Here is a 71676-nt window from a genome sequence, read left to right on the forward strand (position 1 = left end):
CGAGCACCACCTAAATTTGGATCCATCAGCGAGACCAATCAAACAACCTTTGCGGCGTTTTTCGAACCAAACCGCAAAGCTATGCCGTCGAAATTAATCGACTACAAGAAGCTGGTTTTATCAAAGAGATATTCACATAAGCCACATGGGTAGCAAATCCTGTGATGGTGCCAAAGAAAAACACTAAGGTCCTTCGCATGTGCGTCGACTTTACGTGTCTCAATAAACATTGTCCAAAGGATCACTTTCCCCTCCCGAGGATCGATCAAATTATCGACTCCACGGCTGGATGCGAACGTCTTTCCTTCCTGGACGCATATTCTGGTTATAACCAGATCAGATTGAAAGAAGAAGATGAAGTAAAGACAGCGTTTATTACACCTTACGGCGTGTTTTGTTACAAAACAATGCCCTTCGGTCTAAAAATGCGGGAGCAACATATCGTAGGATGATGCGTAGTGTTTGGCGACACGTATTGGAAAAACGTGCAAGTATATATCGACGATGTCGTCATAACATCAAAAAAGGGGACAACACTGATCGAGGATCTCAAGGAAACTTTTGACAACCTCAACAAATTCTGCCTGAAGTTGAACCCGACGAAGTGTTCCTTTGGCGTCCCAACAGGAGAACTTTTGGGGTTTCTAGTCTCAGCAAGAGGGATTGAAGCAAATCCCGACAAAATACAAGCTATCGTAACAATGAGAAAGCCAACAAAGTTGAAAGAAATACAACAGACTAACCGGGCGAGTCGCAGCTTTGAGCAGATTCGTCGCCGAGCCGGGAGAAAAAGCATTACCATTCTACGCTCCGATAAAGCAAGGAGACAAATTCCAATGGAACGAAGAGGCCGACAGAGCTTTCGAAGATTTGAAGCACAGAATCTCGACACCACCAATTTTGGTGGCGCCGAAGGAAAAGGAACCTCTCCTCGCTATATATCGCAGCCACGCCCCAAGTGGTGAGCACGGTGCTAGTTGTCGAAAGAGAAGAAGAAGGAAACCTCCACGGAGTACAGAGGCCGCATACTTCGTCAGCGAAGTCTTATCGCCATCAAAACAAAGGTACCCTCAGCACCAAAAGCTAGCATACGGAGTGTTCACAACAGCACGAAAATTGCGCCACTATTTTTCGGCACACCCGATCATAGTGGTCAATGAGGCTCCCTTGTCAAATATACTGAACAATCCAGAAGCTACGGGTCGTGTCTCCCTTTGGGGAATAGAACTTTCCCTCGGACATCACGTATGAAAAAAGAAAAGCAATCAAGTCGCAAGTTCTCGCCGTACTTCATCGCAGAGTGGATGGAGCCGCAAAACACAGGACCCCCGCACTTGTCGAGAACCCGGACCATGAATTTCGACGGGTCCAAGAGAGTAGAAGGAGCCGGCGCAGAGTAGTACTTATATCACCTGAAGGCGACAAATTGAAGTACATCCTTCGGATGACGTTCCCTAACGCATCCAACAATGAAGCAGAATATGAAGCCCTCATACACGGGATGAAGATGGCGAAAGTGTGCGGTGCAACTCGACTAAAAATCTTTGGCGACTCACAATTGGTGGCTCAGCAAGTTATGAACCAATGTGATGCAGTCAATGATAGCATGGTAGCATACAAGGAGGTGTACAATGAACTCGAGAAGCTATTTGATGGATGCGAGGTAAATCACATCAGTAGATTGAGCAACGATGAAGCTGACGTCCTCGCAAACATCGGGTCGCAATGCCTCCCAATCCCGCCAGGAGTATTTTGGGAAGAAATAGCGGAGAGATCTACGAAGCCAAAAAAGGTGCGTAAAAAGCAAAAGAGAAAACTTCGACATCCCTCACGTAAACCACGAAGGAGGAAGAGGAACAAGAGCTGGTGATGATGGTACAGGTTCCTTGGATGCAAGTATATATATCATATATCCTCAGGAAAGAAATACCCGATGATCCAGTTGAGGCAAGGCGAGTAATTCGACGCTCTAAAGCTTTCACGGTGATCAAAGGAGAATTGTACAAGCGAAGTATTTCAGGCGTCCTGCAAAGGTGTGTCACACCCGAAGAAGGAAGAATAATTCTGAAGGATGTACACGAAGGAATATGTGGCCACCACGCGAGTAGTCGAGCTATTGCAGCCAAGGTTTTTCGGGCAGGATTCTACTGGTTGACAGCAATCGAGGACGCCAAAGAAATAGTAAGGACTTGCGATGCGTGTCAAAGGTTTGCCGCAAAACCTCACTCTCCAAGCAGCAGTAACTAACACCAATACCATTGTCGTGGCCCTTTGCACAATGGGGACTCGATATGGTGGGCAAGTTACACAAATCATGGCCAGGAGGAAAGGAATACATGCTAGTAGCCGTCGACAAATTTACAAAGTGGATAGAAGCGAAGCCGATAAATTCGCCGTACGGAGCATCCGCAAGTAAAATTCATAAAAGGCCTCGTCTTCAGATTTGGAGTGCCCCACAAAGATCGTCACGTACAATGGCAGTAACTTCACATCCCACGAATTCAAAGATTATTGCAAAGAAGTGGGTATAAAGTTGCACTTTGCGTCGCTTGCACATCCTCAAACCAATGGGCAAGTCGAGAAAGCCAACGGCATCATCTGCAATGGCATCAAGAAACGCCCGTTAGGACCACCGGAAAAAGCTCGACATACCCGGCCGAAGAACTACCAAGCGTGTTGTGGAGCATCCGAACAACACCAAATACAGCGACACAGGAGACCCCGTTTTTCCTGGTCCATGGAGCAGAGGCAGTACTACCAATAGAAATAGAGCACGACTCCCCTAGAGTCACAGAGTATAATGAAGAAACTTCCAGGATAGCATTGGAAGACGACGTAGACGCACTCGACGAAGCTCGAGACGAAGTATTATCAAGGGTAACCAAATACCAACAGGACTTGAAGAATTACCACAGTCGACGTTTGCGGCCAAGATCCTTTCAAGTGGGAGACTTAGTTCTTCGGCTCACGCAAAAAAGTCATGAAAAACTCGAGTCACCATGGCTTGGTCCTTATATTGTCACGGAAGTAATCGGAGGAGGAGCATACAGGATAAAGGACAAGAAGACAGGGGTGGAGGAGCAAAACCCCTGGAACGTGGCGCAACTCAGGGCGGTTCTACGCCTAGAGCTAAAATATAGTCCTTGTAAAACTTCAATGTACTGAAACGCCCGCGAGTTTTCAGTACGCACTCTTTTCCTTTTTCGGGGCACCGAGTGGGGCCGGGAAAGGTTTTTAATGAGGCGGGCTCGCGGTGCTGCAATATAATAAAGATAGTGTCAATATAACTTTTCTTTATCGACATGCTCAAATCTCCGACCCGACGAATTTCAATATAGTTCCTCGCATAAAGAAAAGCCTTGCCTTGGTATTAAAATACCTCGTGAGTCAATAAAAATACAAAATAGTACTCAATAAAGAAGCTCGGGGCTGATATTCGCCAAAACTACATATTGAATAAATGCCTTGGTTCAAAACCTCGCATTATACAAATACAATGAATAGCCACCGAAAACACTCTGGGGCTAGACAAATATAGAAATATGATGTTTGCTTCATAAATACAATCATGATTTACAAGGAAGAATTGTCTACCAAAGGAAAATAATTAGTCATGATTCAAGTATATCATCAAGGGTAACTCGTTTTCTTCAGAGCAGCGCCAAGAAAATCAGCATAATGACCATCCGCAAAAAAGTCGGCATCCATCCGAAGAAGGTCTTCAATCATTTCTTCAGCTATAGGCGAAACCTTCGTGTTAATACGATCAACACCAACTCTTCGACGCCGTACCTTCGCGTGAACTTTCGCAACAACTTGGGTCAGGTCAAGCTTTGAGTGGCAGATCCGAAGCATGATAAGGGCAAACCGGCGCCAGCCTACCGCTTGAGCTTTGACAAAGTCATGGATCCTATGGGCATCCTTAAATTTCTCCATTAACTCGAGAAGAGTTTTTGGTTGAACGTTCCGAGGAAACATGGAATTATAAACCATAGACAAGGTCTTGGTACGTAAGTCAAGAAAGTCGCGAGTTTGAGAGGCGCGATCCTGAAATCTGACAATTTGGCGGGTCCTCTCTGGGGTAGCCCAAAATAGAGAACCGTGATCAAGGGAAAGGTTAACAAGGAGGTTTGCCCTAGTATTTACCCTCTCCTCTTCGGCAACAGCATCAGTAAAGGAACCTATTAAAACAAAGGAGCAGAAAACTTTAAGAAACGTAGCATGAAGATAGAAGATATTGAGGGTGAAACAAGCATACCCGACATATCCGCACTGGCTTCATTCATTAACTCGAGCATGAAATTCTCTCGAGCAGTCGCCTTTTCAGCCTCGGAAGTAGCAATCTCCCTAGCAGCCACGGCCTCGCGAGCTTGTTGAAGTGCAACTTTTTCGGCTTCGTAAGACTTACGAGACTTTTCCAACATCACAAGTGTTTGCTTCTTCGCATACTGAAGTTGCTGCCGAAGTTCATCAAATTCTTGCGGCAAGGAATCTTCGACAGGTGTAGTATCAGCAAGAGCTCTCCTTGAGCGAGAAGAAGAAGGCGAAATATTGGAAGGACCAGGAGCTGGCGTATAATTGTCAAAAATTAACTGGAAAAAAGAAATATTTCGACATCAATCACTGAGTAAAGATAGATCTCCATTCATTCCCATAATATATACATGTCTATTACAAAAGAAGGACCTTCTAGAGACCCATCGAAGCAGCTTATCGCCAAGAACACTACGGCGACAATGCCAAAAGAAAGAGGTACGCTAAAAAGAGAAAGCAAAGAGGCATTCAACTAGACCTCCGGCCTTGATGAGCTAGGAGTTGAAGACGGCTTGATCCCGAGATAGGCCAGGATTTTCTTCGTGTTGGGCTTAGCCGCCTTGATCAACGACTTCCACCTCGATTGTTCTATCTCGCTCGTTGTCGCCAACTTTCGCCCAGCCGATAATTTGTCGGCTATCGGCAACCAAGGCAACAGTGTTTTCAACGGCGACCTTCATATTCTCATGACGCACCTTCAGCCCAAGATCTTCTGGTGGATTAAAGCACTTGGCCAGGTTAAGGAAAGTTGCGGGTTCCTCTTTCTTTGGGAAGAAATAGGGAAAGAGCCGCGACAGCCCCGCTTTAGCTTGATCAATGCCTTCGCGTGCCTCTGACCCATGAAACTCGAGGAAAGAAAGGGCGTCAAGAAGAGGATCATCGTCGGGATCTTCAAGTTCGAACTCCTGAGCTGTTCTATCTGTCAAGGAAGAAACTTATTGAGCAACAAACGAGTGCAGAGAAGAAAGTACAAAGGATATGAAGTGGTTCAGATACTTACTGAGAAAGCGGCGACTTTGCGTCCTTATACGCTTAAGGATCGCTTCCTCGCGAGCAGATTGTGCAGTTATATGCTCGCTCGCTGAAGTCTCGGCAGCATGAAGTCTCTTCCTAAGATCTTCGACACTAGCAGCCTTCGGCCTTGGCCTTGTCGGCCTCTGCTCTAGCTTGAACAGCATCTAATTCGGCCTTCTTACGAGCCTCTTCACTTTGCTCTAATTTTTGAGCAAGTGCATTGGCACGCTCGTTGATAGCCGCCAATTTTTCTGCCAAGAAAGATAAAACTTCGTTAAAATATCGACAACAACGGAGTAACAGAGTAATGGTAAAAAAGAAAGCAAGCAAGGCATCACCTTCAGCTTTGTTGGCATATTCACGATACCCAATGAATTGAGCACCGATGCGAATAAGCTCTTTGATCATGGGCTGTTAAGAAAAGAAAGGGACAAAGCAAGAAAATTTCGGTATGAGAAAAATATAATGGCATTCAGAAGCAAACAGAGGAAGTACAGACAGTGACAAGAGTATGGAGAACTTACATCATCCAAGAGAGGGTTAGAAGAGCTACTCAATTGGAGACTCGGCTCCGGAATTGCTTCAGTCCTTGCCCTTTTTGGCGAAGGGACAAGGGGGCTCGAAGGAGGAGTAGACGCGCCGACGTTTTGTTGAGGAGGCGAGGATTCTTCTCCTTCAACTGGCGGCTCCGAAATAACTAGAGTATGTGACGTACTCGCTCGAGCAGCCACATCCAAAGTTGGTGTTTCTTCATCATCATCACTGTGGAAAAAGAGGTGGCAGCATAAAAAGCAAGGCAAACAAAATTCTTCGAATAGAAAAATAAAAAAAGACAGGGAACTCACGAACTGATGAGACTCTCGAGATATGGGTCATACGCTGCCTTTCGCGGTGAAGGAGCAACTTCTTCGGGTTGGGAGGTCCCGGAATCTTCGACATCACTCCTTTTCCTTTTGTTCTTTGGAGAAACAAGCAGGAGGAGGAGATTGTGCTGATGTAGTACCTTCGTAGGCAGCATCCTTTTCAATAGATCCCGCAGATTTTCGAGAATCTGCGGGTTCATTCACAAAAGAGGGGGCCTCCCGGTTGTCATCGGCAATAACGGCCCTTTCCTCGACATCTCCACCTTCAGGAAGAGGAGGAAGGGAAGCCATAGTAGGATGGTTCTGCAGAAAAATAACGACAAAAGAAAAATTAGAGAGATATCAATACAATGAGATGCAGGGAAAGTTCGGAACAAGGTAAAAATTCGAGAAGACAAAATACCTTGGGGAGAGGATTGGCGGAGCTGTATGGTTCCACGCGGCACGAGGAAGGAATAGGATCCCTCTTGCTCAGCGAGGAAATTCTTCGAATCAGCTTCTCCAAGTCCTTCACGTAAAGATCATTGGAGAGCCTATTGGCGTCATTTTCACCAAGATACGTCCAAAGGGGATTTTTGCGAGCCCGAAGAGGCTGCACTCTAATTCTAAGAAAGTAGGCAAGTGATTTGAACGCCGTACAGCTCTTTGCCTCGAGTATTTTGAAGCCGATGAATACGAGACATAAGTGCTTCGTCGCCTTTTTCTCTTCTTCTGAAGCCTCAGCATCCCGAGAGCGGCGGCGTTGAATTTTGGCACTTCCGTCGAAAGGGACTATGTTGTGTTCTACAGAATTGGCACTTTCTTCGTGTATGTAGAGCCACCTTTTGCGCCATCCTTGGACGGAATCAGGAAATTTGACGTCGAAGTAATCAACGTCAGTTCGGACACGTATAACAACACCGCCTATGTTATAGGTGGCGTTGTGGGAGCCATTGCGGCGGAGGCAGAAAATGCGTTTCCACAAAACCCAGTTAGGAGGGATTCCAAGAAAGCATTCGCATAGCGTGATAAAAATAGAAATATGAAGGATGGAATTGGGGGTCAGCTGGTGCAGCTGAATCCCATAGACAAAGAGAAGGCCGCGGAGGAAATCGTGAATTGGGGTAGAAAGGCCACGAATGAGGTGATCAACGAAACTAACCCGGTACTCCATTGGAGGGTTTGGGTAGCTTTCTTCGCTGGGAAAGCGGATGGCGTCCTCTTTCTTCATCAGGCCAAGCCTCTTCAGCATGTTGACATCTTGGTTGGAGATTTTAGATCTCTCCCACTCAAGATCTTCAGCGGCCATCTTGGATTCTGGAGTACTGTGGCGAGTGAGTCGCGTGCGCGGTGGCATCAACGGCACTGGAAAAGCAATGCTCGTGCGTGCGGAAGATCAAAGAGAGTTGGGCGCAGGGGAAGTTTTTGCAAAGGGGAACAGATATGCAGCGCAAGCGAAGGAGTGAACCGAGGTTGAAGAAAGGTTTATATAGGAATCGGGCGAAGCAATGCACCGTTGGATGAAGAAATCGTGTGGTGAAAAAGGATCTTGTAGATAAAAGGGTAAAAAGGTATTTTTACCGAGATGGAATGGAACAGGCGTTACCGTACGTGCGCCAGGAAAAGCGGAGGACGTGTGTCCCCCACTTGCACGACGTGTCAACGTGGTGGAAACAATGGACCCACAAGGCAGAAAAATCCCGACTATTAATAGAGATGAAGAGAATTTGACTAAGGGAAGCGTGTCGACACGAAAAATAAAAAAAAAGAAGATTGGCGACATGAGAAGTTATTTCAATACTTCGGGAGCCTTTGGTCACATACAAGTTTTTGCCCAAATGCTCGGGGACTACTTCGATAAAAGTAAAATTTCGACTATGACAATATAGAAAATGTTGAGCCTACAACCAAGCACAAGTTCTTGGCCGTAGCCTGGGGGCTACTCCCATCGGGAGCGCTGTTCGCGCACCCGAGAGATGAAAAGAAGATTATATTGGGAGATAATGACAATATAGCGACAAGGTGGACTAAAATGTTGAGCCTACAACCAAGCACAAGTTCTTGGCTGTAGCCTCGGGCTACTCCCATCGGGAACGCTGTTCGCGTGCCCGATGAAATTAAAAAAGAAAAAAGAAAGAAAAGCAAGAGAATATATTTCGAGTTATAATTAACTCTACATATACTCCCATCGGGAAAGCAATATAAGTCATATTTGACTCGATAAAATGTGCCATTCCAACAGCCGGAAAAGCACTCGACAATATATTCTCGTAACGCCAAAGTTGCGATCAATTTTTGAATGCCGCAAATTTGCGAAGGTAAGACCCCGCATCCGTTCTCGCCGGGCGTGGCATCGCCTAAGACTGCGCTCTCGCTATTTTTATCCGTATCAACGGATACGAAGAAAAATCCTAACGGACGCGTTAGGTACTCGATAAATTTGACCGGGACTCGACGGAATGGTAAGACCTTAAGCGGCACCTGTCGAAGTTTGCACCAGTATCCCGAGATCATGTCCAGGGACGTGATCTTGAAGTAGGTTTTTGCGGATTGCCACTAGAGCAGTTAACTAGTACCTGATCCGTCAGATGAACTAGCCCCAACTACCATTATCCCTATACAATATAGAAATTTATATGAAGAAATATAGAAAAGTCTAAGTTGTCGAATAAAAATAAACAGTGGAGATTTTCCCTGGCTCTACGATTCAAGTAAAATCTCGGGGGCTACTGACATAGGCATCCCAAATGGGCTTGTCGAAGATAGTACCCGGGGTTTATTGAAGGCCCATTATCCGAAGAATAAGAAGATTCGGGAGCCCAAGATATATTAAGGAAAGTTAGAGTTGTAATAAGAAGTGCTATTTGTAATCTGGCGGGATGAGTTAGAAACCGTCCCGGACTCTGTAACTTGTACGAAACGAAACCCTCGGCTCCACCTCCTATATAAAGGGGGAGTCGAGGGACGAAGAGATCATCGAATCATTGTTCACAAACCCTAGTTTTCATAATCGTCGAGTACTTTTCGGCTGAAACCTTCGAGATCTACTTACCCTCTACTTCTAACCAAACCCTAGCCTATAATCCATAGGCATTGACAAGTTGATACCTTGTCAATAAGATCTAAATTTATCACAAGCAAAGACTACAGCTAACAATTCTTTTTCAGTAGTAGCATAATTTCTTTGAGCAGCATCAAGAGTCTTGCTAGCATAATGAATAACATTTAATTTTTTATCTACTCGCTGTCCAAGAACAGACGCCTACAAGAAAATCACTAGCATCACACATAATTTCAAAAGGTAAATTCCAATCAGGAGGTTCAACTATAGGAGCAGCTTGTTAAGGCTTTCTTTAGAGTTTCAAAAGCTTCCTTACAATCATCATCAAAAACAAAAGGTACATCTTTTTGAAGAAGATTAGTAAGAGGCTTTGAAATCTTGGAGAAATCTTTAATAAATCTCCTATAAAACCCAACATGACCAAGAACACTACGAATACCTTTAACATCCCTCGGATAGGGCATCTTCTCAATTGCTTCAACTTTAGCTCTATCAACTTCAATACCTCTCTCAGAAATTTTATGTCCCAATACAATTCCTTCATTAACCATAAAGTTGCATTTCTCCCAATTAAGAACAAGGTTAGTTTCTTCACATCTCTGCAAAACTTTATCAAGGTTTCGCAAGCAACTATCAAAAAAATTCCCATAGACGGAAAAATCATCCATGAATACTTCCACAATACTCTCACAAAAGCCATGAAAAATAGCAGACATGCATCTTTGAAAAGTAGCAGGAGCATTACATAAACCAAAAGGCATACGCCTATAAGCATAAGTTCCATAGGGACAAGTAAAAGTGGTTTTCTCTTGATCTTTAGCTTTAACGACAATTTGTGAAAACCCATAATAACCATCAAGAAAGCAAAAATGAGTATTTTTAGATAACCTTTCTAGCATTTGATCAATAAATGGTAAAGGGTAATGATCTTTCTTAGTAACTTTATTAACTTTTCGATAATCAATGCACATTCTATACCCTACAACTACTCTTTGAGGTATGAGCTCATCATTATCATTAGGCACAACAGTCATTCCTCCTTTCTTAGGAACGCAATGCACAGGACTAACCCATCTACTATCAGCAATAGGATATATAATACCAGCTTCAAGAAGTCGTAATACCTTATTTCTTACCACATCCTTCATCTTGGGAATTAGACGACGCTGAGGTTCAACAACAGGCTTCGCATCATCTTCCATATTAATGGCGTGTTGGCAAATAGAGGGAGAAATCCCCTTCAAGTCATCAAGAGTATAGCCAATAGCACCTCGGTGTTTCTTCAATATTTGCAATAATCTTTCTTCTTCAAACTCGTAAGCTTAGAACTAATAATAACATGATATATTTTCTTATCATCAATATGAGCATATTTAAGATTATCAGGCAAAGGCTTTAAATCAAAAACAGGATCTTCCTTTGGTGGCGGTGTTGCACCCAAGTCTTCCACCGGTAAATCATGCTTGAGAATAGGTTGGCGAAGAAAAATCTCCTCAAGCTCATCTCTTTCTTTCCTAAAAACTTCACTCTCGCTATTCTCCAAATGTTGCTACAAAGGATTATTAGGAACAAGAACAATAGATGCACAATGCTCCATTTTAAAATCATTACTAGGCAAATCAGCTTTATAAGGAGTTTTGGTAAATTTAGAGAAGTTAAACTCATAAGATTCACCAGCAAATTTAGTCAAAATTTTCTCTTTCTTGCAGTCTATAATAGCTCCACAAGTATTTAGAAAAGGTCTACCAAAAATGATAGGACAATAATCACTAGCAGCAGAACCAAGTACCAAAAAGTCAGCAGGATATTTAATCTTACCACATAGAACTTCCACATCTCGAACAATACCAATTGGAGAAATAGTTTCTCTATTAGCAAGCTGAATAACCACATCAATATCTTCAAGTTCACAAGAATCAATTTCGTGCATAATCTCCGTGTCAAGCTCATAAGGTATAGCACTAACACTTGCACCAATATCACATAAACCATAATAGCAATGATCACCAATTCTAACAGATAGCATAGGAACACTAGCTTGTTTGGGTTTATTAGGATGTGAAACAATATTAGAAGCATCTTCACAGAAAATAATATGACCATCCTCCACATTTTTAGTCACAAGATCTTTAACTATTGCAACAGCAGGTTCAACTTTTATTTGTTCTTTAGGTTCTATAGGTTTCTTTTCACTTTTATGAACCGCACTATTTATAACAGAGTACTCTTTCATTTTAGCAGGAAAAGGAGTTTTTTCAATATAAGCTTCAGGAATAACACGATCAACAGTTTCAACTACAACACACTTATTAATAGATGAATCAATTTTATCTTTATACGGTTCATGATACTTATCAAAATTCTTCTTAGGTAATTCATAATGAGAGGCAAAAGCTTTATAAAGATTTGCAGCAACTTGAGAATCAAGACCATATGTAGCACTCATATTACGAAATGTATCAGTATCCATAAAAGCTTCAATGCATTTATAATCATAAATTATACCTGATTCTCTATCCTTGTCGTTCTCCCAACCTTCAGTATTTTCTTGGATCCGATCAAGAAGGTCCCTTTTAAACTCTTCCTTATTGCGTGTAAAGGATCCAGTAACAAGAAGTATCCAAGCAAGGTCTTGTCTTGAAAAGAAAGTCTTGCATAGAAATTATCAATAATAACATTACCAGGAAGCTCATGAATGGGGCATTTGAGCATTAAAGACTTCAATCTCCCCCAAGCTTGGGCAATACTCTCTCCATCATGAGGCCAGAAATTATATATGCGGTTCCGATCTTTGTGAATTTCACTTGGAGGATAAAATTTGGAATAAAATAAAGGCACAATGTCCTCCCAATCAAGAGAATCACCATTCTTCAGCAATTTATACCAATGCGCCGCTTTACCAGACAGCGATATAGAGAATAGCTTCTTCCTAACTTCATTCATAGCAATACATGCACATTTGAATAACCCGCATAATTCATGCAAAAACAAGTAAATGATCACCAGGATGGACAGTTCCATCCCCTTCATAGCGGTTATCCATAACATGTTCAATAATTTTCGTAGGTATTTTATATGGTATTACTTCCTCACCTGGCGCCTCATCCACTACCGTTGCAGTAGTAGTAGATTTCCCAAATAGAAATTGAAGAGAAGATCTCTCTATAATGACTTATAGCAGCGAGCAGAAATAAAATCAGCACAAACAAGTAAAGGTTTTTCCTTACCAATTCCGCTTACCAATAGCGCTTCACTCCCGGCAACGGCGCCGGAAAATAGTCTTGATGACCCACAAGTATAGGGGGTGTATCGTAGTATCTTCGATAAGTAAGAATGTCGATCCCAACGAGGAGCAGAAAGTGTTGACAAGCAGTTTCGATGAAGGATTCACTGTAAATGCTCACAGACAAGTATTCAGGGGGTTTTGATGTAACAGATGAATAAAGTGCGAGTAAGTAAAATGCGAGAGAAATAATTGCAGCGAGTGGCCCAATCCTTTTTAGCACAAAGGACAAGCCGGTTTGTTTACTTATAATGACCAAACGTTCTCGAGGACACACGGGATTTTAGTCTAGTGCTTTCGCTACATACAGTTGATTAATCTTCATTGTTTTGATAAGTGTTGTGTGGGTGAACCTATGCTAATGTACCGCCCTTCCTAGGACTAATACATACTTGTGATTATACCCCTTGCAAGCATCTGCAACTACAAGAAAGTAATTAAGATAAATCTAACCACAGCCTTAAACTCTGAGATCCTGCGATCCCTCCTGCATCGATATACCAACGGGGGTTTAGGTTTCTGTCACTCCGGCAACCCCGCAATTGGCAAACGAGTACAAGATGCATTCCCCTAGGCCCATAAATGGTGAAGTGTCGTGTAGTCGACGTTCACACGACACCACTAGAAGAATAACACCACAACTTAAATATCATAACATTGAATATTACTCAACCATAGTTCACTACTAACATTTAGACTTCACCCATGTCCTCAAGAACTAAACGAACTACTCACGAGACATCATATGGAACATGATCAGAGGTGATATGGTGATGAATAACAATCTGAACATAAACCTTGGTTCAATGGTTTCACTCAATAGCATCAATAACAAGTAGAAATCAGTACCGGGAGAGTTTCCCCTATCAAACAATCAAGATCAAACCCAAATTGCTACAGCGATGACGATGTCCAGCGGTGGAGATGGCGGTGATGATGGTGGAGATGATGATGATGGTGATGGAGATGATGTCCAGCTCGATGGCGGTGACGATGGCGTCGATTTCCCCTCCGGGAGGGAATTTCCCCGGCGGATTCCTGCCCGCCGGAGAGCTCTTTTCTCTCCGGTGTTCTCCGCCCCGCGAGGCGGCCGTAACCCTTCGTGAGGATTCCTCTCGTGGCTTAGGTCTTCGGGACGAAGGGTTTCGCGAAGAAAAGGAGGCGAAAGAGGCTGTGGGGGCCCCACACCACATGGTGGCGCGGCCAGGCCATGGGCCGCGCCGCCCTATGGTGTGGGCCCACCATGGGTCCAGCTGGCTCCCCCTTCTGGCTTCCTTCGTCATCTGGAAAAATAGAATTTTTGGTAAAACTTCCTTCCACAGTTGATCTTCCGAAATATTGCATCCTGACGGTGCTTTTTCCAGCAGAATCCTGGCTCCGGTGCTCGATCTCCAAATAATCATGAAACATGCAAAATAGATGAAATAACATAAGTATTGTGTCCCAAAATGAAATATATCAATGAATAACAGCAAATTATGATATAAAATAGTGATGCAAATTGGACGTATCATGCACATCCTTCGAAGCCATCTACCACGGTGTACCATACATCAGCCCCAAATCCGACCAATTTTACCGGCGGCAACGAAGAAGAACGCGGCGGAATACTCACCGGCGACAAACGGCGGAGAAGACCACGGCGGGAGGGCGGGCGGCGCGCGCAGAGGGACGCGGAACTTCGGCGGGGGTGCGGCGAAGGTGCGGCGGGCGTCGACGCAGCACGATGCGGCTCGGCGGACGGCGGAGGGGCGCGGATCTGACGGATTCCGTCGGCGGCGCGCGGGTGGCGGCGGCGGCGCGCGGGTGGCGGCGGCGGCGCGCGGGGGAAAATGGGTGGGGGGAACTGAAATATCCGCGCGCGCTTTCGGAATTGGGATACTGGTTTCGCCCACTATCCCCGCTCCCACCCCGCACAAGTAGGGGGCGACGACCCGCCCCGTACTCGAAAACAGCAAAAAACGATGCGGGGGCCGTTTTTACGGGGCGTGCTAGACGGCCGGGTAGAGCCGAAACCCTCAAATCGGCGGTTATTATACGGGTTTGCCTCTTTTACGGGGTCTGTTAGACCTGCTCTAAGGGAGGATACTAGGACAAGTATTCCAGAAATAGTGAGCAATGTTCAAAAAAAAAATCGTCTTAGATGCCTACTTATCGCAGATCAAGTGGTAACCGGTAAGATTTACTGGTGGAACCGATATTTCCCCCGATTCAGTTTGATGGCCGATATTTCGGTCTTCAGTGAAATTTTGTTAAAATTCGGCCTGTATATTTTCATCCTATAGTCTTGAAAACTATGCATTAGCTTAAATTTATATATTTATTGATTCAAATGCAAGGAATCAAGGTAATATTTTTGTTTAATGTTCCAATATTATTTTTACATAGCATATTATAGAAAATTTAGTGTCGGAAATTAGGATTTACAAAAGAAAAAGTTGATAAATGGTCAGCTGATAAGCGGTTAATCTCCATTTTGAGGCCGACCGATAAGTTAACCATTAACGATTTGTTTAACATTAATATTAAGTGCATCCATGTTAAATTTTCCACTCAAAAAATTTCTTGAGAAAGTCACAAAGCATACTTTATACCTGAAACGAACATACCAAGTGCAAAGGCCTGGCTGACGCTCAGGGAAGGCGGTACAAACATCAGTTATCAATTACTCCAGTAGGTCTCCTATAAGATGAAAGGACGCTCGGTGCATACATGAACTCTAGAGTTTGAGGTATCACCGACCACGAGTAATCGCACAGCGAACGACAGACCAATTGCAGAGACAGTAAGTCAAGATTATACCAGCAAAACACAAGGGACGAAAACCAAATGTGGAGCAAAGACACCACACAGCTATGTTCAAACAGTACAAATGCTTATATAGCACACGGACGACTTGTTCATAATCCTGCAGACATCAATTTCCAGAACACGGTAAAATAAATGATCAAAGATGAATGTGAACAAAAGGGCTACTATTGGTGGGTAAAAAGTAACCCTGCAGGGATCAACAAATTTCATGGTACTCCTCAAAAGTCATCAAAATCATCGGATTCGTCGCTTTCAGGGGCACTCTTTTCGCTGTCACGGTCACTCTGCTCGCTGTTGGGGTCACTCTGCTCGCTGCTGGGGTCATCATCTTCCCATTCTGGATTTTCCTTCACCCTCTTCTTCGGCCGTTCCTCTTCGGCACGTATCTTCTCAGCACGAGCCTTGTTTTTTGTATCTTCACAGGAAGTAACCGTTATCTTGTCTGAACTAATCCCGTTCGCTACCAGAGCATTCACCAACTTATCAATTCCAACGTCGCCCTCTGAACACTGAATGATGACACTTCCAAGGAGTGGGCATTGGAAGGTCACCCCGTCAGTTGGCATACCATCTGTTTCTGCTCCTTTGTCAAGCTAGAGATAAACAGGAAACAGAGAAATGAGAACCTTATTTTTCCAAAACAAAAAAATAATGGAACAATTGTACATGCTCCGTACCGGTCCATGCATCAAAGTTAGTTCTTCAAGTCTTGGTGAAAGCTGCAGAAAGCGAAGCACAGCGTACAAGTCCTTGGTTAAATCCCATTTGCCAAGTTCAAGAGTTGTAAGGTTCTGAAATACTGAACATGTAGGCAGCTCCTTTTCCAGCATAACCTTGCATTGAGTGAGTGAGCAAGTTATAACTAGGACAAACCAAAAAAAAATGTGCTTGTATGATAATATATAGTAACTTGGAGCTATATTGGGAAAGCATGAAATGATCATTGCCACACAAGACATCATGAAAATGTAGCAACAAAAACTTTTGCTCCGGAAGTAACAACTAATGGTGAAACTATAAAGAGCTAATGACCAAATGCCCCAATATGAAAGAATATGAAACATTGCCATGTGTTCACACAACAGCTGCACCTTGAACTTATCAAACAAAATCTCTGAAGTTGATTTTTTGTTCTTCCAAATCAGTAAGTGCTTAAAATATCCATATCAAGCAGAACGACATTTTCTTCATATCCGATGAACTTTTACTTGAATTGAAAGTGTGCTCTATTCTAGTAAAATGACTAATACAGGAAAATTAAATCACGAAAACAGATCAATATATAGAGCAAAATATTAATTAAGTTTTTGTTAGAACTTAGGCCAACATGCAATATCAACACTAATTCAGATTTAACGGAGCAATATGATGAGTTAAATGATATTAGTTTGCATATAAGCATATTCACATCAACTTCAGAAGACTATACAACAAAAAGAAAGGTAGACCAACATTAAGCATGTCACACCAACATTAAACTCCAACAAACGTAACTTATGAAGAACCTCCCAGAAAGAAAACTGACAATTTCTGAGTTCACGTAAACCCAGTAAATACATGGCTGCAATTTGGTAATGTTAATTCGACCAATCTTTTTGCAAAAAAAAAAAACCAATATTCAAGAATCGATCGCAACAAACATAACAAATGAAGAGCCTTGAAGAACAAAAATAAAGCAAATGATCTCAATTACGCCCAAAATAGGGTAAAATCTATTACTGCATTTTCAGGAGATAAGGGAACCAATATTCAATCCATCAGGGTACGAAACTATGCATGTAATACCCAAGTTTGTCCTGCAGGCATTTCCATATATCCTTCAAAAAAAAAAATATGTGTTCATATCTTGAAAACATTGTAAAAAAAGTAAAAGATTCAATCCTCGGAACTTCTCCGGAGGTAAATTAAGCAAAGCATCAACAATTGTTCATTCTTACTTAACACAGCTTCGAAAATTTGTCAATCAAATTATACTTTAGCTGCGGCAGAAATATTTAACTTTTAAGTAAACCTTCATTACTGGCTTACATTTTTCTTTCGGGAAACATGGTAATATGCACAACAACTCTAGATAGAAAGCAGATTAGTTATATTTAACCCTTTATCATATATGATTTGTAATAGTAAAAGAGAATCCATGCCATTAAAAAAAAGTGGAAAATAACATGAAGAAATAACGGGCTTCACTTCTGAAAAGCATACCTTTATGTCAGAACCAAATAATGCAAGTTCTTTGGCATGCACAAGAACCTCTGTGAACCTAGATTCATCACAAAATGTACGCCCCCAAGTATCTATGCGTGCTCTCTCTAGGGATGGCTGGTCTCTCCAGGAAATATCATTCAGTGAACAACCTGTGCACTCAAAGCTAATGAGATGAGGGGCAGAAATTTCAAGGCTCTCAAATCCATACATGGAACCATCAAGCGTCAGCCTTTTTAGTGCTTTTAAAGCTATGCGTTTAAGATACGTTACAGAATCTATCAAATGCAAGTCTTCTAGGCCAGGGCTCCGGTCAGTGAAACTGCTCAGAGAAAGCTCATCCACTTCCACATCACGTAGAGTCAATTTTTTTAGAGAAGGAAGCTTGATTATGTCAGGCAGCACAAGTCCCTTATGTTCATAATCTCGATAAGGAGCTCCACCCCACTGCAAATTTAGCTCCTGAAGTGAGCGGCAGGTGAAAATGCCAGGAGGTAAATTAGTCTTATCATACAGACAAAGTTCCACATCAAGCACTTTAACATTATGATTCACCGCATAGCGAATCCACAATCTGAGATCATTGCAATTCAGGGGAACATGAGGATCCCAATGTAGATAGAATGTGTGCAAGTCTACATTTCGACGGGCGAGCAATAGGTTGCTAAGCAAACTTTTCAACCTTCCAACGTCCAAAATCTCTGTAATCAAGGTGTATGATCTGATCACTGTCAATTTTCATGACCTGCTCGTCACCTTTCTCCATAGCAACCCTACCTCAGGTTGCTTACCTCATAGGCCGGAACACCTGCCATGTTTCACATTCCACAGTTAGAACATGAAGTAATGATGCAACAGGGGATTAAATGTGTCCGAAAAAGAAGAGCGAAGCAAAGGTAGCATGACCAAAAGTGAGGGTCCATGTTAATGTTATCATGCTACATCAATATGGAGGTTTTGTTAAACGTGACCAGGGGGACGGATCCCTCCCTTGGTTGTCCGTTGTTAGGTAGAAGATGAGACCTCTCCAGCGGCGGATTTATATGCCCTAGATAGCACCCTGTTTAATTCGGTCACACCTACGACTCGAACCTGGGTGGGCGAGCTCACCACCGTGAGCTCAAGCCACCAAGCCAGCGCTTGGTTCTCAGCATGCAGCAAGTCATGGTTAGTACTCATAAATCATAATTGTTATGACTTGATCACCAAATTGGAGGTCAGGCAGCAGAGCAATTTACAGCCACCTTGGGCAATCGACCTAAACAGACAGTGTGTGCATAGCACAATAGGGCATAAAACAATTCAATAGACAAGTAAGAAATCTTGCTTGCATTACGCAATTCCTAGCCAGCTATGGACTCAGATCCAAAAGTCGAAACCATGACATGATTTCTATAACACTGCACCACTACATGAGTAAGGAGATCACCTAAGAATCTAAAAGAAAAATCCAAATGTAAAAAAACCATCACTAATGTTTGGTCTGAACTCTGAAGGACGCTCATCACAGGATGGGGTTTGATCCGGTCGATCGTATACACTATTTCCCAGTTTCGCAAGCACGTGCGCATAGATTATCAGTGTCGCAGCAAAGTGATCTGGAAAACTACGATGGACTGAAATGGGAAACGTGGATTTTTACAGAGGACATCTTGGTCTGACGATCCAAGAAGCTCGGGAATCTAACAAAAGGGGGAAATGAGAGCGAGAACTAGATCTGAGATGGAACCAATCTATGTTCATAAGAAACCGCAAAAATATGATGTATTCTCACCCGCAAGAGAGAGAAGTGCTCCCCCGGAATCGCCGGCCGGGACGGGAGCCGATGGCTTTCCTAGGGTTTAAGGCGAGCTCCTCGCTAGTTCGGATTTTGGGTTTAGGGTAGAACTAAACCGGGTGTCCGGCTTTAACAATGGAGTTATCCTACCACCGAAAGAAAATGATTTACCCTCTCAAGATTTATTATAGTACCCTACATATGGCAGTTGTGAGTTTGTGACTATTTTTCTCTCGAAAGAACCCAACCCGGATCTGTTATAATGATTCAATATGAAGCACCCAAAACTTAATAAAAATTACATCAATCTCCATGGACCACCAAATGACCACTTTCGCCACCACAATGAGCCTCTGACGCGTTGTTGTCGTCGCTCCCTTGCCGGAGCCAACTTAACTTTGTTGATGATAGTCTCTTCGTGCACGAGGCTTTAAGGACTAACGCCCTAGAGCTGAAGTCGTCACTATTGAATCCTTTGATTCGTCCGACACCAAATCTTGCCGTCTTGCACGAACATGGAGAAACCTTCTCGCATCCATTCTTGTCAAAGCTTAAACCTCTGAGATTTCCCTCTTTGGTGCTCCAATCTTGTTAATACTTTAGAAAAGATAGAAAGAGATATAGATCTTGTGATTCACCAAAGGAATTGAATCCAACTTGCTAGATATTGTTACCCTTGGGTGCTTGGGCACCCTAAACAGAAGAGGTTTTCACGGAGCTCAATCATCACGGTGTAAAGCTTTGTTGCGTTCTTGGGAACTTCCAACTTAATTGTGTAGCTTGTTCTGAACTTGATTGTGAATATTTGGTTGCCGCTTCCAAAAGCACCACATAGATATCAAGATACCTCACTATGGGAGAACATTGTAAGCCATTATGGCCATTGGTGGACACTTTGTGACCACACCACTTCAACGGAGACTACCATCCTCAAAGTTTTGAACTTTGGGATACATCACTGTTTGAGTTGCGTGGTTATCTCTATAATTTTACTTACTTATACTAGCTTGCTAGATTGCCTATCTTGTGTAGTCAGTTGTATCTTGCCATACAATTTACTCAATTAGTTGCATGATCTAGAAAACATATATTCTTGTCAATCCTTAATTTTCTACAAAGATATGAAATTTGTAGTCACCTATTCAACCTCTATAGTTGGCATCTTCCATTCTTTCAACTTGTTAAAAATAGCGGGATGTTTCCTGAATGTGTTATGGGCATGCAAAAAAAAATAGCGTCATATTTCGACCTTAATAGCTCTCTATAGTATATCTAGAGAGTTCATGCTAAATTTTACTATTTTTCTCGCTGTGGCGCTATTTGCGAAATAGGATGCTACATCGCACTAAACGTCATAGGGTTATCGCATTATTTTTTTTCTCCCGCCTATTGGCCCAAAGACCAGAGTTTTCCTCCTTAGGAAGAAGATTAAATTTATTCATGTTTGTCATGGTGATGCTACATATGTTGGTTCCTTTTCTGAATTAGAAGCTAACATCGCTAATGTTGATGGTTCTTAATAAGTAATTTATGATATGTTGTTTCCACCTAGGATGATGTCAGGCCTCTAAACAATTGAAGAATGACATTTTTGTACTATACCTTTATTCTTGCTGAAATATTTTATTTTTGGGCTATATCTTGTATCTTTTTAGCTATAGAATGCTATTAGCGCGATATGGCTTGTATATCATTTGGAGGAGGCCGTCGCTATATCTCTTAGCATGCTATTTTAAACATTAGTTACAGATCACTCTAAACATCTGGTTATGATCTACAGCATGAATAAACATATCAACTTACTCTTCCACAAAAGTGTGGATGCTATCTTATAAAAATCTCCTCTTCTTGAACCTTTTGACAAGCTTGTAAAAAGGGGCTTTTCTCATCCAGAACATTCCAACAGCCTCTACATTGTTACATTGTGGATATATGTAATATTTGGATTCGGCTCATATTCTTGGGCCAACATAGAACCAGTAGGACCTACACCTGAGTCACAACTATAAGTGATATTGCATGTATGGTAAGAATCATCCAGTCGACCAAATGAAACCGATGTTGCTTGAGTGTTGGCCAAATCGACCTACACATTTACATACACACTATGGTAAAGGGGGGGGGGGGGGTTACCGACGCCTTGGGAGATGGGTGAGAGGAACCGGGGCCATTGAAGGAGAGGAGCTCGTGTCGGAGATGAGGGAGAGGGTTCCATGTTGGAGACGAAGGGGTAGGAGACGAGGGCGGGGATCTAGAGATGAAGGGGCTGTGTCCGCGCCACCACCATCGCCGAAAGAGAAGGTGATGATTTTTGCTATGCGCCTATGTCTCGAGGTGACCAAATAGAGAAGGTGGGACTAGCTTAGCCGTTGACAGAGCTAGAAATTGCGTGGGACTCCACGCTGGTTCAGCTATTAGAGCAAGAACAATAGGGCTATAACAGATTGTCATGTTATCTATAGCCAATTTATAGCTATCGTATACAATACTCCCTCTGTTCTGAAATACTCTGCGTTCTATGTCTAAAATTTGTCCTGAAATACTCTACATTCTAGCTTTTAGTCAACAAAAATACGGAAAACGAAGTGTTCCTCCTTTTATCTATTGGATGTGTAGCTTGAATTGTATGTTTACCAATTTAAGTATTACTAATAAATGCACTGCGTAAATGCACTACTATTTTGTCTGATTTTTCCTAGAATGTAGACTAAAAGAAAACGGAGGGAGTACTTAACTCTAGAAATATATTACTTTATAGAAGTATGTCCCATATCTCACCCTCACAAATTGCATAGGAGTACGTGCTAGAGCTATCTAAGAGTTCACTTATCTTCTCTCTCATATTCTTACTCCTCCAACTAGACATTATTTTATTTGTTCTTAGCCTATTACCCTCGGCCTCGGGATTGTATCAAAGGTGCTTTGAGCACCACGGTCCTCGTGCACACATCCAAACAATAACTTTTACATCTTTGGTACTGTACACCATGTAGGCCTCCGACAAGATGAAACACGAACTCTAGAGTCTGAGATATCACTAACCATCAGTATTAAATCAACACAGCTAACTAAGCAGAGCTAAGAGCATCTCCAACAGGCGCTCTATCCCGCGCTGTATCCAAAAAAACGGCTGGTTTAGCGCGCGGGCGTAAAATTATGCTCCAACAGGCGCTCTATCCCGCGCTGTAAAATACAGCTTGGGGCAAAAGCGCTATGTCGTGCACTATATCTACCGCGCCGGAAAGAGCGCGCTGTATCCATCGCGCGCAGAAACAGGTACAGATTTTTACAGCTCCAAGGTTTAGAGCTTCTGCTGGAGGTGAATATGCCCTCACGCACAAAACATGGATAGAGCGCGCTGTAAAGCGCTTTTACAGCGCCAAGATTTAGCGCTCCTGTTGGAGATGCTCTAACGGCAGAGCAACTGCGAGGACAACACTGATGTTCACAACAGGTCAAGATATTTCGGCCGAACAACAGAGGCGAAAATCGAATGCGGAGCAAATACACCACGCAGCTACTATGCTGAAACAGTGCAAATGATTACAGCATACAGATGAGAGCAAGACTCGTTGCTCCATAATCCAGCAGTCACAAGGTTCCAGTACATACAGGTTCCAGTACATACTTAAAAGGACTGAAAATGAAGTCTCATGCAAAGCTCTACTTAGAAAACAAAGGACGCCTATTGTTCGGTAAACAGTAAAACCTGCAGAGCTCTACTTAGAAAGCATCATGGTCAGAATCATTGGTGCCAAGGCCAGACTCCTCAAAAGTCATTAGGATCATCATCTGCTTGCTAACAAGGTCACTCGGGGTGCGCAAGGATCATCATCAAACCATTCTGCGCTTTTTCTTCGGCCGCTCCTGTTCGGCACGTATCTTGTCAGCGTGAGCCTTCTTCTGGATATCTTCATAGGAAGTAACCCTTATCTTGTCCGAACTAACCCCATGCGCAACCAGAACATCCACCAGCTTATCAACTCCAGTATCACCCTCTGAACGTTGTATGGTCACACTTCCAAGGAATGGGCACTGGAAGCTCATTTCGCCAATTGGCATAACATCTGTTTCAGCTTCTTTGTAAGGCTGGAGAGACAAACAGGAAGCAAAGAATGAAAGAAAAAGGTACATGTTAGCGAACTCTTTATTTCCAAAATAATAATTGAGTAATATACTACATGATGCATACCAGCCTATGCATTAAAGTGAGTTCTTCTAGTCTTGGTGAAAGCTGGAGAAAGCGAAGCACAGCATAGATGTCCTTGGTTAAATCCCATTTACCAAGTTCAAGAGTTGTAAGGTTCTCAAACACTGAACAAGTAGGCAGCTCCTTTTCCAACATAACCTTGCATTGAGTAAAGCAAGTGAGTTATAGTTAGGACAATGGAAAAACAAGTATGATAATATATAGTAACTTAGAACTATAGAGAGCAAGCATCAAATGACCATTGCCACACAAGACACCATCAGAAGTGCAGCAACAACAAAAATTGCACCACAATTAACAATTAAATTTGAAACTATAAGAAGCCAACAGACCAAATGTCTCACTATGGGGAAAAAAATGAAACATTGCCTTATGTTTGCACAATAGCTGCACCTTGAACTTATCGAACCAAATCTCAGAAGTTGACTTTTGTTCTTCCAAATTATTACGCACAGCAAGTCAGTAAGTGCATAAACTATCCATATCAAGCAGAGTAATGTTTGACATCCAGCTTTCATCCTCTGAATGTTTCCTTCATATCTGATGGACAGTTACTTGAATCGAAAGTGTGCTCTATTATGGTGGAAATGGCTAATATAGGAAAATTAAATCACGAAACGTGTCAGTAGAGCAAAATACTAATTTGACTCAATATCAGCGCTAATTCAGATTCACATTCACTTCAGCAGACTATAACAAAAAAAGGTAGACCCACATTAAGCATACCCCACTAACATTAAACTCCAACAAACGTAATTTACGAAGGACCTTCCAGAAAGAAAACTGACAATTGCTAATTTCAAATACAGCGCAGTAAATACATGAGTGCATTTTGGAGCTCAACATATATAACACATGAAGAACCTTCAACATATAAAAATAAATCTATTGATCACAAATACGCCTAAAAATAGTGCAAAATCCGTTGCTGCATTTTGAAAATGTAAGGGCAACCAATATTCAATACATCAGGGTACGAAACTAAGCAATGCATGTGATACCCCAAGTTTATCTTGCAGGCATTTCCATATACGTGTTCATATCTTGAAAAACATCATAAAAAGCAACAGAATCAATCTTCGCAACTACTCAGACAGTAAAATAAGCAAAGCATAAAAAAATGATCATTAATATGTAACACAACTTTGAATTTTTTTCAATCAAATTATATTTGACATTTAGCTGCAGCAGGAATGTTTAACTTTTAAGCAACCACTCATTATTGGCTTCCATTTTTCTCTCAGGAAACATGGTAATACGCATGTTAGTAAGTAGTAACGACTGGAAGCAACAGTTCACATGCACCACAACTCTAGATAGAGTTCAGATTAGTTATATTTGAAGTCTTTCTCATATATCGATTTGTAGTAGTAAAACAGAAACCATGTTATTCTAGAAATAAAGTAGAAAATAACATGAAGAAACAATAAGCTTGTCTTCTGATAAGCATACCTTTATGTCAGAACCAAATAATGCAAGTTCTTTGGCGTGCACGAGAACTTCTGTAAACCTAGATTCACCACCAAATGTACTCCCACAAGTATGTATGCGTGCTCTCTCTAAGGATGGCTTGTCTCTCCAGGAAATATCTTTCAGTGAACAACCAGTGCACTCAAAGCTAATGAGATGAGGGGCAGAAATTACAAGGTTCTCGACTCCATACATGGAACCATCAAGGGTCAGCCTTTTTAGCACTTTTGAGGCTATGAGCTTAAGACACGTTGCAGATTCTATCAAATGCAAGTCTTCTAGGCCAGGGCTCCGGTCAATGAAACTGCTCAGAGGAAGCTCGCTCACTTCGACATCTCGCAGAGTCAATTTTTTTAGAGAAGGAAGCCTGATTCTGTCAGGCGGTACAAGTCCCTTATGTTCAATTTCTTGGTAAGGAGCTTCACCCCACTGCAAATTTAGCTCCTGAAGTGAGCGACAGGTGAAAATGCCAGGAGGTAAATTAGTCTTATCATACATACGAAGTTCCACATCAAGCACTTTAACTTTATGTTTCACCGCGTAGCTAATCCACGATCTGACATCCTTGCAGTTCAGGGGAACATAATGATCCCAATGCAGACGGAATGTGTGCAAGTCTACATTTCGACGGGCGAGCAATAGTTTGTTCACATAACGGGCAAACTTTTCAGCGCCCCAACCTCCAAAATCTCTGTAATCAAGGTGTATGATCTCACCCCTATCACTTTCCACTGCCTGCTTGCCACCTTTCCCCATAGCAACCCTACCTCGGATTCCTCAACTCAAAGGCTGGAACACCTGCCATGTATGTACATATTCCACAATTAATACATGAAGTAATGAGACAATAGGGGGGGATTTCAATGATCATAAGGGGTCCATGTTAATGCTATCATCAATCAATATATTGGTTTTAGTTGTTTAGTTGGACCCTTCATATGCAGCAATGCAAGTCATGGTTAGTACTAAATAAATGACAATTGTCAACAAACTGGGGGTCACGCAGCAGAGCAATTTCCAGACACCCTGGGTAAACGACCTACAGAAACAGTGTGCGCAGGCATTCAAAGAAATCTTGCTTGGCATTGAGCAATTCCTAGCCAACTATGAACACAGATCCAAAATTCCAAACCATGACATGATACTTTCTCACCACTACCTGAGTAAGGAGATTGCCTAAGACTCTAAAAGAACCAAAATGGAAAAGAGAACATCTCCAATGCATGGTCTGAAGGAGACTCATAGGATGGGGTTTGGTCCGCTCAATCATAGATTAAGCAGTTTGGCAAGCACGCGCGCATAGATCATCCGTAGAGCAGCAAGATAACCTGTAAAACTATGATGGATTCAAATGGGGAAGGTGGGTCTTTCCACAGAGAGCATCTTCCAAGAAGCTTGAGCACGCACAGTACAGCAAAAGGGGGGAAATGGAAGCAAGAACCAGATCTGAGATGGAGCGAATGTATGCTTACAAGAAACTGGCAGAAAGATGTCGTGTTTCTCACCGGCGAGGGAGAGAAGCGCTCCCGCGGAATCTCCAGGACGGGAGCCAGCGGCGGCCGACGGCTTTGCTAGGGTTTAAAGGCGAGCTACTTCCTGGTTCGGACTTCGGAGTTTGGGTTTTGCGCAGCACCGAAAAACCGGGAAGTCCGGCTTTAAGAACAGAGTTATTTTGGACCCGAAAGAAATGATTCCAAGGTAGGACAGTTCTGGCAGTGTCACAATGAGTACTTTATTTAAGAAAATTGCCACCAATGTAGTACTCATTTACAATACTTATTGATACAACTCGTTTTGAAATTTTATCGACACACTGTAACACTCAGTTGAGGAACTGACGTAATGGCACAAACTAACAAAACCTATAAAAGAGAAAATAATTAAAAATATGTGCATTATCAAAAAATACACAATATACACATTTACAGTTTATTTCTAAAATCCAAAATTGTTGAGATATGCAAACTACCGGTTACACATTTCTAAATCCAAAAAATGCACAAATATAATTATGTGCACTTTCATGGACCAGTGCAAATAACCCAATTGCACATTTGTAAAGTCGAGATCATTAAATTTGTGCAATGTCATGATTTAAAAAGTGTAAACTGCATATATTTAACACCCAAATTGCACAAAACAATTAAGTACACTTTTTTTTTGGCTTCAATCCTTAAGTTTCAGAATTGAAAATGTGCAACTTCTACTGCCTAGTTATGCGTTTTTAATCCTAAATCTGCACAATCTGAAAATGAACAATTACGTAATGAATGGATAGAAAACTCGCAAGAAAACTAAACTCGTAATCGGTACAAATAAAGCTTCCAAATGCAAATTCAAAACTTTAAATAAAAATGTAGATACCAAAAACATAGACATCACTACTGCTTACACTTTAAATGTGTTAAAAATGGTTTGATAGAAATGTAATGATGACTACAAAACAAAAAAAAAAGGTAAAGAAGATGAACTTGGTCTAAAAACACTGAACTTTCATAGTTCGATTGAAAACTGGAGTCACAAAATTGGAAAATCCATCGTTTCTGACCGAATATGTAATTACCTTTAGCAATAAAAATTCCCTCAGCAGAATATTCTTCATCATCAAAACCCTTCAAAAAATAATACAAGGCTTATTTCTCTTACTGCATTACCTGAACACACTGTAGTTTGTTGCTAATGCCCTAAGGTAGCTAGGAGCTTGAGATTACACTGCCAATTCTTTGCCTGGTCGCTCCTAGCTCGCTCTTAGGCCTTCCCCAATACTGTCTCTTAAGCTGATGTGATTTGCCCTTCCAGTAATCCTTGACCACATTGAGCCGACCCTCTACCGCTGATGCTTCCTCTTGGCCGCCTCGCCGAGGCCAACAGAGAGGATCGTGAGGATGGGTCAGGGGTGGTCTCGATCAGCGCGCTAGAGGGGAGGGGGTTGTTTACAAGTTGGGTCCACCTCACCGTAACATAAAGAAATAGGGAGTAGAAGGGGCTGTTGGAGAAGATGCAAAAAGAAGGAGCCCAAAATCTTCTCTCGTTTCTCCCAAAAAAAACAGTTTTTAGGATCCATATTTTGGGGTTCTGGTGAATATGCTCTCAGTACAGAAGCTCACACCATCAAAAGAGCTGATGTGATTTGTCCTTCCAGTAATTTGATAAGCACAGTTAAGCAAAAGTACAACCAATTATACAAAAGCTTTTAATCTAGTCCATGGCCACATGTATAAGAGAAGAGACTAATTGGCTATTCCAGAGAGGTCCTAATATGCCCAACATCTGCTGATTTCGTTCAAAAATTCCTTCTATTTTTTCAAAATTGAACAGGCCATGGAGCATTGGCTGCAAACGCTGATAGGAACCCAAAGGACTCCTGTCAGATGAAAGATCGCACAGTCTACACATGTCACTAACCATATAAGAATTCACATGGTTTAAGATGGAGCAATTGCAAAAAAAAATAACAGGTCAAGCTAATCGTTAAATAGCAGGGGCGAAAATCAAACTAGAGCAAAGACAGAACACAGCTTTGATCAAACAGTACAAATGCTTATAGCATACAGATAAGACCTCTTGCTTCACAATCCACAAGTCCCAAATTTTGAGAACGTAGTAAAAGGAAGGATCCAAGAGATGGATGTCTCATGCAGAACGGAAGGAGGAATGTTGGTTGGGTAAACAGTAACCCACCCTGAAGATCTTTAGAATACAACAAACGCTCAAACTCATCGCCATGAAAGCCATACTCGCTCAAAAGTCATCCTCATCATATTCGTCACTGTAAGCATCATTCTGGTCGCTATCAGGCTCACTCACTGCGTAACGATCCTCATCTATCCATTCTCGATTTTTCTTCGCCATCTTCTCGAAGATGAACAGCTCCTTCAATCTTTCCTCATCAGCACGTCTCCTCTCCACATGTTCCTTATTTTTAATATCTTCGTAGAAAGTAATACTTATCTTGTCTGCACTAATCCCATTCACTACCAGAACATTCACCAGCTTATCAATTCCATCATCATCCTTTGAACATTGTATTATGACATTTTCAAGGAATGGGCACCGGAAGGCCATCCCGTCAATTGACATACCATCTGTATCTGCTCCTTTGTGCTGCTATGGAAGCAAGCAAGAAAGAAAAATACATTTTAGCAAACCTTTTCGATTTAATAATGCAATAAATATTGCATGCAGCTTACCGATCTATGCATCAAAGTGAGTTTTTCTAGTCTTGGTGAAAGCTGGAGGAAGTGAAGCACAACGGACAAGTCCTCGATTAAATACCAGCCGCCAATCTCAAGGGTTGTAAGGCTTTCAAACACTGAACATGTTGGCAGCTCCTTTTCCAACATAACCTTGCATTGAGTGAGAGTGTGAGTTATAGCTAGGGCAATGGTAAAACAAGTACTCCTTCCCAAATGTAAGTCCTTTTTGTTTTGTCCTAAGTCAAGCTTTCTTGAGTTTGACCTATAGAAAAAAATATCAACATCTACAATACCAAATCAATATCAAGATACACCATGAAATATATTTTCAGAGCGTATCTATTTGGTAAAATAGATATCAATAACTATTCCTGTAAACTTGGTCAAGTTTGACTTAAGACAAAACAAATAGTACTTGAAGGAGTATCACGAAAGTGAAGCAGTACAAGAACTAACGTGTCACAATTGACAATTAATGCTCAAAGCTATAGGAAGCCAGCAGACCAAATTCTCGCTACAAAAACTACCAAAATTTATACAGTTCAGAAAACAAATTTATTGTATGACTTTTATGTTACCACTTTCAGGTTAAACATTTTTTTCCTGACCACAGATTGTCTAAAATGTATGTCATTTTTTCTTCTAGTCGGTTGTATGTCCCCTATGCGACCAGAACTGCTCACTATATGCAATTTCTCAAGCCAAGTTCGGCGGTCTTAGTGTCCTCCTGGTAGTCCATCTGTCCAAAACTGGCAGGCAAATTGAACTCATAGTTTGAGAACACAGCGGAATGCGCTGGCATGGAAAAAATGACACGTCACGTAACTGTACAGCACTGACAGACTCAATTCTATGCGAGGCAAAGCTATGGTTGCTGTCTGGAGTCTACGGCAGCTTCCATGGCATGTGCGGTCCTCCTACCTTAGATTCTCAATGGAGGGAGCATGTGCAGCCCTCCTACATTAGATTCTCAATGGAGGGGCTGTGTATAGTTTGGGTCTTTTTTGCTCTTTCTCTACAGCTTTGGTAGCTTAGCTTAGCTTTTCCTTTGCTTTTGTTTTCTGGTTTCTTGTGGAGTACTGGAGTGGAATTGTAGGATTTGTGTCATTTTGATATTTCTTCTAATCAAATGAGTTGCATTTGCGCATGTGATCAAGAAAAAGATGATTATTTTGCTAAATATACCCAAAATCACTATGTGAACCATCCCAGACACAAAGAAACGCCCATCATGTTTCTATAAAAGGAAAACTATAAGCTACTGATGTCAAATATGCCTCGAAGATAGGGTAAAATACACTGCTGCTCTTCGAAAACTAATATTCAATATGTCAATCCATTAGGGTAGCAAATGAAGCAACACATCTGATACAGGACCAGTCATTTTTATGAACATGTTTCATATTAGAACAATCAACAGAAAATTAATTAAATAACCAATCTACGACTTTTCAGGTGGTATATTAAGTAAAGCATCAACAGATCTTCACTGATATGTAACACAACAGTGACAGACAGTCAATCACTTTATATAGTATCTATTTTTTTGTTGCAGCAGAAGTGTTCTAACTATTAAGTAAATCTAGTATGTTGGCTTCCACTTTATTTTGCGGAACATGGTACTACATGTGCTATTAACGACTACAAGTACCAGCAACCTTTGAATAATATAAGAAATGCACCACAGCTCCAGATACAGAGCACAGCAGTTTAATAAACAATGTTTCACATAGTTTTACAAGAATAATAAAAGATAATATGTGTCCTGGCAAAAATAAAATATAGAACCGCAGGCTTGTCTTTTGATAAGCATACCTTTATGTCAGAACCAAATAATGCAAGTTCTTTGGCGTGCACAAGAACTTCTGTAAACCTAGATTCACCACCAAATGTACTCCCACAAGTATGTATGCGTGCTCTCTCTAAGGATGGCTTGTCTCTCCAGGAAATATTTTTCAGTGAACAACCAGTGCACTCAAAGCTAATGAGATAAGGGGCAGAAACTGTGAATCCATTGCATCCATGTAAGAAGCCATCAAGAGTTAGCCTTTTTAGCGCTTTTGAGGCTATGCGATCAACATGCATGGCAGAATTTATCAAATTCAAGTCTTCTAGGCCAGGGCTCCGGGCAATGAAACTGTTCAGAGCAAGTTCATCCACTTCGACATCGTGTAGTGTCAATCTTTTGAGAGAAGGAAGCTTGATTATGTCAGGCAGTACAAGTTGCGTATGTTCGTAATCTCGATAGGGAGCTTCACCCAACTGCAAGTTTAGCTCCTGAAGTGAGCGGCAGGTGAAAATGCCAGGAGGCAAATCAGTCTTATCATAGAGAATAAGTTTTACATCAAGCACTTTAACATTATGCTTCAGCGCGTAGCCAATCCACATTCTGACATCATTGCAGTTGAGGGGAGCATGAGGATCCCAATGCAGCTGGAATGTATGCAAGTCTACTTTACGACGGATGAGCAATAGGTTGTTAACAAAACGAGCAAACTTCTCGTACTTCCAATGCTGAAAATCTCTGTAATCAAGGTGTATGAACTGCACGCTTTCACACTGTTTCCTCCACTTCCTAGACAGCCTGCGCATCCGCACAACAGCTCTAATCCTCACGCGGGACAGGATTTTCTGGAGGATGTTTCCAGGCAGCTCACTGATCCAATCGGTGTCACTTTCACTATCACTTTCTGTGGCATACTCATCACCTGACTCCATAGCAAACGCAACCCCGCCTCAGATTCCTGACCTGAAGGTTTGAAAACCTGCCATGTATGTACATATTCCACGATTAGTACATGATGAATTGATGATGCCCTAGGAAAGATATTCAATGACCACAGTTTTATCATGCTGAGTTAGTATGAAGGGTCTACTTCTTAGGTCATTGGCACGAAGCAATGCAAGTTTGGAAAATCTTATAATTGTTATGATCTCATCACCAAATCAGGGGTCACGGAGCAGAGCATATTTCCAGCCTCCCCTGGGTAAGGCCGACCAAAACTGAACTTGTTTGCATACCACAATAGGGTACTTCATTCTCTAACAATCAAACAGAAAGTAAAACACCTTGCTTCACATTGAGCATTTTCTAGCCAGCTAATGAATACAGATCCAAATCTCCAATCAATGATAAGATATTATAGCAGTACTACATTTAACAATAAGAAAATTATCTAACGAGAGAGAGAGAGAGAGAGAGAGGGGGGGGGGGAGAGAGAGAGAGCTAAGACTGCGCTAACGCTCATCGCAGGAAGGGTTTGGTCTGGCCCATCACAGATTTAAGCAGTTGCGCAAGGGGAAATGCGTGTCTTGGCAACGAGGGACGTCTAGATTCGAGATTTAAGCAGTTCGCAAGAAGCTTGAGCACGTACAGTACAAGTAAGAGTGGGGAAATGAAAGCAAGAACCAGATCTGAGATGGAACGAATGTATGCTTACAAGAAATGGCAGAGAGACGACGTTCCGTTCTCACCGGCAAGGGAGAGGAGCGCTCCCTCGGAATCGCCACGACGGGAGCCGCCGGCACCTCGAGGGTTTCTCTAGGGTTTAAGGCGAGTTCGGAGTCTGGGTTTGGGCCAAATGAACTCAATCCCCACGTTTTTTTTTTTAAACGATCCACCAAGGATCGAATTTTCATTATCAGGGGAGATAACGAAAATACAGCAGTGTTCACGAACAGCAAAACAAAAGCGGAGGATCGCCGCCTAATGCTAGCGTTTTAGGACGAATATTACAAACCAGCATACAGTTTTTAAAAGCTAACAGCATGAGCACCCCTGCCTACAGCCAAAAGGGGAAGATCTTGCTCAAAAGAAACAACTACAAGCATATATCCAAGAGCAGTCAAGCAGCAGCGTCATCATTTGCATCTTCTCCAGTTCTATTATCCTCCAAACGCAGAAGATCGCCACGACCATCGTTTTCAGAAGATCTTACTCCAGCCACCTCAGCCAGGCGCAAGAGCCCGTCTGCACCAGCACGAAGATCTGAAGCATCTTGTTCTCCATGTAAACCTGCCCAGTATTTCATAAACACAGCAGCGTAGCTGGTTAGATCAAAGGGAGAACTAATCATCTTTTGCTCAAAGCAAGCTTTATTTCTAGTTTTCCAAATAGCCCAGCAAATAGCTGCTAAACCAGCTATCTGGGTGTTGCGGCTGACTGAAGCAAATTGGGGAAACCACCAAAAGAATTGTGAGAAACTCCCAGGCCGTGTGGGAGATTTAACAGCAGTAGCCACTGCACTCCAGACAAATTTGGCTGCAGAACAGCCAAAAAAGAGATGTGAGATGGTTTCTTGCTCACTGCAAAACTGGCAGTTGGGATTCCCAGACCAATTGCGTTTGAGGAGGTTGTCCTTAGTGGCTATTGCATTATGCCAAATTAACCAGAGCCAAATTTTGATTTTGAGAGGAATTTTGCTCTTCCACAGATGCTTAAAGGATCTGTCTCTACCATTCCCACATATCTGTTTGTACACAGATTTCACAGTAAAGCAGCCATTTTTTGACCATTTCCACCTAGGATAATCATTTTCCTGAGTCAAATTTGTTTGATTCATCAGCTGAAGCAATCCAGCCTCCTGAATGATGAGATCAGGAGTAATCCCCACGTTTTTCTAAGGTATATCCTCCGACGAATTTATCCCTCGATTATTAGAACCGTTAATGACTCGGTGGGAATGAAGCTGTGTTTTGAATAAACTTATTTGTATGATTCCAGAAGTTTGTTCAGTTCATCTACTCAAAAAATAAGTTTGTTGAATTACCTGAGTATAAAAATTATTATCATTTGTTCAGGTGCTCTACAAACGTGCTCGCTCTGGCCCAACTTGTGATTCTAAAAACAAGGGAATTTATAAGGCGAGAACGTTCGGATTTTAGAACATAAAGCGGACGAGTTGTCAGCCAGGGTTGAATTTTAAAGCAACATCCAAATATTGCCATATAACCGCGTTCCACTAGACTTCAATGAGTAATCAGCTTGCTCAACTGAATATAATCCCTACGCAAAATATGGTCACGTGAAAAAACAATTCAACTGCATAACTACCCTCAGAACATGAGATAATTTGTCAACTTCAACTAATTTATGCTGGCATCTGAAGAGGGACCAACCTCTAGGCAACCTCCACCGGTCCTGATTCTCTCATAATTAGTACAGAAGCTCTGAGAATATATACACTGGCAACAGGGCTGATGCCATTTGCTCTGCCAGTAATTTGATAAGCACTGTCAAGGAGAAAAAACAAATTCTACAAGTATAACTAACCAGACTAATTGGTTACTCAGGGGAGAGGTCCTAATATATAAAAATCGGCTGGTTTCATTAGAAACGCTCTTCCATTTCTTCAGATTGAACAGGCCATGAACTCACAAGTAAATGCTGAATCCACAATTTGTGATCCTGCTGGTATTTAACATCCTGTTGTAAAAAGGTGGTCGACTTCACTTAGTTTTGCACCAGTAGCCGAAGACATGCTCTCACTAGCAGCAGCACAATCAGGCATCAAGAAGAAAAAATGCAGGCAATAACAGTCATCGTCTCGGTCTGAGCTGATAGTATTTCACACCATAACCTACGGTGGATGCCATTGTTGTTGTAGCTACCAACCAGCTGCAGTTACAAAAAGATAGACTTACCATGTATCACTGCAATAAAAATGCTCATAAGACTTTCTGAATAATCACTTGTTGGTCATCAAGTATTCTTCTGATTCAATATTATTTTCTGAAATTATCAAGTCAACAAAGGATGACATAGGAAATGCTTCTGAGTAATGGCAGATAAATCAGTAGTTTGCCTGGTTTAATGTAAAAGTAGAATTGCATAAAAATAAGCAGCATTCTATCAAACTACAAAGACAACGTTTGAAAAAGAATTACCTCAAGTATGTAATATAATTCTGAGTCTCTTCTGTGCCATATTCTGGCTGAAGGAGCGCACCAGCAACCAACATCAACTGGAATACTGTATTCACCTGTATTAAAAAATATTGCCATGGTCTCAAAGGTCTACAAGATCAAATGATTTAATAACACAGGACTACATACCTTGCTGATGAATAGGGGCTCAACCTTCTCACGGTGAATTGCGTCTAAGTTGGTGAAGTCTGACCAACTGTTCCACTGGTGCAAGGATAATCAGGGTGTGAATTCATTTTAACGCTTCCAAAGATATACCTCAATATTGGGTAAGTAGTACCTTCCATCCTAGGCTCGAAGCTCGTTTGTAGAAAGCACCACCCACCAGGAGAAAGTCTCTTACAACCACCAGGCCAACAAGGCCAGCTTCAAGAAAGCAAACAATGTGCAACTTAATGGATTGATCGTCAAACAATTGAGTTAAGGGCAAGTATAACAGAACAACATAAATTGAGCTATCTGCAATCACATAATTGCATTTTACTTAGATGAGGCTAGAGAATGGTTGTGTTTTTTTGAATGTCACTTTGTATTTCTAGCTGGGATTGATCAATATGTCAGACGTTTATGCAAGCAAGCTGTGTATCAATATCTCTGTAGCAAAGAATTAAAAAAGAAGAGAGTGCATGTTGATGTACTCACGATGTAAGAGCTCCTTTTCAACCATAGCTACGGCGACACTGCAAATCAATACCTAAGCAAAACAACAAATAAAGCAGATCAGCTTAGCAGCACAGATGCAATTTAATAAGGAAACATAAAGCTTATAAATGTTGATTTTGAAGTTTGAACCTTGTCAGCCAACGGGTCCAGATATGATCCAATTACAGAATTGATGCCCATCTTTCTTGCTAAGAACCCATCCAACTATGATTAGAGAACAAACGATGAGCAAGTTTTTGAACATATGATGTCAGTATGGTCGCAATGGTAGAAGAGTGTAATCTTACCCAATCACTAGCACCAGACAAAGCTAGTGTGCCAAAAGCAGGAAGATACCATCCATTCACAATCATCCTACATAACATATGTAGATCGTCAAAACCAAAACTGTAGGCAAGAAAGATAGATAAGACCATATCCCCTGTAAATTTAAAAAATAACATGGCAAGAAAAAATATCCAGAACCACAAATTAATCAAGGAGATATAGATACAAGCATGGGAATCCTGTATTTGACAGCTGTTGCATGCTCTGACATCCTAAAAGACCAAGTAATTCAAAATCCTTGTTAAAACACCCAAACCAACTAATCTGACAATAAACACAGTTTCAGACGTCCAGTACTGAAGCAAGACAGCACAAATAACAAGAGGATGGTGCAGCGTTAAAGTACATAATGAGAGCCTACAGTTTGAGAACTTCTTCAGATTCAACGCTGAGAAACTGTACTGGAGCAATAAGCAATACAGCTGATTCTAACCTGAAGGGTAACGATAGGTTTACTCATGAATGAAACATTTATGTTATGGAATATCGCATTGGCATAAGAACACGACACCTCCCAGTGTCTTTTATCTGATATATGGTGCAAAAACCTGACTGGTCAAAAAGGTATTTACATGACCAACATGGATAAAGTCTCAACTATTGGTTAACATGTTTTGACCATAAAACACCACAATCTTGGTGAGAACTAACAGGTTCCAACATCCTATTTATGTCCTGACTCAATATGTGGCTTGGCAGCTTCTCACTCTCCTGAAATGCAAATGTTTAGTTCCCGAATCTATGAAATTCAAAAGGAACTCTTCCATACCTATGCAAGACTTCAGACTTGTAAACCAATCAATTATAAAAATTCCATAAAGCATCAGAAATTCATTTCATTTTAGGCTATAGAAGTATATCGCAAGATGCACAGGAACATAATTTTAAATAGCTCAGTTGCACAAGAACGAATGGAAAAAATGCCAATCCAAAGAGTATGCATTTTGTTTTCCGATAAAGAGTATGCATGAAACTAAACTTTTTCATGAATGTACGTATGCACAAGTACAGAACCACCTATGAAAGTTAACAGATCATGGTAATTTATGGCTCAAATCTGCACACTTAGGATTCAAATCAATTGGCATGCCTCCAAACCAACGAACTACTAACACGACGAGTACAGTTCAAGCTGAATGCAGTAACAACTAAACCCCAGTTAGAAACAAGGATTTGGGTCGAATGAACCCAACCATAAGCTTAAGCAGCTACGTCAATGCATAAGGTTCGACAGCATAGCGATAACTGAAGGTAAGCACTCACCATCCAATGAGCGGACCCGACGCCATGCGCCCGAGCGACACCAAATTGGGCAGATTCAGGAACCTCTCGCGTCCAGCAGCACCCTCGTCCGCAGCCTCGCTTCCGTAGACCCGCTTGGGCTCCCACCGCACCGCGTCCGCCACGGCCTGCGCGCCGCCGCCGGCAACGGCGCGAGCCCTGTGGGGCTTCGCGCGGAAAGCGGCGGCGGCGGCGGTGAACGGCCTGGGGGACTGCGAGGGCATCCATGGGGCGGAGGGGAGGAATAGCGGTCCGCGGGGGCTGGCGCGGAAAGCAGCCGAGGCGGCGAAGGGCGGGGCGGCGGTGCGGGAAGGGGCGGAGAAGGTGTGGTGGGAGAGGGGCGAGCTCGGATTCGGGAGGGTGCGGGTCCGGCGGAGGAGAGGGTTTAGGGTTTTGAGGAATGCCATAGCCGTGGACGGACTGCGGGGAGTTGGAGGGGGCCGGGCCGTATCTCGGGGTCGCCGGCGGCCGGAGGGAAGAGCTTCTTGCGCCGGGGGTTGCTGGTCTTCTCGAGGACGGTGGCGAGAGCAGGGCGATCGGCGGCTGCTAGGTGGGCCGCGGCCGGTGTTAGAGCATTCTGGCAGATTTTCTGGAAAACGGGAAAACTCCGTCCGTTTTCTGATTTTGGGCTCTTTTTATTTTTCCAGAAGATCACATCCACTAAAATGGCCCGGTCTTGTTATCCAACTACCCGACATTGGCCCACGGCCCCTATATATCCGGGTTTTCCCACAGCGACCGCGTGGGCCTAAGGCCCAGCAACACTGAATTCTTCCTCACATGGTCATCTTATCCACTCCACTTCCTTGACCCCTCGCCTCCAACGCCAGCTGGACCGCATGTTGTCGCTACCCATGGCCAGCCTCGCTCTCGCGGTGCCTCACCGCACCGCCCTCCTCCATCCACTGTCCACCGCCGCCCGGACCTCCCTCTAAACCCACCCACTCCCCCAACTTCGGTGAACACCCACCTCCTAAAACCCTAAGAACGGACGTCGGCGAGCACCTTGCACCTGAACCTGATCCCCGGCAAACGAATCCCTAAGTACCATTCCTCACCTCCGACATTGACGATGCGACAGTCGCATCGTCCCTGTCTCGGCCGAGGTCCTTTCCTCGCATCCGACGGCGACGTCGTGGCCACCCACATTGTATCTGGCTCCGGCTGGGTCAGTTGTCGTTGTTCATCTTCCTCCCCGTGTATGGACACCTAAAAGAGGTTGAGGCCCAACTACGTCCTCACGCGAGCGTCTAAGGAATCGTCTTTGTGTTATCACGTGACCCCGGCGAAGGCTGATGTTATAAAAGCGGCAAGCAAATAATGAAGAAAAATAAAAGAAACCACAGCGGAGATACGAGATTTAACGTGGAAAACCTCTTCCAACACAGATGGGAAAATAACCACAGGCGCCAGCCAGCAAAACTTCACTATATCGGGGAGTGTTTACAAACGTCATAGGTTATCTTATAATCTTATAAAACCCTAGCCGGCGGCTTACAATATGTATATATAGACGGTGCCATCGATCCGTACCGCGAGGGGGGAGGCTACGGGCCTCGCTCCGCTCGTCAGAAGTTAGCCTCCCTTTAGTATATGAATTTGGATCACAATATAACAGCTGCAACAACCCGCCGCCACAAAAGGACGAGCCCAAGGACGACGGCGACCGCTTCGACGATGATGTCGACGAATACAACGCCTTCTATCGCCGCCTAAGGCTTTCTTTAGTTGTTTTTATTTATTGTTTGTTTCCAAATTATGTCGTGTTTGATCGTCGAGTTCGATTCAATTTGCGCCCTAATTAAAAAAATTGAATTGATTATATAGGGTGCGGCTAGGAATATCCCCCTCCCAAAACAAAATTCGCCGTCGGAGCCCCCCCCCCCCTCCCACACACACACAGAGCAAATCGGCTCTGCTGGACGTTGTATTGACGAGTGGAGATGCTCTTACACACTCCATGCCTGGCCCGTGGGTAATTAGAGGAAAAAATTGACAAGACCATTATCAGAACTGCCCTAGAAGAAAGGTTCAATATGCAATGATCCTTTGAAATAATGGCGAGCATAATCGTGAGTGCAACAAATGTTGAACCTGCTTACAAAAAATATACATTATTATAATAAATTTTGCATCATTATTTCAAGAGATGTTATAAAAAATGCAAAAATGTTTTGCAATAATTCAAAATGGTAATGTAACAAATCGGTGGTTGTATAACAATTTTCACAACATTTTTTCGTGAAGACATTGCTGCAGATTATTTATTTGGAACAAAAAAAAAGACACTAACAATTACAATAAAAATCGCCAACGATTGCATGATTTTCTATGGAAGATACAGTTTCCAAGATGCAAGTAGACCAATTTCCACCGTTCCAAATTTGGCTTCAGAGGCAGGTCATCATGCGTCCACACTTCCTATATTCTTGGTGCTGAAACTGCGGGCGTCGCATGAGCCAAAAGGAACAGTGCCAAATTTGGGTCGGTGCCTCCAGCCCCAAACAATAAGCAGCACCATTCTCGTCCACATATCCTTCGCCTCGTCGCTGTTGAAGTATCCCACGAAACTCTGCATTCGTGCCCCGCGGATCGGTACGGGAGTGTGTCGCCCGCCACTCTCTCGTCGTCGATCCCGCGATGGGGTTGTTGACGGTGGCCGTGAGGAAATGTAATAGCAAGATGCTCCTCCGCGGCTCCTGCGCCGGCTGTTGCTCTTCATCTCCGTGTGGTGTCCGTGGCAAGGAAAAGGCGTACACGCCCGATAAGCACAAGCGGTGGAGGAAGAACCGGTTCTGGAGGAAGAAGAAGAGGTCCAGCAGGAAGTTCATCGGCGACTGCACCTGCGTCAGCCTCAGCGAGCTCGCCAGGCGCGGCGAGAGCGAAGCCATCGCCGACCTCGTCAACAACATCTCGGCCAAGTCAGACGTTACCAAGCACGTGTATGCGGCGGAGGAGATCCTACGGATCACCACCCAGAACATCCCCAGCCGGGTGCTCACGTTCAAGGAGCTCTCCGAGGCAACCGACAAGTTCAGCTGCAACAACCTGGTCGGTGAAGGCGGCTTCGGAATGGTCTACAAGGGGTACCTCAAAGACACCAAGGAGGTCATCGCCGTCAAGCAGCTCGACAAGGAGGGGTTCCAAGGGAACCGCGAGTTCCTGGTGGAGGTGCTGATGCTCAGCCTCCTGCGCCACTCCAACCTCGTTAAGCTCGTCGGGTACAGCACCGATCTCGACCAGCGGATCCTCGTCTACGAGTACATGCAAAACGGCGCACTCGAGAATCATCTCCTAGGTAATAAGGCCGGCCGGCACCAGATCCAAGCCTTGCACTCCAAGTCTCCAACGTTTGATTGATCACTAGCTAGTTCGTTCACATCGGCTGATCGATTCGATGGTGCAGATCTCCCACCAAATGCCAAGGCACTCCCCTGGCAGACACGGATGAAGATCGCGGTCGGCGCGGCAAAGGGGATCCAGTACCTGCACGAGGTGGCCAACCCGCCGGTGATCTACAGGGACCTCAAGGCGTCCAACATCCTCCTGGACAAGGACTTCAACTGCAAGCTCTCCGACTTCGGGCTCGCCAAGCTCGGCCCCGTCGGCGACCAGAGCCACGTCAGCACCAGGGTCATGGGCACCTACGGCTACTGCGCCCCCGAGTACGCCATGACCGGCAAGCTCACCAAGATGTCCGACATATACAGCTTCGGCGTCGTGCTGCTGGAGCTCATCACCGGGAGGCGAGCCATCGACACCTCCAGGCCGACAGAGGAGCAGGTTCTTATCCACTGGGTGAGTATTATTACAGCAACGAAAACATACGCTCCAATCGAAAACACGCTCCGGCTCACGCGCGGTTAACGTTTGCACTTTGCAGGCGGCTCCTCTCTTCAAAGACAGGAAAAGGTTCGTGAGGATAGCTGATCCGTTGCTGCAGAAGCAGTACCCGGTGAAGGGGCTGTATCAAGCACTCGCGATCGCCTCCATGTGCCTCCAGGAGGAGCCAAGCAACAGGCCCAAGATCAGCGACGTCGTGGACGCGCTCACCTTCCTCTCCGAGCAGAAATTTCATCCTCCACAAGACCGGGAAGCTGGTCACGCGAAGGGCAGAGACTGCAGCACCAATCCTCCCAGAACAGACATGGTTTCTGAGATCAAAGCCGATGATGAAATGAAGCAGAGGTGAGATCAGACGACCATAGACAGGATAATGCAAAAAGGGATCGAGGAGATGCAGCAGGACTATATATCTCTGCTCCCCTCACATTTCTTGTGTACAGTACACCACATAGGCAGGATGTAACAACAAGGGGTCATCTTGACTGATACTACTACCGATTTGTTAGTCAAGACCTCAATTTTCAGCCGCAAAAGACGAATGTTGAGCTGCTGTTTATTCCTGAGTTGTTCAAATGACTCTCATTCATTAGCTTCTAAATCAACATGCAACCGCCATCATTTCCAACTCTTTCTCCATATGCAATCTAATATATATGCTACTTAATAACTTGCGGAATTGTTTGACCCTGTTAGAATAATGAAACAAAAATAATCTATGTTCCAAATAATTCTCGGTGCTAAAGCTGCGGCGTCACATGAGGCGGAAGGAACAACACCAGATTTGGGTCCTTGCTGTCCAGCCTTGAGGGCATGTGCATAAAAATAAGGGTGTGAATACTTCTCTCATAACTAATAACGTCATCATCTCAGTTGCAACCTTCTTTAACCCCACTTGCAACTAAAAATATCTCAGTAGCAACCCAACTTGTATCTTAAGTGCACAAATCACGATGCAAATCTGACGTTATAGGAGTCTATTGAGCACTAGCTTAGCCATCAGTCTACTGAGAACTAGTAATTCCATAAAAATAAGTTGCATCATTCCCGTCCACAGATCCTTCCCCTCGTCGATGTTGAAGTATCCCACCAAACTCTACATTCGTGCCCCACGGATTCGTAAGGGAGTGTGTCCCTCCGCCACTCTCTCGTCGTCAATCTCGTGATGGGCTTGTTGACAATTGCCGCGAGGAAGTGTAACAACAAAACACTCCTCCGCGACGTCTACACCAACAGTTTCTCTTAATTTCCGTGTAGTGTTCGTGGCAAGGAAAAGGCGTACACGCTCGATAAGGACACGCGGTGGATAGAGAACCGGTTCTGGAGGAAGAAGAAGAGGTCCAACAGGAAGTACATCGGTGAATGCGCATGCATCAGCCTCAGCGAGCTCGCTAGGCCTTTTTCTGCCTCCCACTAACCTGTCTCGCTTCATGTGTCCTTAGGACTCCGGAGGTGCAGTGGATCCGGTTCTTGTCAGTGGGAGGACTCCTTTTATGTTGTTTTCCTCGGTCTTTTTAGGCTTTGTGTCCTACTTAGGAAAGTGTGGCCGTGGCGTATCCCGGAAGGTAGAATAAAGTCTTTTGCCTAGCCTCCGTTCCGGTGACACGTTTAGCATCGCCGGAGGGCGTGTGGAGGTTTGTCTCAGGCGGTTCTCACTAGATTTGGTCTATGTTCCTTCTGATCTATTATTCTCTTCATCGGGGATGGCTCTGTTGGGTTGGTCCATTGGGGCCTTAGCACACGACTTCCTCGTATGTCTACTACAATAAGCTCTAGCATGACAAGTTGTGCTTGCCTCCAATGAGGAAGGGGTGACGATGTCGACATGCCTTCGGCTCGTTCGAGTGTTTGTAGTCGCTAGGTGGTCCAAAGACCTTTTTGTAATTTTTATTACTTTTGGCTTTTGTTGTACTACTCTTGAGGATCGGTTGAGTTTTTTTAAAGAGCTCGATATATTTCATGTGAATAATAGCTAAACTTTTGTTTTACTGCTCTTGAGTGTCGCCGAGATGCGCATGCAACAATGGATGTGCGGCCATACAAGAAAGGACCGGATTAGAACGAGGTAATTCGCGATAGGCTAGTGGTGGCACCGATCGACAAGAAGCTAATCCAATACCTACTAAGGTGATTTGGGCATATCCAGCGGAGGTCTCCAAAAGCTCCCGTTAAAAGTGGAATCCTAAAGAGTATGGAGGAGACTAGAAGGGGTAGAGGACGACCAAAGTTGATGTGGGCGAAGGTGATAAAAAGAGACTTGAGGGATGGAATGTACCTAAAGTCTCTGCTCTTGATAGGACTGCATGGAGATCAGCGATCCATGTGTCGGAACTTAGTTACTCGTTTTTTTCTTTCTTTCTTTCTCCTTGTTTTGGTTTTATTTTTTTGTTGGGTTTCATATCTAGCCAAACTAAGTCGGACTATGAATTCAACCCGTCACGGATAAAGGGAGTATTGTTTACTAGGGATTGGCATATAAAGAAATCCACATAACCCCTTATGTATTGTTGGGACACTAAACCCCCTAACTATTAACTGGGACACATTACCCCGTAGGTATGGAATACCAGGCAATTAGGCACCTCACAATGGATTTGGCTATTTTAGGAGCGGTTTTACCCACGTGTACCGGTGCCTAGTGGTATTAGCCATCCTCCGCTTCATACCGTACCTGGTTCGGTTGAATCCTACTCCTCCACTTCGCACTGCACCGCACCGTGATCCTCATGTTCTCCCCCTCGAAATAGGCTTCCGCTCCGCTTTATAAATAAAGCCACACACAACCGAACCGATACAAGGTGATGAAGAGAACCTTTTACAAAGAAGATCAAGGATAAACAAACAAGTACAACAAAAGCCAACACTTGCCACCAAAGCCATCGAAGCGACACCGAGGAGGATCGGAGCTCCACGACGACGCCCCTCCTCCTTCCGCGACGAGGTCCAATGATCGGCACCAGTTCTTAACGATTTGAGGACGAGGTCCTCTCTCACACACCTCGCCTCTCTGCTTCACTCCTCTCTCCCGTGGACGTAGGCGAGGTCCAATACGGGATGATCAGCCGCTCCAATGGACGATTCGAGGGTGATTCTCCATGTAGTGCAGGTTCGTTTTATTTTCTCCAAAGGAGCCACTCTTTTCCCTTGTTCTGTCGAGGATGAACTCCCGTGTAGCTACGGGTTAGATATAAAAAGGTTGGATTTTGATGGATAATTTCGTCAGTGTGATTTGGAATCAATCAGATTTGGAGAAGGATTTATTGTTGTACGCTTAACAAATGTTATTCCAATGATTTTCGACAGTATTCAAATTTGGAGCAACAGTTAGTAATTTTTTGGACTAGCTAGTATCAAACATGAGATGGAACCTTTGTTTCAACATGAGTTCGTTATACTGCCATTCCAATTCTGTGTAGACAATGCTATTTTTTGCGAATAGTGTAAGACAATGCTCTAAATTAATGAACACCAAAGTTTTAAATAGCTGCCATTTTTCGCTAGCTGCCGTTAAATGACTTAGCCCGCTATTTAAAACTTTCATGACCACACAACTATTCCCACCATTATTGACAATTGACAAGAGCATCTCCAGTCGCGTCCCCCAAACCGTCCCCCAAAGGGATTTGGGGCGCGCCGGACAGAAAATGCGTTCCAGCCGCGTCCCCCAAAGCCCTTTTTTGTCCGGCGCGCCCCGATACGGTGTCCGGCGCCCCGAGCCCGTCCCCGTCCCACAGGGGACGCACCGGGGACGCCGGACACAACGAAAAGCGAGGCGGGGAGTGGCGGGGCCGACCCGTCAGCGGCACAGGGAAAATTCGTCTCACACTCCCGCCAAATCCCGCCGCTCCCGCCAAATCGCGCCTATACCGCCGCGCATTTCAGGCCTCCCAAAACATATCCCGCCGCCGATTCATTTATCCTATCCCGCCGATTTGTTTCTCCCTCCCGCCGTCCACCCGCCGTCCACCCGCCGGCGCTACCCTCTCCACATGGCGCCGCCGACAGCCCCAAAAAGATGGCGAAGAAAGCGGCCAAGAAGCCGCCGGGCAATGGGACGAAAGGGGCGACATCGCCGTTCACGAGGCCGCGGAAGGCGCCGGCTTTGAAGAAGAAGCCTGAAGGATGGACCGACGATCAATGGAAGCAAGATTGCCTGCGCCGGAAGCTATCGACGGCGGAGCAGAAAGGACGGAGGGCGGCGGAGCTGGAGAAGAAGGCTCTGGCGGCGCACCAGCACCAGCACATAATCTCCCGCGACAAGAAGGCCGACCAAAGGTGGGCCGAGCTGCTCAAGAGGCAAGAGGAGAAGCTGGAGCTCAAGAAACGCAGGGACGACATGTCCCTGCTGAGAACGTCGACAGAGGGAATGTCTCCCCGGACGCGAGCGGCGCACAACTTCTTCAAAGGCCAGATCCTCGACGACATCGAAGCCAAAATGGCGGCGGCGGACGCGGCGGCCCTGGCAGCGGCATCGGCGGCAGCGGCAGTGCAGCAAGAGCAGGCTGACGCGTCTTCTACTGCTACACCTGCGTCGGCCTCTGCGTCGGCCACGGAGCAGACGCACCATGCACAGGAACAGGCAGATCGCGACGAGGTCATCGTGCTCGACGGGCCTGCGTCGACTCAGGATACGACGCCGTCGCCCAACCCCTTCCCCTTCTTCTAATTTGCATGCACCACCGGTCTGTAATATGATCGCGCGCCCAGTACTTTGATCGATCGCCGCTACTCTGATCGCGACGAATCGGCGGGAACGATCTCTTTTGAATGCATCTATTTGAATTTCTGATTGGGGGCGGCGTTTGGGGGACGTGGCTGGGGAGCGACGTCCCCCAAACGCGGCACGAACAAAACACGTCCCCCAAACGCTCGATCCGGCGCGGTTTGGGGGACTGTTTGGGGGACGCGACTGGAGATGCTCCAAGTACCAAATTTTTGGTGGCCAATTCTTTTAGTTTGCCATGCTAAAATTTTGAAACTCTTTTGTTTCTAGATATGGGCCGTACTAAAATTTGCAATGTTTACTTATACCATATGGGTCGTACTAAAATTTACATTTTTTTCTTTTCGTTTTTTGTAGAACGGAGAGTTTCTGCGTTCAATTTCATTACCATGGCAAGTTGAAGTATGCTGAAAAGGATTGGCAATACATAGGTGGAAAGTTTGGCATGCCAATTTCCCGTTTGTCATTGGCAGAATTGAAGAGTCACCTTTCTGATCATATTACTCCCCCCGATTCGTATTACTTGACGCTAATACAGATGCATCTAGACACATTTTAGTTATAGATACACCTACTTTAGCATCAAGTAAAATGGATTGGAGGAAGTAGCATTGCTGATGAAGATTTGCAGCAGGCAAGTCTGCATTGGAGACTAATTCAAAAGCTCAATTGCAATTGCTTGTGTACTCTTTATGAAAACTAGATTTTGATGCGCGCCTTGGCGCGCGACCCCGGTATTTCGCACCGGTGATCATTTTGTAATAAACTTCATAATAAGTTGAGAAAAACACTATGTTAGCATTATACAAATCGGTAATGTTTAGGAGTAGGTCAATTAAAGGTGAGTAGTAAGCAGTTTCCATAGACATTAAAAAGTACATCTCATATAATATGAATTCATTATCCAAGGATAGAAAATCAACTTCAACAAATAATTTTAGCTGAGACTATCTAAGTAATCTATTTTCTATGAATGATTGTATAATTGTAATATGGATCTTGTTCAAAATATATATAGTAGAGCTCTATCCTTATTTGCACCAGAACGTCCATAGGAATATATACAGTTGCAATATGGATTTTTGTTGGCACACGACCCCCCGTTTTTTTGTCTCGCCGCTCAGCAGGTGCACGCAACATCGAGCAATCCCACTGCACTGACGACCACTCATCAGGAAAACAATGGTTGGCCTTGAAGTACAAAAAAATGTCAAGCATAAATCGCCTAGTTATTTCTGATATTTTTCACTTCAGGCCAAAATGGTATTTAATGAGCTTGTGAAAGATGAGATCAATTTATACTTTTTCAAGATTGATCTCATACACACTGTAAGAAAATATCAATGGGGTATGCAAATAGAATACATCTGCCATACACCATTATTAGTTTGCACAAATTTAAACATTGTCCACATCGGAGTGCGTCTTGACACCATCCGTATTTCAAATGATCAATTGTTGGGTAGATGAAATTTTGAGATAAGTATAGTATCAAGATGAAAACGTAAGCTCGGTAGACAAAAGCTGAAAGCTCTGTAATAATCATTTGCTAAGTAAATGTAGAGAAAATTATGAGGGGCACTAACCTTATGCAGGTTAAGCACTAACACATTAGTATTCACTTAGATGGTAAACTGATCCTAATTTTAAGTGGCATGTATATTCTACCAACACATGAGAGTCTTACTACCATAATAGCATAGTCGATGGCTAGAGCACCACCAGATAAACAACCATAACTTAAGGAGGCATAGGCTATTACACACAATAAAAGAAATGCCAGGGAGAAACGCAGGTAGCCATTTAATTATAAATACTGAGCCTTAGGGAGGACAAGCTCTAACCACCCTCGGCACATTCTACAGCAGGAATAAATATCACACAAGTTAAACTATCCTATTGGTGCATGCCCCATGTAAATGTAAATATATTTTTCACCCTGAAATCATGTAAAAAAATGGCTCTAACAACCTTTTATCTACTGTTTCAAGTTTTATAGAAACCAAAAGGCCAAATGGGCATGATCCGCTGCAATTAAATGTTGGCAACTACAGTTCTTCTGGTACCTAGAAACATGGATACGTTAAATCTAACAGCAGAAACAACATTTGTGAGTGAAAAAATATCTAGTACTTACTGAAACCCATAGGTACATAAAACAATGAACTGCATAAATTTCAAACCTGTTTTATGATTGACAAACGAAGGACACCTGCAAATCTGGATGGTAGTTGTAGAAAAACATGTAGCCACTTCAGATCACCAATGTCTTGGATCCTTGGCTGAAACCATATCATCCCAAAATTAGCAGCTCCAGATCATCTCCCACGGTATTGATTCAATAAACCAAGAGTAAAACATAATGTGAGTGCTCAAGTTTGGTTGAGTTGGAGTGAAGCTCAAGGGTGATGCATACCTAACATGTATCCATGTCTTGGGAGTGCCAGTGGAATTTGCACCGTGGTTGGTTTCCTCAATACCTTGTGCGCCGGTTGGCAGGGATGGAGGGAGAGCAGGCTAAAAACTGCAAGAAATCCACAATACCTTGTGAGCCTACTGGCAGGGATGGAGGGAGAGCAGGCCAAAAACTGCAAGAACCACGCAAGCGCATGCCTACAAACATGAAAAAATAATAGCTCTAACGTGAGCAAATATAAATGAAAAAATAATAGGAACAATGGCTAGAAAAAATATGCACGACATTACATTACATTCCATTGCTATATATCACTAACTAATGTTTGTCCAGCCACATAAAAACTTCAAAACCTATGGCACCAACATTCATACATGCCATTATCCGGGGGCCTTGGGTCATTATAATGTATTGTTTGATTTATCTTACAACCCTCTTCCGGTATATGGAAAGGATGCATAAGGAACATTATTAGCTAACTGGTTATCAAGTATTTTCATTTATATTGCCATCCATGAGTATTTAGTAGTCACCACAATATGTTTAATGAAATGATCATAAGAGGTTCATATATGTCAGAATAGAGGTATCTGGACAACCGTTAGGCATATAATCTAGTGTAAGGATGGGTATAATCGATTGGGAATCAACAATATACATGATCTCCTCAACTAACCTTATGCGACCATATTGTTCACATGAAGAAAGGGTAGCTATGTGAATTCTGAAGTAAAAAATCAGTAACACGGAAATAGAAGTAGAAAAATAGTGAAAACCCGTACCAATCAGGTTCATTGGTGACAGATAAAATACCTCAGCGACATCAAAGGTGGGGTTTGCCACATGAATCATTACCATGGATACCAGACTGCAGTATGTGCCCCTTCGGGATCTTGGGTACCTTCCTATTCTTCCATCGGCTTTGGGTTCCTTGTGTGACTAAGCTGCGGGTCGATATGAAGAATACATTAATTAATAAAAAAATTGTACTGAAAGTAATTGATACAAATGCTACCAGCGCCTAGTGGCAGCTTGTTTTTCCCCTTTCTTTAGCTAGCAGAACTGTTTTATATCTATCGTCATCCTAATTACAACCTTTTATCTACTGTTTCAAGTTTTATAGAAACCAAAAGGCCAAATGGGCATGATCCGCTGCAATTAAATGTTGGCAACTACAGTTCTTCTGGTACCTAGAAACATGGATACGTTAAATCTAACAGCAGAAACAACATTTGTGAGTGAAAAAATATCTAGTACTTACTGAAACCCATAGGTACATAAAACAATGAACTGCATAAATTTCAAACCTGTTTTATGATTGACAAACGAAGGACACCTGCAAATCTGGATGGTAGTTGTAGAAAAACATGTAGCCACTTCAGATCATCAATGTCTTGGATCCTTGGCTGAAACCATATCATCCCAAAATTAGCAGCTCCAGATCATCTCCCACGGTATTGATTCAATAAACCAAGAGTAAAACATAATGTGAGTGCTCAAGTTTGGTTGAGTTGGAGTGAAGCTCAAGGGTGATGCATACCTAACATGTATCCATGTCTTGGGAGTGCCAGTGGAATTTGCACCGTGGTTGGTTTCCTCAATACCTTGTGCGCCGGTTGGCAGGGATGGAGGGAGAGCAGGCTAAAAACTGCAAGAAATCCACAATACCTTGTGAGCCTACTGGCAGGGATGGAGGGAGAGCAGGCCAAAAACTGCAAGAACCACGCAAGCGCATGCCTACAAACATGAATAAATTGACTCTTTCAATATAAAGAAGCAGTTCATATGTGACCAAATAGAACATAGATTTTTCAAGCTCTTTCATGATATACAAACAAGATCTGTAGATAAACACAAATATTTCTGAAAAGCTACCATATGTACATATTCAATTTGCAACTATTTCTCAAAAGCAGACAGAACCAATCACGACCAGGTAGCAACCAATATGATGGGTGGAGTAATATACTGCAGGTTCTGGCTAGGGTCAGGTAGACTGCCATGTGCTCCCTGTCCTTTCAATTCTCCTACGCATTGAGCAATAACCAAGCGGTGAATCAATTCGATTCCAGCCCCGTGAACAATAGAATATCTAGATCCAACAGGAAATTAAAGAAAAAAAGGCTTTACCTTCAGCTGTCACCTCATGTGGAGTACCGACACTCTCCTCCGGGCGACAAGACATCGCGTGGTAGCAGCTCCAGGAATAGACGGCGCTACTGCCACGGGCCGCCGTTCCGCCGGCGGGATCGACGTCGAGGGCTCGACCTCGTGGCGCAGCAGCCCGTGCTCCTCCCGCCGGACGGGCTTGGCGTCGTGGCGCAGCAGGTCGTGGTCCTCCCGGCGAGCGCCGCAAAGGAGGAACTCCGTCCGCCGCCATCACCGCCTTTGCCGCCCTCATCTTGCCGCTGCACGATGAAGATGGACGTGGCTGGAGGAACCGGTCCCCAGCCGGCTGTCGCGCTTGACGATGAGAGTGGTGAAGGCATGGGGAGGGGAGAGGGGTGGAGGAGAAGGAAGGTGGCGGCAGTGGGAGCTGGGAGGAGGAGGGGATTGGGCATGGGGAACACTGGAAGAGGCAGGGGATTGGGGAGTTGGACTGCGTGACATGATTGGGGGGCTGGTGGCGAAAGGCCTATGCTACCCCTGCAGATGGATATTTTTCCAGGGGCTAATGCCACGCTTAACCAAACCAAATCCCACCCACAGCGACTGACGAGCGGACCCGATCGAAGGTGGGACCCGCGAGCAGTCTCAGGCGGGTAACACACAGCCGTTGCATGGCTTAATCTAGCAGAAGGACCAACGGGAAAACGCCAATGCGCTCTGAGAGCCAACCAACACGCTCGCTCTCAGCTCGGAATGCACGGACGTGATGTGCCTGATAGGAAGATCCGACGGTGCAAAAGCTCAATTCGCTGTGAATCCCCCTATGGGGGGCATCGTTTATACCTTTAGATACAATAGTGAACTCAATGGCTAGGCATATGCTAAGAGTTGTAGATGGTTATGTTGAGAACTATGCAACGATGCCACCCAATGTCACTATTGATAGTGAAGAAGAAAATGGAGTTGACCACCAAGAAATTTCCCAAGAAGAATTACAGAAATGAGACTTGAATCAGTGCAAATATGGGATTGGAACAAACTGTAGGAAGTGCAGAAATGAGACTTGAACCACATTATGCAGATATGGGACTGGAACAAACTATAATAAATGCAGATATGAGACTTGAACCAAAGTATGAAGAACTAAGGAAATTAATAAAATTGTCAGTCATGAGGGCAACAATGCAGGACACGGGAAAGGAAATTAAAGAAAAGTTGCAGTTGAATGAGAAGTGAAGATACCTTGGATATTGACTGCACAGAGTCAATGAATAATCCCAGAGGCAAAAGACAAAATGTGTGCAAGGCATATATATATGTATTGGAGAAAGTTGCAAAAAGACAAACTGTTCCAAAGATTGTTTTGGGCTTGTGCTAAATCAAGTGACAAGATTTAGTTCAACTCAAGTAGGGCCAAGCTGGCACAAAAAACACCAGAAGGTGCAAAGGATATGATGAAAACAGCTCCTGAACATTGAGCATTTTTCAGGCTTGGTTTTGACTGTGTTTCTGTTGAAAATAATCCATGTGAGTCGTTTGATAATGCTATTATAAGAGCAAGATTCTATCCAACAATTTCTTCAATAGAAATCATTAGGAGAAAGGTGATGGTTAGAATTGCAGAGAATAATGCAAAGTTAGAAGGTTGGTCTGGTATAATATGACCCAACATATTCAAGAAACTGAAGCTAAATCATCAAATGTAAGCAAGGTATTGTATAATGGAACTAAATGATTTGAGGTTGAGCAAGGGGGCCACAGAAGGTTCAATGTGAACTTGGAAAGATTTACTTGCAACTGCAGATATTGGGATTTAACTCATTCATCGTGTTGCCATGTTATTAGTGTTATATACACACTGAACAAACAATTGGATGGTTTCATTGCACCTTGCTAGAAGATTGATCTACATGACCAGGTATACAACCATGTATTGCAACCAGTCGAGGGGAAAGAGAGCTAGACAATAGCTACAAACCATAGGCCTTTTCCACTGAGTTGCCAAGAAAATGCTAGGAAGGAAAAAAAATAGAGAGAAGAAGAGAAGAGCAAGAAGAACTAAAAGGCAAAAAATTATCAAGAAAAGTTTGCATAGTTATATGCTCATCATGTGGAGGGTAAAACTATTACTAAAAGAAGTGCACAAGTAATCCAGATGTTGTGAGGGAACATGCCCACAACAATAAAGCAAACAATAGAAATAGGGAAAAAAACAAGATAAAGTAGCAACCCAGGTTAGTTTCGGAGTAATATGCTTTCCGCGATAAATTTTGTTCTCTATTTTCAGCTTCTTATATGACTCCTAAAATATTTATTACAAGAATCTACTTCTAGTTCTCAGCAGCAACCAAAAGTGCATGGCCAGATGCTAGATACACACACAATATGTTGAGAAGCATGCTACAACTAATAAGAAGTCTCCATTGCCCAGTAGCATCATTCGTCGCCCGAAGCCGGAGGTGAAGGTGAAGGATGAGCATGTCAATGCCACCGCGAAGATGGCGGCGCTCATCCTCCGGCAACGCCTCAATGCCAGCTACGACGACCCCGAAGGCACACTGAAATTCAATACCGCATGGATGGAGTCGCACAACGATCACACCGCATGGGCAGGGAAAATCGACGATGTCATCGCCATGTCCATCCGCGACTCCGGTAGGCCAACAAAGCAGGTCCTAGCGGCGCGGTGGAGGACAAGCCCGCCACCTGACCCCCTTGGGCCGCGGCAAGCAGAACGTTGTCACCAAATCCGACCACAACTTCTTGCAGTACTACGACCGCAGCGGCTGTCATAGGCGCCGCTAGATTCAGTTTAGGTTCAAGTTTGAATGAATCTCATTCAAATCTTTGTAATATATACGATATTTGAATCAAATCTTGTATTTTCATTCGAATTTATTTATGGGTAGCTAATCCATTCTTCCTCCTTTTGTTCATCACTCTCCTCCTCTTTTCATCTAATGAGCTTTCAGGCTCAGCCATTTCTTTTTCCACAGGTTCCTGCAAATTGTGGGTACATTCTTGTGCATGACTGAGTCTCTCTTTATAATCAATGATATAACAGTTATTGCTGAAATTTTCTATGCAATAATCATGGATCGAAGAGATCATATCTGGAAGTTTATTACAAGCAACATAGGTTTCATAATTTTCAGACATGAAGGATTCTATTTCAGAAGATCCCGTAAATAAGACAAATTGTTCTACTTCTTCAAATCTCAGATGAATATAGTTATTTCAATGATAGTTCATAATTAAAACTTCTTTACTAAAGCCACATTGAAATTTAAGAAGTTTAGTATTGATACGTCTCAAACGTATCTATAATTTCTTATGTTCCATGCTACTTTTATGATGATACTCACATGTTTTATACACACTTTATGTCATTATTATGCATTTTCCGGCACTAACCTATTGACGAGATGCCGAAGAGCCGATTCTTGTTTTCTGCTGTTTTTGGTTTCAGAAATTCTACAAAGGAAATATTCTCGGAATTGGACGAAATCAACGCCCAGGGTCTTATTTTTCCACGAAGCTTCCAGAAGACCGAAGGGATTACGAAGTGGGGCGACGAGGCGCCGCCACCATAGGGCCACGCGGCCAGAGGGGGCCCGCGCCGCCCTATGGTGTGGGCCCCTCGTCAGCCCTCCAACCCTGCCCTTCCGCCTACTTATAGCCTTCATCGCGAAAACCCCAGTACCGAGAGCCACGATACGGAAAACCTTCCAGAGACGCCGCCGCCGCCAATCCAATCTCGGGGGATTCAGGAGATCGCCTCCGGCACCCTGCCGGAGAGGGGAATAATCTCCCGGAGGACTCTTCATCACCATGATCGCCTCCGGATTGATGTGTGAGTAGTTCACCCCTGGACTATGGGTCCATAGCAGTAGCTAGATGGTTGTCTTCTCCTCATTGTGCTATCATGTTAGATCTTGTGAGCTGCCTATCATGATCAAGATCATCTATTTGTAATGCTACATGTTGTGTTTGTTGGGATCCGATGAATATGGAATACTATGTCAAGTTGATTATCAATCTATCATATATGTGTTGTTTATGTTCTTGCATGCTCTCCGTTGCTAGTAGAGGCTCTGGCCAAGTTGATACTTGTGACTCCAAGAGGGAGTATTTATGCTCGATAGTGGGTTCATGCCTCCATTGAATGTGGGACAGTGACAGAAAGTTCTAAGGTTGTGGATGTGCTGTTGCCACTAGGGATAAAACATCAATGCTTTGTCTAAGGATATTTGTGTTAATTACATTACGCACCATACTTAATGCAATTGTCTGTTGTTTGCAACTTAATACTGGAAGGGGTTCGGATGATAACCTGAAGGTGGACTTTTTAGGCATAGATGCATGCTGGATAGCGGTCTATGTACTTTGTCGTAATGCCCTGATTAAATCTCATAGTAGTCATCGTGATATATGTATGTGCATTGTTATGCCTTCTCTATTTGTCAATTGCCCAACTGTAACCCAACATGCTATTTCTTATCGGAGAGACACCACTAGTGAACTGTGGACCCCGGTCCATTCTTTACATCTGAAATACAATCTACTGCAAACTCTGTTCTTTACTGTTCTTCGCAAACAAACATCATCTTCCACACTATACATTTAATCCTTTGTTTACAGCAAGCCGGTGAGATTGACAACCTCACTATTACGTTGGGGCAAAGTACTTTGATTGTGTTGTGTAGGTTCCACGTTGGCGCCGGAATCCCTGGTGTTGCGCCGCACTACACTCCGCCACCAACAACCTTCACGTGTTCCTTGACTCCTACTGGTTCGATAACCTTGGTTTCTTATTGAGGGAAAACTTGTTGCTGTACGCATCACACCTTCCTCTTGGGGTTCCCAACGGACGTGTGTCTTACACGCCATCAAGACAGTTTTCTGGCGCCGTTGCTGGGGAGATCAAGACACGCTGCAAGGGGAGTCTCCCACATCCAATCTCTTTACTTTGTTTTTGTCTTGCTTTACTTTACTTTATTTACTGCTTTGTTTGCTCTTTATATCAAAAACACAAAAAAATAGTTGCTAGATTTACTTACTGTCTTGTTTGCTCTATATTAAAAACACAAAAAAATTAGTTACTTGCATTTACCTTATTTAGTTTGCTTTATTTACTACTGCTAAAAATGAGTAATCCTGAAGTTGAAGTCCGTTCGTTTAAGCAACAAGGGGGAGAAAGTTTTAAAGATGCTTGGTATAGAATTAGTGATGCTCATCATAGGTGCACTAAGAAACACTCCACTATTATCCTACTTAGGAACTTTTATGTTGGTATCTCTAGCTGGAATAGGTATGTTCTTGATACTCTTGCGGGAGGTAATTTCCTAGGCACTCCTGTTTTAGAAGCCAGTTGCATTATTGAGAGTCTAGTTGGAATACCACCTGTTAATGAAGATAAAATTGAAATCTCTCTTGAAGATGTCATGAAAAAGTTGGAGGCCATAGAGAAAAATCTTCCAAGTGTTGAGACTAAATTGGGAATATTACTTAATAACACTGATAAACTTGATAAAACTCTAAGTGGAATCAATGAGAGAATTGCCGTTTTAGAAACTTGTGCTACTCATGATAATCGAACCCATAGGATTAGTGAACTTGAAGAAGCTATGGGAACCTTGGGTTCAACTTTTTCTTCTCTTAAGTTTAAGGAGAAAGCTTATGTGGGTAAGGAGCAAAAGTTCATGTATGTCTCTAAAGTGCCTAAGCCAAAAAACTATTATAGGCCTAAAATTGACAAAGCCCTTAGCACCACTATGGATGATGGAGCACCTAAGACACCTATTGTGACAAATTGTGAAAATTATGATGTTGATGCTTCATCTCTTGATAATAATTGATTCACACTTTCTACGCCTAGCTGAAAGGCGTTAAAGAAAAGCGCTTATGGGAGACAACCCATTATTTTACTTCTGCACTTTTGTTTTATATTTGAGTCTTGGAAGTTTTTACTACTGTAGCAACCTCTCCTTATCTTTATTTTATTGCATTTTTGTGCCAAGTAAAGTCTTTGATAGTAAAGTCAATACTAGATTTGGATTACTGCGCAGAAACAGATTTCTTACTGTCACGAAATTGAGCAGCCCCTTCTGTAGGTAATTTAGAAAAATCTGCTAATTTACGTGCGTGATCCTCAGATATGTACACAACTTTCATTCAATTTGAGCATTTTCATCTGAGCAAGTTAAGTGCCCCAGAAAAATTCGTCTTTACGGACTGTTCTGTTTTGACAGATTCTGCCTTTTATTTCGCATTGCCTGTTTTGCTATGTTTGATGGATTTGTTTGTTCCATTAACTTTCAGTAGCTTTGTGCAATGTCCAGAAGTGTTAAGAATGATTATGTCACCTCTGAATTTGTGAATTTTCAATTATGCACTAACCCTCTAATGAGTTTGTTTTGAGTTTGATGTGGAGGAAGTTTTCAAGGGTCAAGAGAGGAGGAGGATACAATATGATCAAGAAGAGTGAAAAGTCTAAGCTTGGGGATGCCCCCGTGGTTCATCCCTGCAATTTTTAAGAAGACTCAAGCATCTAAGCTTGGGGATGCCCAAGGCATCCCTTCTTCATCGACAACTTATCAGGTCGCTTGTCGAGGGTACTCCTCGGCAATGCCCTCCGATTGGGGCTTAGGGTTGATGGAATCCTGCAAGCTGACACGAGACATCGGTTCACAGACAAGCGGGGAGAGCGATTTACCCAGGTTCGGGGCCCTCGATGAGGTAAAACCCTTACGTCCTGCCTGTCTGTTCTTGATTATGAAGATGTTGGGTTACAATGGGGTGCCGAATAGTTCGGCTGAGATCTCGTTGAGATGGCTAAGTGCTATGGTGACCTAGCTCTAGGCTTTTGGTGGCTAAGGTTGCTAAGGTTGATTGTGTCCCTCGGCAGCCCCTCTCCTGGCCTTTATATAGGAGGCCAGGTCTCAAGAGGTCTAACCGAGTACGACTAGGTTTACAGTAGTTTTTAAATCTAATCCTTCCTTGTTTGGCTGCTTCTTCATCTTGCCCGTCAAGGAATCTTCCAATGCGCCATCCAGGTGGCCCGTCTTGCCTCCAAGCGCCTTCATGGGCCTCCAAGTAGTTAATACAGGATAGGACAATGTCGGTTACCCGAAGGGTAATACCCACGTCAGTAGCCCCCGAGTGTCTAGCCGAACATCGTTCGGGTAGAGACTGAAGCATGTCTTCTTATGATGTTCTTTTCCTTGATTGCCCTTGTTCATCTTGAATCAGCATCATCTTCTTATGTCGGGTGCGCGTCAGCGCTCCCGATGGGAGTAGCCCCCCAGTCTAGGTACGGATGCTTGTAATCCGTGCGTAGACTCAAGTTGTTCTACTCTGCCGAAGTTTTTCTGCGAGTCTTCACAGGTCATCCGATATATTTTCCGCATTCAAGGGATGATAAGTAACGTGCCCAACTTTTGTTGGTTAACTGCCGATGGCAAAACAATGTTACCCTACACAGAATCAAGTCCCCGGGCATGATCCTGGAGTGCAAAAAAGTTATGTCGGGTGCGCATCACGCGCTCCCGATGGGAGTAGCCCCCGAGTCTGGGCGCGGGTGCTTGCAACCGAGTGCAGACTCGAATGGATTTTTCTTCAATCCTCTTTTCCTTCGACTCCTTATTCTGTCGGGTGCGCGTCAGCGCTCCCGATGGGAGTAGCCCCCTGATTGCGCGTAATTAACACGTCCGTTGGGAACCCCAAGTGGAAGGTATGATGCGCACAGCAGCAAGTTTTCCCTCAGAAAGAAACCAAGGTTTATCGAAACAGGAGGAGCCAAGAAGCACGTTGAAGGTTGATGGCGGCGGAGTGTAGTGCGGCGCAACACCAGGGATTCCGGCGCCAACGTGGAACCTGCACAACACAATCACGGAACTTTGCCCCAACGTAACGAGTGAGGTTGTCAATCTCACCGGCTTGCTCGTAACAAAGGATTAGATGTATAGTGTGGATGATGATTGTTTGCAAAGAACAGTAAAACAAGTATTGCAGTAGATTGTATTCAATGTAAAAGAATAGGACCGGGGTCCACAGTTCACTAGAGGTGTCTCTCCCATAAGATAAATAGCATGTTGGGTGAACAAATTACAGTTGGGCAATTGACAAATAGAGAGGGCATGACCATGCACATACATGATATGATGGGTATAGTGAGATTTAGTTGGGCATTACGACAAAGTACATAGACCGCTATCCAGCATGCATCTATGCCTAAAAAGTCCACCTTCAGGTTATCATCCGAACCCCTTCCAGTATTAAGTTGCAAACAACAGACAATTGCATTAAGTATGGTGCGTAATGTAATCAATAACTACATCCTCGGACATAGCATCAATGTTTTATCCCTAGTGGCAACAAGCACATCCACAACCTTAGAACTTTCCGTCACTCGTCCTAGATTTAATGGAGGCATGAACCCACTATCGAGCATAAATACTCCCTCTTGGAGTTAAGAGTAAAAACTTGGCAGAGCCTCTACTAATAATGGAGAGCATGCAAGATCATAAGCAACACATAGGTAATAGATTGATAATCAACATAACATAGTATTCTCTATCCATCGGATCCCGACAAACACAACATATAGCATTACAGATAGATGATCTTGATCATGTTAGGCAGCTCACAAGATCCGACAATGAAGCACATAAGGAGAAGACGACCATCTAGCTACTGCTATGGACCCATAGTCCAGGGGTGAACTACTCACTCATCACTCCGGAGGCGACCATGGCGGTGAAGAGTCCTCCGGGAGATGATTCCCCTCTCCGGCAGGGTGCCGGAGGCGATCTCCTGAATCCCCCGAGATGCGATTGGCGGCGGCATCTCTGGAAGGTTTTCCGTATCGTGGCTCTCGGTACTGGGGTTTTCGCGACGAAGGCTTTAAGTAGGCGGAAGGGCAGGTCAGGGGGCCACACGAGGGCCCCACACGCCAGGGCCGCGCAGCCAGCTCCTGGGCCGCGCCGCCCTGTTGTGGCGGCGCCTCGTGGCCCCACTTCGTAAGTCCTCCGGTCTTCTGGAAGCTTCGTGTAAAAATAGGCCCCCGGGCGTTGATTTCGTCCAATTCCGAGAATATTTCCTTACTAGGATTTCTGAAACCAAAAATAGCGAAAACAACAGAATCGGCTCTTCGGCATCTCGTTAATAGGTTAGTGCCGGAAAATGCATAAATATGACATAAAGTATGCATAAAACATGTAGATATCATCAATAATGTGGCATGGAACATAAGAAATTATCGATACGTCGGAGACGTATCAGCATCCCCAAGCTTAGTTCCTGCTCGTCCCGAGCAGGTAAACGATAACAAAGATAATTTCTGGAGTGACATGCCATCATAACCTTGATCATACTATTGTAAGCATATGTAATGAATCCAGCGATCAAAACAATGGTAATGACATGAGTAAACAAATGAATCATAAAGCAAAGACTTTTCATGAATAGTACTTTCAAGACAAGCATCAATAAGTCTTGCATAAGAGTTAACTCATAAAGCAATAAATCAAAGTAAAGGTATTGAAGCAACACAAAGGAAGATTGAGTTTCAGCGGTTGCTTTCAACTTATAACATGTATATCTCATGGATATTGTCAATGTAAAGTAATATAACAAGTGCAATATGCAAGTATGTAGGAATCAATGCACAGTTCACACAAGTGTTTGCTTCTTGAGGTGGAGAGAGATAGGTGAACTGACTCAACATAAAAGTAAAAGAAAGGCCCTTCGCAGAGGGAAGCATTGATTGCTATATTTGTGCTAGAGCTTTGGTTTTGAAAACAAGAAACAATTTTGTCAACGGTAGTAATAAAGCATATGTATCATGTAAATTATATCTTACAAGTTGCAAGCCTCATGCATAGTATACTAATAGTGCCCGCACCTTGTCCTAATTAGCTTGGATTACCGGGATTGTCATCGCAATACACATGTTTTAACCAAGTGTCACAAAGGGGTACCTCTTTGGATTTCTCGCTTTTGATTATTCTCAACTTAGACATCCATACCGGGACAACATAGACAACAGATAATGGACTCCTCTTTAATGCATAAGCATTTAGCAACAATTAATGTTCTCATATGAGATTGAGGATATATGTCCAAAACTGAAACTTCCACCATGGATCATGGCTTTAGTTAGCGGCCCAATGTTCTTCTCTAACATTATACATGCTCTAACCATTAAATGAGTGGTAAATCTCCCTTACTTCAGACAAGACGGACATGCATAGCAACTCACATGATATTCAACAAAGAGTAGTTGATGGCGTCCCCAGGAACATGGTTATCGCACAACAAACAACTTAATAAGAGATAAAGTGCATAAGTACATATTCAATACCACAATAGTTTTTAAGCCATTTGTCCCATGAGCTATATATTGCAAAGGTAAAGAATGGAAATTTTAAAGGTAGCACTCAAGCAATTTACTTTGGAATGGCGGAGAAATACCATGTAGTAGGTAGGTATGGTGGACACAAATGGCATAGTGGTTGGCTCAAGGATTTTGGATGCATGAGAAGTATTCCCTCTCGATACAAGGTTTAGGCTAGCAAGGTTATTTGAAACAAACACAAGGATTAACCGGTGCAGCAAAACTCACATAAAAGACATATTGTAAACATTATAAGATTCTACACCGTCTTCCTTGTTGTTCAAAACTCAATACTAGAAATTATCTAGATTTTAGAGAGACCAATTATGCAAACCAAATTTTAGCAAGCTCTATGTATTTCTTCATTAATAGGTGCAAAGTATATGATGCAAGAGCTTAAACATGAGCACAACAATTTCCAAGTATCAAATTATTCAAGACATTTTAGAATTACTACATGTAGCATTTCCCGATTCCAACCATATAACAATTTAACGAAGAAGATTCAACCTTCGCCATGAATATTATGAGTAAAGCCTAAGGACATATTTGTCCATATGCAACAGCGGAGCGTGTCTCTCTCCCACACAATGAATGCTAGGATCCATTTTATTCAAACAAAAACAAAAACAAAAACAAACCGACGCTCCAAGCAAAGCACATAAGATGTGATGGAATAAAAATATAGTTTCGGGGAGGAACCCGATAATGTTGTCGATGAAGAAGGGGATGCCTTGGGCATCCCCAAGCTTAGACGCTTGAGTCTTCTTAAAATATGCAGGGGTGAACCACCGGGGCATCCCCAATCTTAGAGCTTTCACTCTCCTTGATCATATTGTATCATCCTCCTCTCTTGATCCTTGAAAACTTCCTCCACACCAAACTCGAAACAACTCATTAGAGGGTTAGTGCATAATCAAAAATTCACATGTTCAGAGGTGACATAATCATTCTTAACATTTCTGGACATTGCACAAAGCTACTGAAAGTCAATGGAATAGAAAAATCCATCAAGCATAGCAAAACAGGCAATGCGAAATAAAAGGCAGAATCTGTCAAAACAGAACAGTTCGTAAAGACGAATTTTATTGAGGCACCAGACTTGCTCAAATGAAAATGCTCAAATTGAATGAAATTTGCGTACATATCTGAGGATCACTCACGTAAATTGGTATAATTTTATGAGTTACCTACAGAGAATTAGGCCCAGATTCGTGACAGCAAAGAAATCTGTTTCTGCGCAGTAATCCAAATCTAGTATGAACCTTACTATCAAAGACTTTACTTGGCACAAAAATGCACAAAACTAAGATAAGGAGAGGTTGCTACAGTAGTAACAACTTCCAAGACTCAAATATAAAATAAAAGTACTGTAGTAAAAACATGGGTTGTCTCCCATAAGCGCTTTTCTTTAACGCCTTTCAGCTAGGCGCAGAAAGTGTATATCAAGTGTTATCAAGAGACGAAGTATCAACATCATAATTTGTTCTAATAATAGAATCAAAAGGTAACTTCATTCTCTTTCTAGGGAAGTGTTCCATACCTTTCTTGAGAGGAAATTGATATTTAATATTACCTTCCTTCATATCAATGATAGCTCCAACAGTTCGAAGAAAAGGTCTTCCCAATATAATGGGACAAGATGCAATGCATTCAATATCCAAGACAACAAAATCAACGGGGACAAGGTTATTGTTAACGGTAATGCGAACATTATCAACTATCCCCAAAGGTTTATTTGTAGAATGATCAGCAAGATTAACATCCAAATAACAATTTTTCAATGGTGGCAAGTCAAGCATATCATAAATTTTCTTAGGCATAACAGAAATACTTGCACCAAGATCACATAAAGCATTACAATCAAAATCATTGACCCTTGATACGTCCCCGACGTATCCATAATTTCTGTCGTTCCATGCTTGTTTTATGACAATACTTACATGTTTTGCTTGCACTTTATGATGATTTCATGCATTTTCCGGAACTAACCTATTAACAAGATGCCACGGTGCCGGTTCTCGTTTTCTGCTGTTTTTGGTTCCAGAAAGGCTGTTCGGGCAATATTCTCGGAATTCGACGAAACGAAGACCAAACCTCCTATTTTTTCCGGAAGCGTCCAGAACACCGAAGAAGAGTCGGAGAGGGGCCAGAGGGCCACCACACCATAGGGCGGCGCGGCCTGGCCTGGGCCCACGCCGGCCTGTGGTGTGGCGCCCCTGTGTGCCCCCTGCGCCGCCTCTTCGCCTATAAAATCCCTTTCGACCTAAAAACACCGTACCACTTGACGAAACTCCGAGAAAGACTCCGGGGCGCCGCCACCATCGCGAAACTCCAATTCGGGGGACGAAGTCTCTGTCCCGGCACCTGCCGGGACGGGGAAGTGCCCCGGAAGCCATCTCCATCAACGCCATCGCCTCCATCATGCTCCGTGAGTAGTTCCCCCATGGACTACGGGTTCTAGCCGTAGCTAGTTGGTATTCTCTCCCCCATGTACTTCAATACAATGATCTCATGAGCTGCCTTACATGATTGAGATTCATCTGATGTAATCGGTGTTGTGTTTGTCGGGATCCGATGGATTGTTACATTATGATTGTCTATCTACAAAGTTTATGAAGTTATTGTTGCTGCAATCTTGTTATGCTTAATGCTTGTCACTAGGGCCCGAGTGGCATGATCTTAGATTTGAGCTCTATACTTATTGCTTAGATTGTATCTACAAGTTGTATGCACATGTCACTGTCCGGAACCAAAGGCCCCGAAGTGACGAAATCGGGACAACCGGAGGGGATGGCGGTGATGTGAGGGACACATGTTTTCACGGAGTGTTAATGCTTTGCTCCGGTACTCTATTAAAAGGAGTACCTTAATATCCGAGTAGTTTCCCTTGAGGCCCGGCTGCCACCGGCTGGTAGGACAAAAGATGTTGTGCAAGTTTCTCATTGCGAGCACGTACGACTATTATTGGAAAACATGCCTACATGATTAATGATCTTGATATTCTGTTTTAATGCTATTTCAATCCTATCAATTGCCCGATCGTAATTTTTTCACCCAACACTTGTTATTGGAGAGTTACCACTAGTGTAGATAGCTGGGAACCCCGGTCCATCTTTCATCATCATATACTTGTTCTACATGTCAATCGTTTTTCGGTGCCATTGCTCTCATATTACTACTACTTGCTGTCTGTGTTATCGTTACCATTGCTCTCATACCACTGCTACTTTCACATCACCCCTGTTGCTAGTGCTTTTCCAGTGCAGCTGAATTGACAACTCAGTTGTTAAGGCTTATAAGTATTCTTTACCTCCCCTTGTGTCGAATCAATAAATTTGGGTTTTACTTCCCTCGAAGACTGTTGCGATCCCCTATACTAGTGGGTTATCAAGACTATTTTCTGGCGCCGTTGCCGGGGAGGCATAGCTCTACTCATAAGTTCACCTGGGGAGTACACTCTACATCTCTCTCTGTTTTATTTTGTTTTGTTTTGCTTAGTTTACTTTTGTCTAGTTTATTTGTGCTTAGTTTATTTCTGTCTAGTATTAGTTTGCTTAGTTTACTTTTGCTTAGTTTATTTTTGTCTTGTTTTATTTGTCTCATATACCCAAAAATCCATAAAAATTTGAAAAATCTAAAAATTAAAAACTGCTGTTATGGAAGAACCAACAACCTACTTGGAGCTTATAGAATGTTATAATTGTTATAGAGAATCAAGAACTGGTAGAATAATGAGTGCTATGATAGAAAAATTGAATACAATTGCTAAAATCTTGCTTGAATGCCATGATATAAACTGTTGCTCTCAACAGGATACTAAACATCTTAAATTTCAATGTGGCTTTAGTGAGGAATTTTTAATTAAGAACTATAATCGGAATTGCTATATTCATTATGGGTTCGAAGAGGTAGAACAATTTGTCTTATTTATGGGAGCCTCCGAGATAGAATCCTTCATGGTTGAGAATTATGAAACTTGTGTTGTTTGTAAGGGCCTTAAAGATTATGTCTCTACTATCCTTAATTCTTGCATAGAATGCTACAGTAGGAATCCTTATATCCTTGATTATAAAGAGAGACACATTAATGCACAAGAATGCACTCACAATTTGCAGGAACCGATGGAAGAAGAAATTGATGAACCTGAAAGCTCATTGGATGAAAAAGAGGAGGAAATCGATGAACTTGAATGCTCATTGGATGAAAAAGAAGAGGAGAGTGATGAACAAAAGGAGGAAGAATGGATTAGCTACCCATGCCAACCTTCTAATAAGAGTAACTCTTTATCTCTTACACTATTTGATTGTCCTCCATGCTTACCGGAAGAGGTTGAATGTTATGTTCCTGTGGATTCTCTTGAAATAGTGCCTATGAGTAAAACTTGTGAGAATGATTATGCTACTGTTATATATGATAATCCATGCTACTTTGATAAATCTTATGATAATGCTTTGTTTGTGCCTGATGTCGAAATGCATGGTACTAAAGAATTTTGTTTGGCAAATGTCTATGATAAAGCTCTAGATGATGGTCCTATGATACTTGATAATATTAATTGTACTACTAATGAAAATGGGATTGGAGAGTTCTTGACTTATTCTATGAGTCCCATATCTATTGAGATTGATCACCTACCTTGTTATATTATTAATAAAAGTAAGTTTGAAAGTTTTAATTCCACTATTCTTGAACTTGATAAAAATTATGTGTTTGGAAATCATGAAAAGTATGCTGCATGTGATAGTTATATTGTTGAGTTTGTTCATGAAGCTACTGAAAATTATTATGAGAGAGGAAAATATGGTTGTAGAAATTTACATGGTACTAATACACCTCTCTATATGCTTAAAATTTTGAAGTTACACTTGTTCTATCTTCCTATGCTTGTTACTTTGCTTTTCATGAACTTGTTTATTTACAAGATTCCTTTGCATAGGAAGCATGTTAGACTTAAATGTGTTTTCGATTTGCCTCTTGATGCTCTCTTTTGCTTCAAATACTATTTCTTGCGAGTGCATCATTTAAAACTCGTTGAGCCCATCTTAATGGCTATAAAGAAAAGAACTTCTTGGGAGATAACCCATGTGTTATTTTGCTACAGTACTTTGTTTTATATTTGTGTCTTGGAAGTTGTTTACTACTGTAGCAACCTCTCCTTATCTTAGTTTTGTGTTTTGTTGTGCCAAGTGAAGCCTCTAATCGAAGGTTGATACTAGATTTGGATTACTGCGCAGAAACAGATTTCTTTGCTGTCACGAATCTGGGTCTAATTCTCTGTAGGTAACTCAGAAAATTATGCCAATTTACGTGTGTGATCCTCAGATATGTACGCAACTTTCATTAGTTTTGAGTTTTCTGATTTGAGCAACGGAAGTATTTTATTAAAATTCGTCTTTACTGGCTATTCTGTTTTGGCAGATTCTGTCTCTGTTTTTTGCATTGTCTCTTGTGGACTTTAAGCGAGGTTTTCTAGACGTAGAGGGCTGTACCTAATGTTTTATTGAGTTCTTGCAATGTGCCACTACAGGACCAAGGTGGATTCAAATTTTTTGAGTACTAACCCCTCTAATGAAGTTTATGAGAAGTTTGGTGTGAAGGAAGTTTTCAAGGGTCAAGAGAGGAGGATGATATATGATCGAGAAGAGTGAAAAGTCTAAGCTTGGGGATGCCCCGTGGTTCATCCCTGCATATTTCAAGAAGACTCAAGCGTCTAAGCTTGGGGATGCCCAAGGCATCCCCTTCTTCATCAACTTATCAGGTTCCTCCCCTGAAACTATATTTTTATTCGGTCACATCATATGTGTTTTACTTGGAGCGTCTGTGTGCTTTTATTTTTGTTTATGTTTGAATAAATTCGGATCCTAGCAATCCTTGTTTGGGAGAGAGACACGCTCCGCTTTTTCATATGAACACTTGTGTTCCTCATTTTACTTTTAATGTTCAATGATAAAAGTTGGAAGCTATTGCACTTATTTATATTTGGTTGGAAACAGAAAATGCCTCATCATGTCTTGGATAATTTGACACTTGGCAATTGTTTTGAGCTCTCAAGTAGATCATGAATAAGTTTTTTCATGTAGTTTAAACCTATTAGTGGAGAACTAGTGTAGAGCTTGTTGAAATTGGTTTGCATAATTGATCTCTCTTAAGATTTAGATATTTTCTGGTAAAAGTGTTTGAGCAACAAGGAAGATAGTGTAGAGTATTATAATGCTTGCAATATGTTCTTATGTAAGTTTTGCTGTACCGGTTCATACTTGTGTTTGCTTCAAATAGCCTTGCTAGCCTAAGCCTTGTATCGAGAGGGAATACTTCTCATGCATCCAAAATACTTGAGCCAACCACTATGCCATGTGTGTCCACCATACCTACCTACTACGTGGTATTTCCTGCCATTCCAAAGTAAATTGCTTGAGTGCTACCTTTAAACAATTCAAAATGCTTCTTAATTTGTGTCAATGTTTTATAGCTCATGAGGAAGTATGTGGTGTTTATCTTTCAATCTTGTTGGGCAACTTTCACCAATGGACTAGTGGCTTCATCCGCTTATCCAATAATTTTGCAAAAAGAGCTGGCAATGGGATTCCCAGTCCCAAATTAATTAACAAAAATAGACACTCCTCCATGGTATGTGATTGTTGGACGGCACCCGAGGATTCGGTTAGCCATGGCTTGTGTAAGCAAAGGTTGGGAGGAGTGTCATCATAATGAAACTAGAATAAAAAGGCACTCCTTCATGGTATGAGATTGTTGGCAGGCACCCGAGGATTCGGTTAGCCATGGTTTGTGAAAGAAAGGTTGGAAGGAGTGCCACCCAAAAATAAAAATAATTCATGGGAGCCGCTCTTGAAGGTTTGTCTGGCAAGGGGGTTAGAGTACCCGCTACCATTCGTTGACAACAACAAACACCTCTCAAAACTTTACTTTTATGCTCTCTTTATGTTTTCAAAACCAAAGCTCTAGCACAAATATAGCAATCGATGCTTTCCTCTTTGAAGGGCCATTCTTTTACTTTATGTTGAGTCAGTTTACCTACTTCCTTCCATCTTAGAAGCAAACACTTGTGTCAACCGTGCATTGATTCTTACATACTTGCTTATTTGTATTCATCATATTACTTTATGTTGACAATTATCCATGAGATATGCATGTTACAAGTTGAAAGCAACCGCTGAAACTTATATCTTCCTTTGTGTTGCTTCGATGCCTTTACTTTGAACTTATTGCTTAACTCTTGTGCAAGACTTTTGATACTTGTCTTGAAAGCACTCTTCATGAAAAGTTTTGCTATATGTTATCTACTTGTTAGCAACTATAGATCATTGCCTTGAGTCACTTCATTCATTTCATATGCTTTGTAATAGTATGATCAAGGTTATGTAAGTAGCATGTCACTACAGAAATTATTCTTTTTATCGTTTACTGCTCGGGACGAGCAAGAACTAAGCTTGGGGATGCTGATACGTCCCCGACGTATCCATAATTTCTGTCGTTCCATGCTTGTTTTATGACAATACTTACATGTTTTGCTTGCACTTTATGATGATTTCATGCATTTTCCGGAACTAACCTATTAACAAGATGCCACAGTGCCAGTTCTCGTTTTCTGCTGTTTTTGGTTCCGAGAAAGGCTGTTCGGGCAATATTCTCGGAATTCGACGAAACGAAGACCAAACCTCCTATTTTTCCCGGAAGCGTCCGAACACCGAAGAAGAGTCGGAGAGGGGCCGGAGGGCCACCACACCATAGGGCGGCGCGGCCTGGCCCGGGCCCGCGCCGGCCTGTGGTGTGGCGCCCCGAGTGCCCCCTGCGCCGCCTCTTCGCCTATAAAATCCCTTTCGACCTAAAAACACCGTACCACTTGACGAAACTCCGGAAAGACTCCGGGGCGCCGCCACCATCGCGAAACTCCAATTCGGGGGACAGAAGTCTCGTCCCGGCACCTCGCCGGGACGGGGAAGTGCCCCCGGAAGCCATCTCCATCAACGCCATCACCTCCATCATGCTCCGTGAGTAGTTCCCCCATGGACTACGGGTTCTAGCTGTAGCTAGTTGGTATTCTCTCCCCCATGTACTTCAATACAATGATCTCATGAGCTGCCTTACATGATTGAGATTCATCTGATGTAATCGGTGTTGTGTTTGTCGGGATCCGATGGATTGTTACATTATGATTGTCTATCTACAAAGTTTATGAAGTTATTGTTGCTGCAATCTTGTTATGCTTAATGCTTGTCACTAGGGCCCGAGTGGCATGATCTTAGATTTGAGCTCTATACTTATTGCTTAGATTGTATCTACAAGTTGTATGCACATGTCACTGTCCGGAACCAAAGGCCCCGAAGTGACGAAATCGGGACAACCGGAGGGGATGGCGGTGATGTGAGGGACACATGTTTTCACGGAGTGTTAATGCTTTGCTCCGGTACTCTATTAAAAGGAGTACCTTAATATCCAAGTAGTTTCCCTTGAGGCCCGGCTGCCACCGGCTGGTAGGACAAAAGATGTTGTGCAAGTTTCTCATTGCGAGCACGTACGACTATTATTGGAAAACATGCCTACATGATTAATGATCTTGATATTCTGTTTTAATGCTATTTCAATCCTATCAATTGCCCGACTGTAATTTGTTCACCCAACACTTGTTATTGGAGAGTTACCACTAGTGTAGATAGCTGGGAACCCCGGTCCATCTTTCATCATCATATACTTGTTCTACATGTCAACTCGTTTTCCGGTGCCATTGCTCTCATATTACTACTACTGCTGCCGTGTTATCGTTACCATTGCTCTCATACCACTCGCTACTTTCACATCACCCCTGTTGCTAGTGCTTTTCCAGGTGCAGCTGAATTGACAACTCAGTTGTTAAGGCTTATAAGTATTCTTTACCTCCCCTTGTGTCGAATCAATAAATTTGGGTTTTACTTCCCTCGAAGACTGTTGCGATCCCCTATACTTGTGGGTTATCAACCCTCATCTTAATGATAGGCTCCCAACCATCTTCTAACTTTCTAGGAATAGAAGTTTCAAGTTTTAGTTTCTCTTCTCTAGCTTTTATGAGAGCATTCGTAATATGTTTTGTAAGGGCCAAATTTATAGCACTAGCATTAGGACTCTTAGCAAGTTTTTGTAAGAACTTTATAACTTCAGAGATGTGGCAATCATCAAAATCCAAACCATTATAATCTAAAGCAATGGTATCATCATCCCCAATGTTGGAAAAAATTTCAGCAGTTTTATCACAGGCAGTTTCAGCAGTTTTAGCAATTTCCGGCAGTTTTGCAGGCTTTGCATTAGAAGTGGAAACATTGCCAACACTAATACTTTTACCATTATTAGTAGGAGGTGCAGCAACATGTGGAGCATTAGCATTGCTAGTGGTGGTAATAGTCCAAACTTTAGCTACATTATTCTCCTTAGCTAGTTTTTCATTTTCTTCTCTTTCCCACCTAGCATGCAATTCAGCCATCAATCTAATATTCTCATTTATTCGAACTTGGATGGCATTTGTTGTAGTAACAATCTTATTATCAATATCCCTATTAGGCATAACTTTCAATTTTTAAAGATCAACATCAGAGGCAAGACTATCAACCTTAGAAGTGAGAATATCAATTTTATCGAGCTTTTCCTCAACAGATTTGTTAAAAACAGTTTGTGTACTAATAAATTCTTTAAGCATGGCTTCAAGACCAGGGGGTACACTCCTATTATTGTTGTAAGAACTCCCATAAGAATTACCATAACCATTACCATTAGCAGAAGGATATGGCCTATAGTTGTTACCAGAATTATTCCTATAAGCATTGTTGTTGAAATTATTATTTTTAATGAAGTTCACATCAACATGTTCTTCTTGGGAAACCAATGAAGCTAAAGAAACATTATTAGGATCAACATTAGATCTACCATTCACAAGCATAGACATAATAGCATCAATCTTATCACTCAAGGAAGAGGTTTCTTCGACAGAATTACCTTCTTACCTTGTGGAGCTCTTTCCGTGTGCCATTCAGAGTAATTAATCATCATATTATCAAGAAGCTTTGTTGCTTCACCAAGAGTGATGGACATAAAGGTACCTCCAGCAGCTGAATCCAATAGGTTCCGCGAAGAAAAGTTCAATCTCGCATAAAAGGTTTGGATGATCATCCAAGTAGTCAGTCCATGGGTTGGGCAATTTTTAACAAAAGATTTAATTCTTTCCCAAGCTTGTGCAACATGCTCATTATCCAATTGTTTAAAATTCATTATGCTACTCCTCAAAGATATAATTTTAGCAGGGGGATAATATCTACCAATAAAAGCATCCTTACATTTAGTCCATGAATCAATATTATTTCTAGGCAGAGATAGCAACCAATATTTAGCTCTTCCTCTTAATGAGAAAGGAAACAATTTTAATTTTATAATGTCACCATCTACATCCTTATACTTTTGCATTTCACATAGTTCAACAAAATTATTAAGATGGGCAGCAGGCATCATCGGAACTAACACCAGAAAATTGCTCTCTCATAACAAGATTCAGTAAAGCAGGTTTAATTTCAAAGAATTCTGCTGTAGTAGCAGGTGGAGCAATATGTGTGCATAAGAAATCATTATTATTTGTGGTTGTGAAGTCACACAACTTATTATTTTCAGGAGTACCCATTTTAGCAGTAGTAAATAAAGCAAACTAGATAAAATAAATGCAAGTAACTAATTTTTTTTGTGTGTTTTTGATATAGAGAATAAGACAGTAAATAAAGTAAAACTAGCAACTAATTTTTTTGTGTTTTGATATAAGTGCAGCAAACAAAGTAGT

At 42.7% G+C, this 71676-nt stretch overlaps 4 protein-coding genes and 1 pseudogene across 4 annotated transcripts; 1 reads left to right on the forward strand and 4 right to left on the reverse strand.

The window, feature by feature from the left end:
* Positions 1 to 15543: 15543 nt before the first annotated feature.
* On the reverse strand, positions 15544 to 18293 carry LOC124662867 (annotated as a pseudogene).
* Positions 18294 to 23105: 4812 nt separating this feature from the next.
* Positions 23106 to 26575, reverse strand: LOC124660134. Its single transcript, XM_047197922.1, has 4 exons — positions 26490 to 26575; positions 24967 to 25782; positions 23497 to 23652; positions 23106 to 23393 (listed from the first exon to the last, which is right to left on the reverse strand). Exons 2-4 carry the CDS (start codon positions 25738 to 25740, stop codon positions 23139 to 23141), a joined length of 1185 nt encoding a protein of 394 aa, XP_047053878.1. The 5' UTR covers positions 25741 to 25782; positions 26490 to 26575; the 3' UTR covers positions 23106 to 23138.
* Positions 26576 to 28602: 2027 nt separating this feature from the next.
* On the reverse strand, positions 28603 to 31898 carry LOC124660507 (F-box/FBD/LRR-repeat protein At1g78750-like). Its single transcript, XM_047198328.1, has 3 exons — positions 30996 to 31898; positions 29175 to 29330; positions 28603 to 29091 (listed from the first exon to the last, which is right to left on the reverse strand). Exons 1-3 carry the CDS (start codon positions 31896 to 31898, stop codon positions 28726 to 28728), a joined length of 1425 nt encoding a protein of 474 aa, XP_047054284.1. The 3' UTR covers positions 28603 to 28725.
* Positions 31899 to 34522: 2624 nt separating this feature from the next.
* LOC124668390 (CDP-diacylglycerol--glycerol-3-phosphate 3-phosphatidyltransferase 1, chloroplastic) lies at positions 34523 to 37783 on the reverse strand. The gene is made up of 8 exons (XM_047205540.1): positions 37359 to 37783; positions 36056 to 36122; positions 35898 to 35972; positions 35748 to 35799; positions 35386 to 35471; positions 35235 to 35309; positions 35067 to 35161; positions 34523 to 34797 (listed from the first exon to the last, which is right to left on the reverse strand). Exons 1-8 carry the CDS (start codon positions 37781 to 37783, stop codon positions 34719 to 34721), a joined length of 954 nt encoding a protein of 317 aa, XP_047061496.1. The 3' UTR covers positions 34523 to 34718.
* A 2233-nt stretch (positions 37784 to 40016) lies between these two features.
* LOC124665426 (probable serine/threonine-protein kinase PBL23) lies at positions 40017 to 41686 on the forward strand. The gene is made up of 3 exons (XM_047202842.1): positions 40017 to 40674; positions 40783 to 41174; positions 41260 to 41686. Exons 1-3 carry the CDS (start codon positions 40017 to 40019, stop codon positions 41566 to 41568), a joined length of 1359 nt encoding a protein of 452 aa, XP_047058798.1. The 3' UTR covers positions 41569 to 41686.
* Positions 41687 to 71676: the final 29990 nt, after the last annotated feature.

Source organism: Lolium rigidum, chromosome 6 (genome assembly GCF_022539505.1).
Source record: "Lolium rigidum isolate FL_2022 chromosome 6, APGP_CSIRO_Lrig_0.1, whole genome shotgun sequence".
Classification (NCBI taxonomy): Eukaryota; Viridiplantae; Streptophyta; class Magnoliopsida; order Poales; family Poaceae; genus Lolium; species Lolium rigidum.

What these genes read in the sequence shown, in the direction of transcription:
- LOC124660134 (XM_047197922.1), bottom strand. Translation starts at nt 25,740, where the DNA reads ATGGGGAAAGGTGGCAAGCAGGCAGTGGAAAGTGATAGGGGTGAGATC. An exon ending in TATTTGGTTCTGACATAAAG is followed by an intron (nt 23,653 to 24,966) that starts GTATGCTTATCA and finishes ACTCAATGCAAG; the next exon opens with GTTATGTTGGAAAAGGAGCT. An exon ending in TCACTTTAATGCATAGGCTG is followed by an intron (nt 23,394 to 23,496) that starts GTATGCATCATG and finishes TTGTCTCTCCAG; the next exon opens with CCTTACAAAGAAGCTGAAAC.
- LOC124665426 (XM_047202842.1), top strand. Translation starts at nt 40,017, where the DNA reads ATGGGGTTGTTGACGGTGGCCGTGAGGAAATGTAATAGCAAGATGCTC. An exon ending in ACTCGAGAATCATCTCCTAG is followed by an intron (nt 40,675 to 40,782) that starts GTAATAAGGCCG and finishes TCGATGGTGCAG; the next exon opens with ATCTCCCACCAAATGCCAAG. An exon ending in AGCAGGTTCTTATCCACTGG is followed by an intron (nt 41,175 to 41,259) that starts GTGAGTATTATT and finishes TGCACTTTGCAG; the next exon opens with GCGGCTCCTCTCTTCAAAGA.
- LOC124668390 (XM_047205540.1), bottom strand. Translation starts at nt 37,783, where the DNA reads ATGGCATTCCTCAAAACCCTAAACCCTCTCCTCCGCCGGACCCGCACC. An exon ending in TCGGGTCCGCTCATTGGATG is followed by an intron (nt 36,123 to 37,358) that starts GTGAGTGCTTAC and finishes TATGTTATGTAG; the next exon opens with GATGATTGTGAATGGATGGT. An exon ending in AATTATATTACATACTTGAG is followed by an intron (nt 34,798 to 35,066) that starts GTAATTCTTTTT and finishes TTGTAACTGCAG; the next exon opens with CTGGTTGGTAGCTACAACAA.
- LOC124660507 (XM_047198328.1), bottom strand. Translation starts at nt 31,898, where the DNA reads ATGGAGTCAGGTGATGAGTATGCCACAGAAAGTGATAGTGAAAGTGAC. An exon ending in TATTTGGTTCTGACATAAAG is followed by an intron (nt 29,331 to 30,995) that starts GTATGCTTATCA and finishes ACTCAATGCAAG; the next exon opens with GTTATGTTGGAAAAGGAGCT. An exon ending in TCACTTTGATGCATAGATCG is followed by an intron (nt 29,092 to 29,174) that starts GTAAGCTGCATG and finishes TTGCTTCCATAG; the next exon opens with CAGCACAAAGGAGCAGATAC.